The 72,089-nt window shown below is 43.1% G+C and overlaps 1 long non-coding RNA gene and 1 pseudogene across 1 annotated transcript; one reads left to right on the plus strand and one right to left on the minus strand.

Annotated features, from left to right (window-relative positions):
- The first annotated feature begins 3,388 nt into the window (after positions 1 to 3,388).
- On the plus strand, positions 3,389 to 38,054 carry LOC142470979 (uncharacterized). Its single transcript, XR_012789358.1, has 5 exons — positions 3,389 to 3,472; positions 36,466 to 36,541; positions 37,286 to 37,324; positions 37,423 to 37,499; positions 37,689 to 38,054. It is a non-coding gene; the product is annotated as an uncharacterized LOC142470979 (long non-coding RNA).
- A 10,606-nt stretch (positions 38,055 to 48,660) lies between these two features.
- LOC142473541 (5S ribosomal RNA) lies at positions 48,661 to 48,779 on the minus strand (annotated as a pseudogene).
- Positions 48,780 to 72,089: the final 23,310 nt, after the last annotated feature.

Below are 72,089 nucleotides of genomic sequence, written 5' to 3' on the forward strand. Positions count from 1 at the left end.
GCAGTGGAGTTGGTGTCTGTATGAATGTGTAATGCAGCCCCAGTCAGCCTCAAGGTGGAGAAGATAATCAGAGCACCACAGCGGATGTCATCCCAGGTGCCTGGAGCATGACAGAAGTGCCGGTCAGTGTCACCAAAAGGGGCTCAAGGCCACATGCACTAAGCCTATTTAACCTAAATTAGTGTTAGATTAATTATAACGCCTATGTACTAAGCAAATCACCTAACGTTAACCTAGGGCTACTCCTTAAATAACATGGTTAATTTGTTTCTGGACGTTGGTTATACAAAATAGGTGTTCCCCCTAACATCACATATGCACTAAACGAGAGAGAGACGCACTTATTTTAGTAATGTGAAGCACTATATATACCCCCTCAAACCTCCCTCCAAATAACATAAGGAAAGACACCTGTCCTCAATGGAGCACACCCTAGATATGCTAATGGCATATGCAGAGTATATTTAAATGACTCACAAGTTATACCTCACAGAAGATTTTCATAAGGCCTATACTTATAAATAATCCTAATGGCCCCTTATGATGAAGGGGGTATTCGTGTCAGGCCCAATAGGATCAGAACCTACAACCTAAGCTATTAAAGATAACAGCTGTAGGACTGAATTATCTCAGATGCTGGATTACTTCCCTGGCACAGCATACATTAGAGCTCTACTCCTCACACCTGTAGATAATCATACTCTTGCACACTTTCCTGACCTCCTGTAAAAGCAGACCAGGTGTGAGCAGCAGAGCGCTAATATATGCTGTGATAGTGGAGCTATCCAGCACCTGAAATAGTACAGATATCCAGCATCTGGGATAGTACAATGCTAGAGCTGCTGCCCTGAATAGCATAGGTTGTTGGTTCTGATCCTGTTGGGTCTCTCCCCCCCCTAATGAGTTAACTAATGGCCGTTGTTTTTGCAGCCAAGTAGCTTAGTGGCTACCCATTAAACTCGGGGGAAAACAAGGGTCCAGAAGGGCAAGCATGAAGGTCTAATAGCCAGGCAGCAAAAAGAGCAGTGGTAGGGAGAGTAGCAGCACCAGAACCAGCTGAGTGGTGGAGCAGGTGGAGCCCGCATTAAGGTGTGCTGATTCTCTGCTGGTAGAAATTGCCAGGACAGAAGTTTCAACCCTGACAAGTGAAGACTCGCTGCTGGGTGACAAGAGGGAATTTGTTGACTCAGGATTATCTAATGGTGTGCAAGTGCCTGTTATGAATTGTAAATTAGTGCACTCATTGATAAATTAGGGGTTATGAAAGAGAGTGCGGAATCGGTTGTAGAGTATGAAACAAATTCCTTAGAAGACTTGATGTTTTTGGGGCCAGCAGGAAGTGAGTTATGTTCTAATTTCTAATGAACATTTCAGTGGTTTGCACAGAAGTTTGGTATTCCTATAGATCAGTGATTTTCAACAAGGGTTTCTTGGAAATCCCTAAAGGGTTCCCTGCAATTTTCAGGTAATTTGACAATTGTACCAAATACAGATGAATTTACAATGCATCTGATCTCAGACGCTCTATTAGAGAGAATTGGGGTTCCTTACAATGCATCTGATCTCAGATGCATTATTAGAGAGGGTTGGAGTTCCTTACAATGCATCTGATCTCAGACATACTATTAGAGAGGGTTGGAGTTCCTTACAATGCATCTGATCTCAGACGAGCTATTAGAGAGGGTTGGGGTTCCTTACAATGCATCTGATCTCAGACGCACTATTAGAGAGGGTTGGGGTCCTTACAATGCATCTGATCTCAGACACACTATTAGAGAGGGTTGGAGTTCCTTACAATGCATCTGATCTCAGATGTGCTATTAGAGAGGGTTGGGGTTCCTTAAAATGCATCTGATCTCAGCCATACTATTAGAGAGGGTTGGGGTTCCTTACAATGCATCTTATCTCAGACGCACTATTAGAGAGGGTTGGGGTTCGTTACAATGCATCTGATCTCAGACACACTATTAGAGAGTATTGGGGTTCGTTACAATGCATCTGATCTCAGACGTGCTATTAGAGATGGTTGGGGTTCCTTACAATGCACCTGAACTCAGACACACTATTAGAGAGGCTGGGATTCCTCAGAATTTCACAATATAATTATAGGGTTCCTTATCCAAGAAAAGTTTGTAAACCGCTGCTAGATAGTGAGAAGACTGTAGGTCCATCTACGGTAATTACATTTTTAGGGCTAGTACTCTATTCAGTTTTAATAGAGTTTAGGTTGCCAGTGGAAAAAATAGCTAGTTTGTGTTTTTTTTGGTAGTTTAACATTATTTGTTCATAAGGTTAATTGAAAACAATTACAATCATTATTAGTCCATTTGAAGTTTGCTTGCAGGGTTATACAGCACCTATGGGGAGGATTCTCTAGGGAGGCTTATGGCGAGTGTTATATCTGGTGTAAGATGCCTATATCTTCACATTCGCTTGGTGAAGGAGTTAAAGGATAACTTAAACGTTTTGTATAATGTTCTGCTTAATGGCTGCTCTTGTTTGCAAAGTTTGCTTCAAATTGGGATCTGGAATAATTTACTGACGCTGCTGGCTTCAGTGCCATTTTGAAGGGTCAGTGATGCTCAGAGTTTTGGCCTGAATTGTGCATATACTGTAGGCTTGGACAAGGGATATTCGTTTGATTTAGATGTTCCCTATTGTTGTAGCACTAGATATGTTGAACAAAGTATCGGCAAACAAAAGAGGTATTTTTCGTACTGCTATTTTAGATGTGGTTTCAGCTATTAGTAATTTAACAATCACTTCTCCTCCAGTTGTTCGTATATTAAGACATTTAGTCCTTAGCTGTTTGCATCATAACAAATGGTGTGGGGCACAACATGTGCCTGGTGTTTTGAAAGTGATTGCTGATGCCTTATCTTGTTCGCAGTGTGAATATTTTTAATGGCTGGCACCCTGAGCGGACAGAAAAGCTGGCCACACATTGCCTTTTTGGTGGGATTAAGTGAGTTTGTTAAAAGATCATTAGCACCTGCTAGTTGGGCGAGTTATGCTGAAGCCTGGGATACGTGGAGTCATTTTCAGAAGAATTTTATGGGGGAAGTTAACACAGCGGAGGAAATATGTATATCTTTACATTAAAGATAAAAAAATCATTAAAGGTAACGTTACATCAGCATTGGATAAATGATTAGCTGTGGTTTTACTTTTAATAAGCTTTACGGTTATCAGGATGTTTGAAAATGTGCTTTAGTGAAGCAGTTAGTTAAGGGTCATAAGCAAGGTAGATACGATACAGATAGGAAACCAATTATGCCTCAAATATTAACTGTTATTTGTTGTTGGTAAAGATATTAGTTATTGAGCCTTTGAGTTTGTCTTGTTTAAAGGAGCGTTTGCATTGTTTTTTTGTTTTTTTTTCAGCTTTCAGACAAAGTGATCCCCTGCCAGCGAGCAAGCATTAAAGAGGGGGTTTCAGTTTGCAGGATATCTGTGCGTTGGTAATAATGAGGTTTGTGTGGGGTCATACGCAGGTCACTAACGGACAAAGCAGGTTGGGGTTTGTGTTTGTGTATATGTAAGCTGGGGTGTAGCTCTACTTGCCCAGTTTATGCAATACAAAAGCAATGTTTAGAAATAGGACCTTTGTGTCAGGGTTGTTTTCTACTCATGATAAGTGTCCATTTGTCAAAATTTCAGGTATGTTTTAAAAGTTTGAGTTCAAATATTTGACAATTTGGCTCTCATTCTTTTAGAGCAGGAGCTGCCAAAGAAGCAGTCAGGCTTAGTCTGTAGGAAAGCATTGTTAAAAAAGCTTGTTTGATGGGAATCCAACTGCTATGAGCGTTATGTTCTAGCAGGTTTGTGTTTCAATTGAACTTGTTCTTATATTCCTTTTTTTTTTTTATGTTTAATTAATCTCTTTGGGGCATACAGATACAGTATAACAAGAATTATGGTCTCCGGCACCGGGACAAGCTGTGCCACTGCGGCTGTCCCCGGTGCTGGAGGATTATCCCTGTGGGGGGGTCTGATCGGGAAGCTTTTTGTTTTCTCAGCAGCGGCAATGGAGGCAGTAAATCTTACTACATCTGTATGTATAAAGGCAAAAGTGGTGTAATTCTGGGGCAAAAAAAATCCCCAATGTGCATCAAAGAAAAAATGTAAATCAGTAGGATACATCTGTAGGAATGTTTTTGCCCTAGAATTGAACTGACACTGTAAGAGAGCAGTAATGCAGCCTTATTGTTTAAAGTTGGGGTTTCCAAGGAAGCCAATAGCACTGATAAGTTGTTTAAAGACAGTTTTGAACCTTCATGTAGCACTGCTCCTTTAAGACAGTTTGTATGCTGTGATACTGTACAGTTACAAGCAAAATAATAGGTTTTTCCTTGCTCACTTGCAGGATATCTCTGTATTTTGTGGAACTTTGTAGTGGTTGCCTATTAGGGCATTGTGGATGGCATTTTCCTTGTATGGAGAGGTACAAAGGAAGATCTGCTTGGAATAGTGCAGAATGTTAACAGTTTACACAAGACAATACAATTTACAGTGGAATATAACGAGGAAGCCACCCACTTCCTAGATGTGTTAATAAAGAAAAAAGGTAAAGAGCTGGAAATAGATCTCTTTTGAAAACGGAAGGATCTAAATAATCTCCTTTTTTCTTCAAGTTTCCATCCCCCTGGCACAAATAAAAGGTCTCCCTCAGAGCCAATTATTGAGAGTTAGACGGATTGTGTCTGATGATAAAACTTTTGATGCCAGAGCAGATTAAATGATTGAGACATTTTAAAATAGTCTATTGTCTCAAAGACAAGACAGCAAAAAGAACTCGTCAAAATAATTCCTAGAGCTAAGCTCTTAATTCCAACTAAAATAATATCAGAAAAATAAAGAATCCCATTTGTATCTACTTATGACATCAATTCTGCTCAAATTACGAAAAGTATTTTGAAACACTGGCCAAGATTGCAAGGAGATAAAATATGTGGGAATGTAGTTAGGATATGACCAATGTTTTCCTAGAAAAGAGGGAGAAATATCGGGAATGTCCTAATTAGTGCAGATGGTATGACAATAAAGGATAATACACGACATCTTTCTATTGTGATTTGTGGTACTTTCCCTTGCCGTAGTTGTATTATTAGGGGGAATTATATTATACACCCATCAAAGGGATTTCAAATCCCAGTCAAATGCTTTTCAACATGTGATACTAAATCGGTGGTGTACTTGTTGAAGTGCCCCTGTGGTACAGGATACATGGGCCAAACTGATAGGCCTATCAAACCAAGATTAAATGGACATAAATGTAGTATTAGAAATGTTGACCCTATAAACATCAAGAAAGATACACCGGTAGGAAGACACTTCTATTCCCATGAATATAATGTATCACAGTTACAGTGGCAGGTGATAGAACAAATACAGATACTTATCAGAGGAGGCAACATAACACAGCATCTCCTACAAAGAGAAATGTTTTGGATTTATAAATTGGACACAGGTAGCCCTAAAGGGTTAAATGAGGATATGAGCTTTAAATGTTTTCTGGGTTGATAAGTATGTCAACAAAGTTACTTATAATGTTTGCATAAAGCTTCTCTTTTGTTGCTGTACTTAAAAGTTTGGCAACAAGTGCTGATTGCAGTATTATACTAAATATGTATCCTATGTAAATATCTTTATTCAACTTGTGATAATACATATGAAGATGTAAATATACATTTTTTTGCAAAAAGTAGAGGTCTGATGAAAATTTTAAAACGAAATAAGGGGTCAACGTGGATCTCAAACATACCACGCCATGATTAAGTGGCGTTTTTTTGACAATTGTTAAGCTACAGTACAAGATCTTCTGTCAGTTTTCAGATGTGGCCACTCATAATGTATCAATGAAATAAGGCACTGTCTGCTAGCTCAACAATTTAAAGCACTAATCCTCAATAAAATATATCAAATATATAGATATTTTAAGACAATCCTTTCAATGCTTACTACAGTGATTTTTTTTAAACGTTCATTCTTATCTTGTCGCACTCTAGATATTTTAACTTCTATTTGTAACGTAAAGGCATCGTTATTCTTCTGTTTGGTTAGTGTTAAAGGTTGAATACATTTGAGACTAGAGCTTACATGCATTATAACAACTAATAAACCTGACAGTTTGCCAAATTGTGAAAGTATACTATTGTAACCCTTCTTAAATACCTCAGACTAACACCTGCAGTTAAGGTGGGGGCCTGAGTCCTCCTTCTCTATGTGATAAGCCACACGTGGCATAAGGTCAGACAATGGGAGAAAAACTACAGTAGTGTTTATGGTATGACAGTATAAAGAAAGTAGCAATGCACACTGAGGTACCTTACAGATGCGGCATTATGGTCGGTCGCACTGCAACCATTAAATCCGCTGCGGCGCCATGTTTTCTGTGCTCGCGGAGTCCCAGTAAGCAGACTTAATGACCCATCAGTATTAACACAGCGGGGGTCCCTGCGTCTAAATGGGACTCGTGCTGTGTGAATCCTACCGGGTGGCATCTGTCTGTAAGGGACGCACAGTAAGGGAGAGACTCAACCAGTTACTCTACCTGCGCACCTCTAACAGGCTTTTATTTTATTTTAGTAACACAGTATTGTAGCAGGAGTTTCCGGAGATGAACCGCTTTAATTTCAACCTCGGAACCCCTGCTTCCCAAGTTACAGGCTCTGTTATGGGGTACCGGTATCCCCAGCTATCTTTAAATTCTCCCACGTCACGGCCCGTGTGACTGGGACATTTAAACAATGGGGCCTGTAACTTGGGAAGCAGGGGATCCACGAGGCTGAAATGAATGTGGTTCCGCTCCAGAGACCCCGTGCTTCAATACTGTGTTATCAAAATAAAATAAAACCAGTTTCATTACCTTAGCAGCTAGCCGCTAAGGCAATGAAGGGGTTAAACCAGAATACCTGGTTTATTGGAGGTTGAGGAACAGCATTAATTTCAGTCTCCAGGGACCCCCTGCTTCCTGAGTTACAGGCCCCCAGTATGGGGTGCCGATATCTCCCTGCATTGTTTAAATGTCCTGGTCACGTGGGCCGGGACGCGGGAGAATTTAAACATGGTGGAGATACCGGCACCACATAACGGGGCCTGTAACTCCAGAAGCAGGGGGTCTGTGAGGCTGAAATCAATGCGGTTTATTTCCGGAGACCCCCGCTTCAATAATGAGTTATTAAAATAGAAGCCGCGTGATCGCCTGTTAGAGAGGCGTAGGTGGAGTGATGGATTCAGTCTCACTATTAATGAACGTCTCTTATAGACAGGTGCAACCCGGAAGGATTCGCACAGCGGGAATCCCATTCAGATGCAGGAACCCCCGCTGTGTTAATCCCAATGTGCCATTACCGACATCTATGCGGTGCGCAGCGGACTGTCAAGGCATTGCACACTGTCCACCATGGTGCACGCGCATGACGGATCGCGTGGCCCGCCTGTGCCGGTCAGCTGAGCGATCTGTGAATTACAGATCCTCGTGACAGGGAAGGCGTGTTGGAGGCATGGCCGATGATTCGCCCTCATTGGGTGACCCAGCCCCGAGAGACACATGCAAAACATTTTGCAGTGCGCGTGCTCTATGGATGCTCCCATAGACTCAATGTGTTTGATCGTGCACTCGCGCTGTTGCAAGCACGGTCACTCTAAGTATGGACGCGGCCTTAGAGAGCTCCATTCTTAGTCCCACCTTTCCAGAGTCCAATCTCATTGGCTAACACCCTTTATATCATCAATCATATACTCCTGTTCCGGAAGTGGCTCCCTGCTCCTGCACAGCAAGCTGGGTGTTGTAGTTTCCTATTGCAGCCAAGGGGCAGTGTATGTGTCAGCTGTCTGCACTTACAAGGGGATTACACTATGCAAAGTTTTAAATTCTGGTTCTCTTGCAGGCTTTGTTTTGAGATAGCAGAAGAAAACCTCTAGGGAGGAAAGTGGAGCACTGCGCTGGGATATGATAAACAGGAACCGGCACACCAATGGATAAAAACTAATTTATTAAGTGACTGCACGAAACACCAAAAACAGGACAACTACCCACTCTGACGCGTTTCGGGCTAAGCCCTTTGTCAAAGAGTATAACCCCACATACAAAAGTATTGACTTAAATACAGAATTTACCTGATTGATGCCGGCCGTGACCGGAAGTGACGCAAACGGAACTGACTGGAAATCTCGCGAGACTAACCAGTAAACCGGAATCTCAAGAGACAATCCAAGTACATGTCACAGCGTCACCTGGCCTGGAGGACGGCAATCAATAGGATAACACACTAACTAACATACATAAATACTCAGCACAACGGCAATATACAATTAGCAAGGCAAGAATGATACCTGTTAAGTCACTCAAAGAAAGTGACAATACTCTCATATAGTAAGCAAAAGCAAAAGGAAGAGAATAAGGGAAGGGGGCCAAAAACTGGGTACACAAACCAACAATATACTAAACATATATCTAATAATAAAAATCTAAAATTAAAAGAAAAGGGGAAAAAATAGTAATTTTTAATGTCTGCACTTACAAGGGGATTACACTATGCAAAGTCTTAAATTCTGGTACTCTTGCAGGCTTTGTTTTGAGATAGAAAAACAATGGTGAAAATAACAGAGCACTACTCAAAAGCATCCAAATTTTAGGAAAAAATGATGAAAAATTAAAGTGCGTATTCCATAAAAATTTGATTATTTATTGGTCATAGGACAAACAAATAGCAATTTTTCATAATTTTTTCCAAAAATGTTGATGCTTTTGAGTAGTGCTCTGTTATCTTCACCATTGTTCTTCTATGAATCTTCATCACGGAGGCACACAAAGAACAACTGGAGCCTGGGATATATGCGTGGACGCTGCACCATACCATTGAGTTTGCTTGCTACATATATCCTGTCTTATCTGCGGACTTAAGGTACTATTTAGGGTGAATTCATATGCTACGGTTTCTGGACTGATTATGTATCATACCTTCACTTTAACATACAAGTGGTTTGTTACTTAACCGGAATGCCACACCTAGTACCTGTCCTAAATGTGTTTACATATCTCCAGGGTTCGCTTATAACAGCTTCCATTCATATACAATATTGTCGTGTTCTGTATTTTGGTCTTTAGCACCACGCATGTTTTTTCATTTTGTTTTGAGATATTATTTTCTTTTTTGTTTGTTTTTTGTTTTTTGCTGCTTTTCTTAATTGGGTACATTGAATTATACGCCAGATCCAGATACACAATAAATATAAGTTTTTAACAATAAATATTTATCCTATCAACAATTTGCAGTGACAACAGAGTCAAAGCAAGTTCTCTAATGGTTATTATAATTTATCGCTGATGGGCTGAAATAGGGTTGAGGCAATTATTGTGTTGATTGTGCTTGAGAGAGCATTCTGGTGCATTCAACATTTAATGTAATCAGATATTTGAATATGCATAATTTTGATGTTTTTATGATTACATTTTCTCTCGATTTTTTTATTGTTAGGACTTGTTTCCCTGTACAATTACAGTCTGCACATACCTTATTTCAGCACTGGCTGATGGTTCTAAGATAATTTTTCACATATTGAACTCAGATTTCATGTTTCAGGGCGATGCTTTAAGACAGCACTCTTCTGATATACAGATGTAGCAGACATTATTGCACCCGGTAACACAATGCATTGCATTAACACTGACAGTAGTGACTTTTTCCACTTTTATATGCTGTTCTACTATCCTCTATGTTAATACAGAGGCTAATTTTAAGTGTCATTTACTCAACAGTCATATGATCATTGCTACTATTTAAGCACTCACCACATCACTGATACAAGGTAATAGTTGTACAGTAGTTGTACTCACTGCTCAGGAGTCTCAGGACAAGTTGCAACTCAACAACTTTGCCTATACTGTATGTACCATTCTGAAGAACGTATACAGAATTGTAACTACATAGCAACTATCAAGGTGCTAAGCCAGTGGTTTTCAACCTTTTTTCTCTCAGTTCACCCCTAATCACAGTGCTCTGTTGCTGAGGCACCCCTACAACAGGATATGGTCACAGAGAACAGAGACAAAGAGCAACACGACACAGAGCCACAGTCAGAGGGACAGAGAGTCACAGGAGTTAAAGGAGGAAGAGAGTCAGACAGGGCAGGGAGTCAGAGTGGGCAGGGAGTAAGGAAAAGCAGAGAGTCAGAGGAGGTAGAGTGTCACAGGAGGCAGAGGAGGGCAGGGGGTCAGAGGGGAAGGGAGTGACAGGAGTCACAGGGTCACAGAAGTCAGAGGGGGCAGAGTCACAGGGGGCAGTTCACCAGACAGTCAGAGGGGACGGGACCAGACAGTCAGAGGGTGCAGACAGTCAGAGGAGCCAGAGGGGGCAGACAGTCAGAGGAGTCAGAGGGGGCAGACGGTCACATGAGAAAGAGGGGGCAGACGGTCACAGGAGTAAGAGGGGGCAGACGGTCACAGGAGTAAGAGGGGGCAGATGGTCACAGGAGTTAGATTTGGCAGACGGTCACAGGGGGCAGTGAGTCACGGGAGTCAGAGGGGACAGTCAGAGAAAACACACACACAACAGAACAGTCACAGAAAATACACACCAACAGAACAGTCACAGAAAATACATAACAACAGGACAGAAAAAATAGACACACACAACAGGACAGACACAAACAGCCTCCTGTCCATGCTGCTTCCTCCTATGCTTGGCCACACCCTGCAGACTGCTGACACCTCCTCCTGATTGGCTGCTGCTGGGTAATGCAGCCAATCAGAATAGAGGAAACTGCCCTATACTCCCCCTGCTTTGGGAGATTGGAGAAATCCTGCTGCACCCTTTTGATCCTCTCACGGAACCCCACTGCGCTAAGCCATGGATTGTGGGGAAGACAGAAAGAGGCCTCTCCCGCATTTCCCTCTAATCTTGATCTCATTATTCTCAGCATGTATAACTGTTTGCAACTTCCACTCTCCCCTTCTCCATTCATTTAACTTTCATTTTAAGGGGAAGTCCAACCTAGGACAAAACTTAACCAAGGACAGTGGCACATTAAATAGTTTAAATATAGCATTTTTTTAAATAAGTTCTAAAACAAAAAATGGATTTGAGCCACTAGTTTGAACTGTCCAATCGGAAAGTTTCCCACCTAAATAAATCAACAGTATCCACTTCTGTGTCTGGAGGACGTGGACACTATCACGTTTAAGAGTAGTTTAGATCTGTGTACAGATGCTCTTCTTAGCATTGGAAGGCGCAGTATAAAATGCTGAAAAGTATATCTAGATTTGTGTATAAGCTGGCAACTGAGGAATGGGATATTTGGTCGTAGCCGTTTCACCGTGACTAAATGACCACCAGCGTTTGGCCGCAGATGGACCCGCCAAAGGAACCTCCACCGCCGGCCACTTATAGGAGAAGGTAAGTTTTCGTGGGTAGGGCATGGGTTTATTTTTAGGGGTTTTAGTGGTTAGGGCATAGCGGTTTTAGGGTAAGGGCTTAGGGTAGGGGTTTTTAGTGTAGGGGGTTTAATCACTTAAAACAAATATATTTACCATTCAATTTACCCCTGAGGAAGGAGGCAGCAGCTTCCGAAACGCGTTGGGTGGTCCCTGATATCCCTGCGTTGCCATCAGCTGCCGTTACACATTGCCAGCCCTGCCGTGCGGCTCTGTGACTCAGAAGCATCTTTTGAATTTGCCGCCTTTGGAGCACACGCGACCGCGAGGAGCAGGGGAGTTTGTGGCACCATCTACACTGTGTCGGGCGCCTCTGCGCATGCCCGTACTGCCTAACATTCAGACAGTGTGTTCCTGCCCCTGCTACAGCGTGGATGAACGCGTCCTCCATCACCAAACAACTCCTACACGCGGAGAATACCGGAAATCGATCTGGGAGCTGTGCCAGCCACTGTGAGAGGGGATACTCTCTAAAATATCCACTGCGGTTTAACATCTTGGCTTCGGTAAGCGGGCAATTCGGCCAGATATCGATTGGGTCCTTTAACTTTGCCTAATTGTGCTTAATTGTACTGTATGTTTTTATAATGTATTAAATTCATCTTTTTTAGTCTACTGTGTGTTTCAGCAACATTGCCAGTTTTTGTTTATCTGTAGTTTTAGTGTCTTAACAGTATTACACTATGTATTTCTTTTTCTTATTTCATGTTTGATCCACGCCGGCTGAGATCATCCCTCAATTCCATCTGGTTGTATATTTAATTTATTTATTATTTCATTGTGTTCAGCGCCATTGATACCCATCCAGTACCAAATATATTTACCGCGCTTCTCCATGTAAGGAGCATGCAGCTGGCGAAGGGATTGGCCATACAAATGTGAAAAACAGAAAGTGAATCCCTGCGCTTCTCCCTTTGGGATAGCAATAAATGGGGAATATATATATATATAGATATATATAGTGTAAAAATCTATAAGATAAAGGAGACTTTTGGTTTACATCCTTTGATCAAATAATGCCAAGCCTGCTAACCATGTCAAGGTAAGTATCTATAGCAAGTCTCTACACTAAATGCATACTAATGTTATGTGAAATAAACCCAGAAGGGGTTAATATATCCAAACATATGCTTATATAACCTAGTGCAGTTAAAAACTGGTATATACCAGTGGCGATACTCACATGGCTGCAATTAAAGTGAATAGTGAAATACAGGGATCTTGCTGGGAGATTATATACCTAGAAGAAGGAGGGGCTGGCCTCCCACAAGCTGCCCAATAAGCAATTGCAGGTAATTGGCTAAATATATTAATTACACCCTAATAGTGGTGCCCTCTAGGAGCGTGCTGCTAAGGATTATACATTGGCCACGCTCAGTAGCACTCTTTTTGACTTAAATATATATATATATCAAATGTGGTGGGTTTTGGAGTTAGAGCGTGCTGGGAATGTGTGTGTTAATTTAGTTCCTGACTGGTAACAGTTGCTTGGAGGTAAGTGGCCCCTCCTCCCAGAGCTCACCCCTCCCCACCTTTTTAACTTGGGAGGTTCTGGCATTTTGCTGAATGGACAGGACCCACTGTGGTTGCTTCCCCTCATACAGAGGTAAAAGGAAGGTTTCACAGTTTAGTGTTATGACCTGCATTAATTTGGTTATACCTTGACGTTTGGTATGCAGGCTTATGACGCTTTGGCCAAAGGGTTTAACTAAATAACCAAGTAAATATTATTATTATTTATAGTATTTAAACTTTATACTTATTATTTTATATGTTTTGTCAATTGGATGTAGCATTGGGCACCCCTGACTTTTGTTTGTATAGCTTCATTACCTTAGCAGCTAACCGCTAAGGTAATGAAGGGGCTAAATACTAGTGCTGGTTTATTCGGGGCAGAGAAGGTGGGTGATGGTGGTAGTTGGCACGTGGTGGGTGTTTATGCCTACAGGGAGCATTACGGGAAGAATTAACCCCTTCATTACTTTAGCGATTACTACCGCTAAGGTAATGAAGGGGTTTACCCCTCCCACTACTCATCTGGTAGGCATAAAACCCCACCATGGGCAATTCCATCCTTCACCCACCCCCTCTACCCCCAATAAACATTAAAATACAATACAACAAGCAATACTAGCCAATATATGCAGAGATTGCCAGTGTGGTTACCTATACCCTCAATGGGAGCAAAGATAACCCCAATGGCAATGAATGGGCACCCTACTACCCACCCCCATCATATACAGTACAGTAATGGGCAAAATCCTTATTATCCAGATCTGGATAATAGCGCTTTTGCCCATTAAAAATAAAACATTACCCAGGCAGCATAAAGTAAATGAAAGTGCCCTTGTCCTCATCTTTGTCCTGGTCATGGCCATCAAAGGCCTTTTCTCCGTAAGTCTCCACCGGTACCTGCTCGGAGTAAAGAGGTGGTCTCTCACCACTCCACTGCTGTGCTGGAACCTTTGTATCCTCCGATCGAGATACTGGTACGCTGACCAGGTCGCTGACGTCGTCGGGAAAGGAATACTTCTCAATCGCTTTGGCCATGCTTTCGCGGTTCTCGGCTCCCCTTTGGATAGAGCTGGGAGCGGGAACACCTTTTGGCGGTACTTGCGGTGGTTCTGGCTCGCATACCGCATCTGACACCTTATCGGGAACTGGGTCTGGAATCATCTGGGAACCTGGATCAGTCATCGGGGCGAACTGACCCCCAATAGCAGTATTAAGAGCCCGCAAACCCGCGCTAATTGCCAGCAGTAATGTTGCTGGGTCAGTATCGGGCCCGGTTGTGTCATGAGAGTCAAGGTCCATGGGCAATAGCATCATGGACAGGAAGTAGCTGGCCTCACACACTCTGGACAAGTGGCTCTGAAGAATTGATCTTTGCCTCGGAAATCACAGTTAGGGCATATGCACTTCAAAATGTTAGTATTGCCCTCCATTACTTACAGGAATCATCCCGGCAGGGAGTAACATCTCAGAACACGGGTCACCATTTCAGGCCTGGATAAAGTACGTGGAGGCAGGAGCACAGGTAGGGTAGCTCCTCCGTTGTTGGTGGCTCCGAAGAACTGAGGGTGCGGGCTGCCACACCCGACTCCTTCTTCTAGGAGTCGCTCGGGATTGGTTGTCCTTGTGTCCCCTCTCTCTGGTAGAGATTAGAGGAGGGGCTCACAGTGACAAGGCCTGATTCTGACTCATGGCTGAGCCAATCACATCGTTGGGAAGGAGCCCTGTTTTTCTCGCCACAGGCAGATCCCAAATCCCCGGGAATAGGGTGTGCTCATCAGCACATGGTTCAGCACCTACGTTGGGTGCAACCTTGTGGCTACCGGCAGGGTGCCGGACGCCATTTTCAAACAGTTCACATACGGATCGAACCTGCGTAGTTATGGCAAGCTCCTTGATCTGGAGAGCAGACACGTCATCTGCTGCCCCATACATAAGCATAATGTCCTCTCTGTCGTCTCCCTCTGGTGGACACAGAAGTCCTATGCAGCACAGAAAGGGCGTGGCTATGGCTTTCGTGCCACTTCACCACATACTGGCAACACTGGTTTCTGCAGTTTGCAACTCCACCCCATGGTCGACGTGGTTCTGGCGGGAATCCATTTCCTTTAGATCTGGACAGCACATTGTTGCGGTCTACCGAGAGTAGATTATACCCAGGCTAGCAAAGCCCCATCTAGATACGCTGCACACGATCACAGTTCATTACAAGCACTCTGTGGTTCCCCAGTCTGGATACGGCTATTAGTGCTCTGGGTGTTCTTCCAGCAGAGGGGTCTTGGCACTTAGTGCATCAGGCACCCCTCCTAAGATACTCCCGAGCAGTACCTTACGCTGCCCCGCTTGGCTGCCAGCATCGCAGACTCTCTTCAGAGGTCCCTGGGACTAAGTTAACCAGAGCACCCCCTTTAGGCATCCTGACTACCCGCCTCAGGGTGACTCAGAACAGCAATCACTACAGGTCAGGGCCCCTGCAGCTGTCCTAGCTCTTCCCGACTCCCCAACATGAGTCAGGGTATAGGTCTACACTCACTCTCCCCCAAGGAGGAGAGGAACAGGGAAGGCCCCAGTCTCAGGCTCCCTGTGTGCAACCTTGCCTCTCTCAAGTGGGGAGAGGCGCTACTGAATTTGGGGCGGTACTACAATTAAGTACAGCCAGGAGGAGGGCAACAGGTCTGTCCCACGATTGGACATGCTCAGGCCTGATGTCACCGCCTCCCACTGTCAGTCAAGTGCAGCACCAGGGAGTGGAGGAAACCAATATTAACTGCTAGCAAGGCTTGCACTTACCAGGGCTTACTTTTGGTTTTGATTCTAAAATGTTTTCATGTTTTGGCTTTGTCAAAACGTGATATGTTTTGGTTTCAAATATTTAAAAATTATGTGAAAATCTTTTTTCATTTTCCGTTTTTTCAAAATGTTTTATATAAGAAAAGAAAAAAAAATCCCTAAAAATATATACTAAATGAAAACAACCAAAAAAACTAATCTGATGCTGAGCTTTTTGGGGGTTTTGCTCAAATTTTTACTTGGATTGGAAAATTCAATGTGAAGTCCAACTTTAAGTCGAACATCAAATCCGTGAAGTTCGAATTTCGAACTTGTGAAAATGCTCATTATTTGTTTTTGATACTTTTAGGCACACATAGAAAACAATAAGTGATGTTTACCTTCACAAAAAATAGTGTAAACAATAATAGAAAAAAATAGTTTTAGCCAACGTTTAAGAGAAAAATGCAAAACAAAAGGCATGAACCGCAAAGAACTGACTGACCAATCAAAGTTTCTACACGCAGTTCCATCCAGCTAGATTATTTTCATGTTTCCGAGTGCTTTCTTTGTAAATACTACAGATATGCAAACATCTCTGAGTTTTGCGCACAAAAATGTTTTGAAATTTTTCAGAAATGTTTACACTCTCATGGAGTTCCCCTTTTTTGCCGTTCTGGCAATATATTTAGCAAAATTGTCAAAATGTGAGCAAAATCACCTGGAGTTGGAAGAGAGAGAGCTTTTATTACTCTAATCTCCCTCTCTTTATTCTACACCAACATTAGTTATTTTGTGTTCCGTATGCCTACGCCAAATATGTATTTATATGTAGAATAGTTATGTATATTTGTATTTATTTAAGTTTCACTGTAAATATCCACATTGATGTAGTGTTAATGTATCTTTATTTACTAAAGTCAGGCTATGGATGTGCATATGTTGGTATATTCCGAACTGTTTGGAATCAATGCAATTTGCATTTCCCATTTAATTTCTACCTAATGGGAATGAGCAGGTGGTAATTTTATTTTTAGCAAGGAATTGACTGTCAAGGATAAAACCTTTCAGTACATATTTGCCGACAAACAAATTTGACCTACTTATGCATGCCCAAATACGTTGCCCTATTCACTGAAAATGATTTGGAAACATTTTGGGAAAAACTCTCCTAAGAGCACCATAAAAGTCACAGTTAAATCTAGAATGAATAGGCGATTAATTAATGACTGGTTTGACTCTGGTGCACCGGGTCTTCAATGTATTTTTCTGGCAACTCTCTTCGATTCCGAAAGACCGAGACTAATTTGTTTGCTGTACACTTGCTCACTATTTATTAAGGTGAAATGCACATCCCATTAACCTTTAACCAGACCTGCGCCTCTGAACTATGACTTCAGCTTTCTCAACAGTTTCAAATGGGCTTTGTTATTCTCTATTCACACTTGACTTCCCAAAGTATGTTCAAACTGCACCAGTACATGATGGATTTTTTTCCTTGAACAATTCAAAATTAGAAACTGAAACAAAAATATTATTTTGTATTCAAAAAAATAGTTGAAAGGAATAAGCTGCTTCAATAGATTTTCAGGTGTGTAATCTCTTATGCTGAATTTATAATGTGAGCAATGATGCGTCTGCACGCACACGCCAAGTACAAATTGCAGGCTCCTTAGAGGCCGCCACTAGTGCGCACACGACGGAGTGCAATGGCGTGACCTTCATTGGACGAATCGCTCACGTGACCGGCCTGTCGCTCCATGAAATCAGTTTCAACTGGTTTCTTGCGCAACGCGTGCCCCCTCCCGCTTCCACCCGCGCCCGCACGCCGCATGGACGCGATCACTGCCTTAAGGCAGTCTGATCGCTCAGTGTGCGGACGTGTCCACATGGTCTGTGGCACCATGGCCCCAGCCTAAGGCTGAGATCATACGGTTTGCTTTAGCACATGCCCATGGCGTGGGCGAGCCTGACGCTCAAGCGATCTCTACTCTACTGATTCAGGCAATAGGAGGGGACATGGCAGAGGTGTGGCTATGACGTCACGGAGCTTGTTCGCCGTGATTGGCTAAACCGTTCACGTGATGCGGCCGTCGCTTGAAAATACATATTTTTTAGTAGAGATCGCTTGAGCGTCAGGCTCGCCCACGCCATGCGCACGTGCTCAAGCAAACAGTATGATCTCAGCCTTAGGCTGGGGCCATGGTGCCGCAGACCATGTGCACACAGACTGCCTTAAGGCAGTGATCGCGTCCATGCAGCGTGCGGGCGCGGGTGGAAGCGGGAGGGGGCACGCGTTGCGCAAGAAACCAGTTGAAACTGATTTCATGGAGCGACAGGCCGGCCACGTGAGCGGTTCGTCCAATGAGGGCGAACCAGCTCCGGGACACCCAAGGCACGCCCCCAGGCATGCCCCCCATGCCCCGTCCACCATGGCCAGAGGAAGCACCCGCAGTAACGCTTGCGCTCACCACGGACAAGGCGGGACCCCGGTACTGAGAAAGTAGTGGGAAAGTATAGAACTGCGCACCCACGGCAGCGGAGGCACGCCTGGAGGGTGGATAGTCAAGATCGTCGGGTCTGGGTTGGAAAGCGTGGGTTAGTCTTGATACTTGCCGAGGTCGTAGGTAGGTGCCAGGAGAATAGTCAGAGTCCGAGGTGCCCAGGTCAAGGGTTGGAGCCAGAAGAGAAGTAGATTATCCACTTGTCGGGGTCAGGGATGGAGAAGGTCGGAAGGACTGAGGCAAGCCGGGGTCGATAATCCAGAGCAGGGTCCAAAGTCTTGCCGGGTCGGTACATAGGGAGGCAAGATGCAACAAGATTAGAAGCTCAGAGAACACAAGGCAGAGACAAAGACGTGGGAACACAAGGCTAACAATAACTATGTGTAAGGAATCTGGTGTCTAAGCGCCGTCAGCGCGACCATTACTCACCTCCCGTCGGTACTCAGGCGTCCAAGCATCTGCAGCGCAATTCCCACATACCTCCGTTGTCTGCCACTGGCACTCTGGCTCCTCGCCATCACAGGATTGCACCAACCGAAGAGGTGCCTGTTGAACCGCAGCCTCTGCGTGTGTCCCCAGCTCCGCGCTCTATGCGCACACGTGCATCTGTCTCTGACCCCATGCGCATACGCGCATCAGTCACCGAATCCACGCACACACGCACGCCAGCCCCAGACGTTATGTGCATGCATTCCCAGCTTACAGAGCACACGCCTAACAGAGCACTTTTAACCACTGCTCCTGCAGGGAGGTGTCGCCCCCAAGCATCACACAGTTCCATGCAAATCAATAACTACACTCAGCTGGGCTGTAACACCTCCCTCCTATCAGTTAGGACTCCTTGCAGTCCTCCAGGCCTGCCCCCTCTTCCCATTGGCCTGTCCAGCTTTATTATGCCTGTGCTTCCCATCACTCGTCGCTCGACATAGTTCTGTATGGAAGCATTTGACTACTCTCTCAGTGACTCCTCAGGTATTGACGCAGATTGGACGACTACCTCCTCTGGCTCTCGACTTTGGCTCTACTTGGACTTCGTGACTTCTGGCATCCCTGTAACACGGCTTACACCTTCGACCATCCGCAACTCTCCAATCCCTGATCTTGGCAACGGCAATAACTACTCCTCCTCTACTACCGGTACCGGCAAGTATTGTCTTCCTTACTATACCTGGCCTGGCAACACTAACACCACACTCCGGACGCGCTCCCTTTGCTGCGGGTGCGTGTATCCCTATGTCCCACCTCAGCACAGGGGACGGGTCTGGTCTGCGGGCAGCACCGGCGTAACACTATGCTCTGCCAAAGAGGAAGTGACAGAGCTGAGCATATGTTGTAACAGGAGTCCAACGAGAGAAGGGGGTGGAGCGGAGGAGCGGCTTCTGCGGAGGCAGGGATAGGCTGTGAGTAGCAGGAGACAGGTGAGGAAGATATCAGTGTTGACGCGCAACTGGGGAGCGGTGCACGCGCGTCACGTGTGCGCTTTGCAAGTGGAGGGGCGGAGCCAAGCTCCGTGGGAATCTTGAAAGCCCTCCGTGGGCACTCGTGCTCTGTAAGGTGCGCAGAAGACTGTACAGCAGGAGGCAAGGAGGAAGCACGCCGCGAGAGACGCATTCTCTGACCGCTATCAGCGAAATGCTTTGCAGAAGGAGGTAAGGAGGGAACAGGTTGCAGGGGCTGTGTTCCCCGATTCTTTACACCTGCATCACGCGGGTCTCTTCCCTGCCTCCACACACCTCCGTGTGGGCGAAGGCACCATGGCCTCAGCCTAAGTGTGCACTGCTACTAAACTCTCATGTCTCCAGTACTGTGGCAAAACAGAACCATAATTACAAACAAAATGAATCCCATTGAAAGCAATTGGAACTTTGTTACTTTCATAAATCTGGTTTAATTCATTCGCAATTGTTTTTCTGCAATTTTAAAGACAGGAGACTATTTTAGAGAGCAAAATGCATGGCATTAGTTAACAAATGGTAGGTAATAAGTAGAGATTGTCATGGTCGGGAGGGCCAAATCCGAGCGCCTCTGTCATCAGCTGGATCCATCCCATGCCCGTGGCCAAAACAAGGCAAACCGAATTCATTGATTAATTCATCGGGTTAGCAACAGCCTATCTTGCAGTATCATTGTGACCGCTGTGCGCTCTGCCTCCAGCCCTTCCTTTCTGCATTTCACTAGCAATAGGGGAAAGAGGAGGGGTAGGAGTTATCAGCACCAGACAAAATATATGCAAAAATAAAGGGTGTTTATTGACCCATAACACACAGGAGCCCGACGTTTCGGTCCCAAGGGGGATTCTAGGGAGATTTACATTGGTGTGTTATCTTGTAAATGGCTACTCCGCATGGGTTACGTTGACTCATGGTGCTGGATTCGGGCGACTTGGCAATGAGGTACTGTAGCAAGGTTTCAGAATATTGGGCGCCAGGAACGTTTTGTCATACAACAGTCTTTTATTTAGGTCCCTAGGCACGGATACCACACACCGCACTTCCAAGAACGTTGTACGTTTTTTCTTTCTTTCTTGTTATTGATGCTTGTCACATACAGCACACCTGTGAGCACGTGAGCTGCATATGGGACAAGGGTTAATACACAGCTCTCTTGCTGGCTCACTTTTCACCATCGCAAAGGTCCCTCAAATTAACAATATCTCCCCTCAATCCATCCGAAAGTGCTATACCACCTGTCACGAACAGCACACTTGAACACGTGACTTAGATATGCAACCAGGGTTAATTCAGGGTTAATACTCTAGCCAGCCCACCTTTCTCCTACACAAGGTACTTTCAATGAGTTAATATTAACCCGTTACTCAATTGCAATCATATCCACTGCCACCATCCAAGAATTATCAAATCAATTTGCAGAGACTCAGGTCTATTATAGTAAAAACTATGCACTTAATGCACAAATCTGTTGTAGCAAAATATGTCCGAAAATGTAAATTATTCTCTAGGGTACAACAGTGTGACGGTAGGGGTAGCCGGCCTTCATAATAAAGGTGAAGCCCGACTAACTGCCCCTGGAAACCGTGTGTAATGGGCCATGAGTGTCAGCCCTTGGGGCCAGTAATGTGACTGTGTTTCCCTGTAACCATGTCCCCACTAAACTGTCCCTTGTAGGGTAATAAGCTAGGGATGCCAGGTGTGGTTAGGGTCCCACATAGGAAATAGCTGCAGGACTTTGGGAACAGGAGTTTAAGCATGGATGTTGGGGGCAATTAGGGTTAAAAATGGTACGAATCTGTACAGAAAGACGGTGTGTTATGAAGGGTTAATGCAACTCTATGGGATATCTTTGCCCCACAGCAAGTTCTACAATTATGTTTTAAAACAGGGTGCAGGAACCTGTTTTTAAACCTAGTTGCAGAGTCCAAGTTTTAGGGACCATGTTTTAGGGACCAAGTTTTAGAGTCCATGTTCCCAATGTAATTGTATATGTATCCATTGCTATACAGACAGCCCCGATAATGTAATTAGCTGAGGGGTCTGCTTGGCAATGGCAGATCAAAGGTGGATGGGCAAGGTGTTAGGACATCTGGCAGGCGGGGAAGGGCGGAGGAACAGGTCTACGAATGGGCTCTCAGCGGGTGAGACCCTTTGTTGTAGCCAGACACCATGGAGCCTGCCCAGCAAGTGGCAATGGGCTGGCCAGGGAAAGCCGTTGCCGAAACGGAGCTTGTAGGCACAATTTCCATTAGCCAGTTCATATTTGCCGACATCCTGAACCTAAGCACACCCCTCCTTTGATTGGGTAAAGCCAGATGAGTCCCTGGCTCATGATTGGCGGTTGGGGACAAACCCCCTCTCTCATTGGTCACCAGTCCGTCTTCCATGTTAGACATAGCCCAGTGGGGTCTATGTAAAGAGACTGGCCGATCACAGAACCACAGCAACCACAGCTTGAGCCAGTGAAGCAATGGCGAGCTTTTTTAAAGTGCTCTGCTCCGATTAGCAGAGCGCTCGGACAGAGTTGCCGGAGAAAAGCCTGGCCGAGCTGAGGCTAAGTCCTATATTTCATGGCCAAGTTCTGAGAAGAGAACGTAGCAGGGTGAGCACTGCGGGTCTCCCGAAAAGAGTACTGGGTGTCCCTGGATGTGCAGCGGACAGGGTAAGCCTTCCTGAAGCGGGCGCCCTGCACCTAGTTGAGGCTAGTGACTCACCCCAGACCCCAGTTGGTATGTATTTACTGTATTTTGTGCAATTTATGTATGTTGCGGGCTTGCCCGAATAAACACAATTTATTCAATAATGTTGTCCTGACAAGTGAATTGATCCCGGTAAGGTAAAAAATTGTTAAAAGTACTGGTCCCCCGTGACAAACAGTTAATTCAGAGTCCCAAAGCATTACTTATTAAATGTTTTAATATATAATATATAAAATACAGTGATTTAGATTATAGAAAAAGATTACAAGAACATACAGTTACAATAAATGCAGAACATATAACAAATACAAACCGGCGCTTCAAAAAGTCCAATATATGCAAATCTAAGGTAATATGAAACCTTGTTATAGAAATCCAATCTGAAACATCGGGATCCACTTGAATAATCCACGGAGACGTTTCCTCAGGACATGTGGGATTAAACACAAGGGATAATCACAGTGTGTACTGCTGCATACACAACATAACAACAAACAACTAGGACAGGACAAAACTAACACACTAACAAACAATAAACAATCAAAAAACACTGCGGAAATATTAAGTTAAGCTAATTTATTAAAATATAAAAGAGGCAATGTCTGTCTAAAAATACACGAGTTGCATTGCGCTGCTGATCCGGTTAACAAAAACCAGAATCCTACGCACAACAAAGAGGAGTTATACAGGCATATCCAAACAGTGTCAGATGACTGCTAGTGGCTCCTCCGCTGCAGGGGAACATCTGTGTAGGCTTCGTGTACCGAGCTCAAGTGCAGGAGCAGACTTCGGGGGCTAATAAATGCAGAACAGTTTCTTAAAATGGAATGATAAACAAATAGAAATCCCTATACAGTACATTATCATAGGTCTTTCCCAGAGAGGTCACTGGAGTAGAAGATGAAAATTCACGTATCTGATCCCAAAACACCCCTCTTGTTGAATTCTGATTTTTATTTTACCTGGGTGAGACTGATGTACCATTTCTCCCCCATTGAAACAACATAAGACCCACCCCACCCCTGTCATAAATCGTCTCTCCTGACATGTTTATGACTTAGAAAGAAAAAAACTATTTTGATGTTTTAAAAGCTGTGTAAACAGATGAAAGACCTCATATCTGAATTTCTCTAATTCTTGGCTGTCTATGATGTGATTCATATCAATAGATTCAGGCGAGTTTGCTGACAGACTTGCACCTAAGTATGAGTGACAAATGGATATCTGTCCCTTATCACCTCCTAGACCAGTGATTTTCAACTGGGGTTCCGGGAGCACCCCTCTGAGGTTCTGCGGCCGCCAGAGGGGGAGAACTGGGAAACTCTCACAGCTGTCCCAGGCCTGGTGGCGCAGCAGCACCCCATATAGCAGTGACCCGGCATCAGCAGGAGCAGCCGGCATGTCACTGCTCTTTCCTCTCCCTGCTTCTGCGGTCAACTTCCGGCTGACAGAAGAGAGAGGAAGAATTATTTTGAGAGCCAGCTCCCTTAAAAACACAGTGTGTACCTCTGTGTGTTTGTCTGTATGTGTCTGTGTGTGTGAGAGGGGGGGAGAGTGTGTGTGTGGGGGGGGGGGGAGAGATGGTGAGTGTGGAGAGAGTGTGTGTGTGTGTGTGTGTGTGTGTGTGTGTGTGTGTGTGTGTGTGTGTGTGTGTGTGTGTGTGTGTGTGTGTGTGTGTGTGTGTGTGTGTGTGTGTGTGTGTGTGTGTGTGTGGTGCAGAATAAATTAGTGTGTGTGTGTGTGTCTGTGTGTGGGGGAGAGATGGTGTGTGTGAGAGGGGGAGTGTGTGTGTGTATAGAAGAGAGGAGGAGTGTGTATGTGTGTATAGAAGAGAGGGGGAGAGTGAGTGTAAGGGAGAAAGTGTGGGGGAGAGGGAGCATGAGGAGAGTTTGATGGGGAAAGACACGAAAGATAGGGGGTGAGAGACGGGGGAAGGGACGAGAGACAAGGGCGGGAGGTTGGGGTTCCCCAGAATTTCACAATCGAATTCTGGGGTTCCCCAATCAAAAAAAGGTTGAAAACCACTGTCCTAGACATAAAGGGTTTAGTCCTCATTTTTAATAAAGTCCTCCAACTAAGTTGTGACCGGTTTGTCACCTCCCTCTGTGATGCACAAATGATCATTCAAGAATATCATAGGGCCTCATGCAGTAAGCGTTGATAAGGCTTTTTTCACCATTTTCCCGCCAAAATTGGGTTTGAGATTCAGTAAGCGCCGATAATTGCTTGATTTCGCCAGTTTTCGTATCCGATAATTTTGTTATGGCCAGTCGCCTGCCGATAAGCCGGTTTTCGGCACTTATCGACACTTTTTTAATTCGGCTGTATTCAAGTAGCAAAATCAGCTTATCGGGGCTGATCGGCACTAAGAAATTGAGACTTCATGGCCAATTTGTCCCGCCAACTAAAGTTGGCAAGTTGGAGGGGAGAACGATCGCTAAGGTTGCCGGAACGGCACTTAGAAAAAAAAACTCTTCTGTACATCAATGGAGTGGGGACGTATAACATTATAGTACTGTTTATGTTATATTACTCACAATACAAATGTGTTTAGCATTACAGTGTGGGGGGGATTCACTGCATTGTGTCACACCTGACGTTTATTATTTGCATAACATTGTACTTTTATATGTTTTCATCATTTGCGTGTCACATTACTCATCATGTGATGATGTGTCAATGGAAAAACCTATACTCAACTCTTAAAGGAGAACATCCCATCATATCATACATGTTACTGACCTGTGCGACAATTTATTATATGATGTTACCCATGTCACACATCTAACACATCCACCGTATATTCATGTTGCTTTACATTAGACAATGCTTGTAATGTGTAACGCATCATCAAACGTTCATGTACATCTTTCTTCTCATGTTTACATGTAGTTTGTGTCCTCCCTTTTTTGATGACGTCCGCTATTGGACAGTCAATCACATTGCATGTTTACATTGTAAACGTTGCATTACAAGCAATTCATGCTAACTTATACACACATCTACAATAGTTACTCATTGTTACACGTTTCAAACTGATTCAATAGCAACTATCCTGATGCCATAAATGTATGCATATGCACACGAGAATTAATTGTTGTGAACATGTGACACTAACATGGCAAATTAGACATGTTGCAGCAAACTTTTTCTACGTCAATCTCATGGTTTTAGCATAATTACATGACTGCGTGTTGCGTTCAGAAGTGGTACATGCATTACACATTACACTAATAATTTACAATGAATGCTTGTACAAAGCTTCACGTTACATCATTGTGAAATATCAGGATTGGCTGCTGAATACACAGAAATAATACTTCTTAGATCAAATGGATACAGCTTGGGAGCCAAGTACTTTAATATGTTAATGTAACACGTTGCATTTTACAAACTCACCTGACGTCATCACATAGCTATTTAAAGGACGGCCATTACCTGCTCATTCACAGCTACAGATTTCAAAATGTTGCGCATGTTTAGGAGACGTCGTAACATTCTTTTGCACGAGTGGCTTGCTGATGAAGAGAATGACATAGGGCAAGGGAGGGACAGAGCCAGGGACAGTGACAGGGACAGGCACGCGGACACGACAGGGACAGGGAGAGGGACAGGAGATCAGAGGAGAAGACAGAGGAGAGAAGTTGTGGCTCGTCCGCGTGTGTACAGGGAGAGAACCCTGTTAGATGGGATGAGTGAGGAGGAGATAGTAAGTCGCTATCATTTGAGTTCAGCAGCAATCTTATCTCTTTATGAAGAGATAAGGGGAGATTTAGATTTTTTGACAGCCAGAGGTCATGCAGTCCCTGGGCTTGTTAAAATGCTGTGCTCATTACATTATCTTGCTTCCGCGTCATTCCAGACAACTGTGGGCATAGTGGGCGGGGTCTCGCAATCTACATTCTCGCGGGCCTTTACCCAGTTTCTCTATGCACTCAATAGACGCGCTAGGAATTATATTCATTTTCCTAATAAGCAGACAGAGTGGCTGGAAGTCAGGAATGGCTTTTATACCATAGCAGGGATACCATCTGTGCTGGGTGCAATCGATTGCACCCATGTTGCTTTGATTCCGCCTAGTCAGAGTGAGCATGCTTACCGCAACCGTAACCACTACCATTCCCTGAATGTACAGGTGGTATGCGATGCCACGATGAAGATAATGCATGTGGTAGCCAAATTCCCTGGTTCCAGTCACGATTCCTCTATCCTGAGGAACTCATCAGTCTTCCATGGTTTCGAAGAAGGCCATTTTGGACCTGGTTGGCTGCTGGGTGAGTACATATTTGGATTTTGTAACACAAACCTCATTTTTGTTTAGGAATGATTTTATTTTAGAATGTTATCATTAATGTTACCTTATGTGTGCTCCATTGATTATAGGTGACTAAGGATACGGAATTAGGCCGTGGCTGTTGACCCCGGTGCTAAACCCTCAAACTGAAGCAGAGGAGAGGTACAATGCTGCCCATATATCTACGCGATCCGTTATAGAGAGGACATTTGGCCTTCTCAAAACAAGATTTAGGTGTCTCGACAGAACTGGTGGGGCTCTTCAATATAAGCCACAAAAAGTGTCTGATATTATCATTGCCTGTTGCATTTTGCACAATGTGGCACTCAGACATAATGTACACGCAGACATAGGTGAGGCTTTGGTAGAGGAGCATCCCACCAATTTACCAGCTGAAAATGAACAAACAGCCAGTGGTGCCGAGACACGCCAGAATGTCATAAATACTTTTTTTTCTTGTAAGTAAATACATATATGTTCCTAGTAGTACTTTTATATATTAATTATGTTATATTAACACTACATTTTTTAACATAACCTTCTGTTAGGACACAGATGAATATGGGTTGCACACCTTTCTCTTCTCTGCTGTGTGGACAAAGGCATGTGGCACCGGTATGTTATTCTTGCACAGGTTATATAATCCTTCTTCGAATGTAAATTAGTTGTGTGTATGTGAATACAACAGGTGTAACAAATGAGTAATTTCTTAACATTGTGTTGTTGAGTATGCAAACACAATACACATAGTATGGCCATAGTCATTCATTCTTGCAGTATGGTTACATACAATGTTATTGTTACACTGTAACATGCGCATTAATATGATGTGTACACCAGGCTGCTTTTCATATTTTATGTGACAAAATATACATGGTGTTTCATATGTAACACCAAATAGACACTTTGGTGTGTTGCTTACGTTAATGAAGATGTCATGTCAATGTTTGCAATTTATATATTGTTCCATTTTTTTTATAGGTATATCTCCTCTATGACTGATCATGGTATGTATATGAACTGACATCTGTCATAAGATGTGCCTACCTCTATATACGTATAATTATAGGATGTATAAACCCAACATAGTTGTCAACTTCAAATCTTACATACATCTCGTTTCTGTATCATGTACATGCGTTTAGCTACTATTGAGGTTTCATGTGCATTGTATTTGAAAATGATTAGTGACAGGACATCACATTTAATGTATGTTCCCTTACAATTTCCATTAATCTAATATAGGGGTGGGTGGAGAGAAGGGGATAAATGCTGCTAGTTTTTTCCTTAGTGGTGGTGATTAATGACGGATGCACATGAGTGATCATAATACTCCATGCATAAATGCCTGTAATCACACCAATGCTTTGTACATCTTATATGTTGCAATGTATGTGATTAGTAATGGTATCAATTATTTGTAAAGATTAGTTTTACATTGTCACATGTGTATGTATAAGTCACACATGTGTGTTGATGTGACCTACATGTAACAAGTGTCAAACTGTTAACACAAAGCAAAATATTTCACACATTTATTAGTAATTTTGCATAATTCATTTCACACACTGACAATGTTGTTAATATAGTTGGAATGTCATTCACGTCAGTTCATCATTATTATGATGATCATTTACAAGTATTCTCAACATATGAACGTCAATCACGTGCACATTTGCATACGCACACTTTTCAAGACAACTGTTTGTGTCTGTATCAATTTGTGTGTGATGCATGTATAACACCGTCAAATGATAACATCAGGTTTATTATGGTAGCTTATATCATCATACTCACTTTACTATGTATGTGTTGAACGTTTACTAAACACAGTAAAATATAGTTAGTTTGGTAAATTAAATATACACAGAAACTTACATGTTTACATGATCTGTACCTAATATTCATAACATCATGCATTATAGTTGAGCACTACATCTTGGCATTAAAATTATTTGCCACACTCCAAAACAATTTTAACAACATCCCCATGTAACATGAGAATTTTTACATGAAATGGCTACTTGGTTTTAAGTCTCCTTTACATAATTTCTACAGTCATACGTTCCATTATACAATATACTACACTAATGTGTTTGCAGAGTGGCAATGGTTGTTATATATTACACAGAGCATGGCATATAATGTTAGTACAAAATAAAGAACACACATACAATTTACAAACTGCACTGTTTAGCAACATCATTATGTTAATTAAGTGGTTATGAAATATAGGCATAACCGGATCACATTTTGTATTGTTTGTTAATATGCGCTGCAAGCATTATAAAAATTGTTGCATATGTAGTATATTAGTCGGTCGCTCTTCCTCACAATCATCTCATATAACGTTTGACTCTTCTGAAATCATACATTGATCCCATTGATTCTTCCCCGACATCTCTGAAATACAGCAAACAGATGATGGTCACAGATGGCACCTTTATATATGTATAGCCGTGACAACGCGTTACACATCTCTATATGATTGTGTATATCTACGCGTTATTCACTTATATGTTAGAAGTGCAAGGTTACAAGTAAACATCATTATGTATCCTTTTGTTAATTGCGTAGCAGGCATAACTATGGATATGATCTTTCCGTTGGCAGTATACATAATAATGTGCGCGCACATCTTAATTTGCGCACGCACTTCCCGATTGGGTCGACTAAGTGTTAGCGCATGCGCTAAACAATGTGTACGTTGTGCGTTCAATACATGTTGTTACTAGCATTAAGCATATAATATTTCTTTCAAATCCAATGAACGCGAAACTACATTCGTTCTAAACACGTACTTCTATAATCTTTTTAAACGGACGTGTGTGGACGGAAACAACGGGCGATCACCCAATGAGAGAATACAATACGTGCGACGTCATGTTATGGCAGCGTGAAGTGCACGCAAACACTCCTCCCACTGAATTAACATTGGGCTACCGCACTGTGAACGCCCACAAACACAGACGCGCGCACATGACACAGTGCAGTGACCGTAACAATAACAAATGGACACAGCCAATAGGCTTTGACGCGCGCACGTCGGTTGGGGGCGGGGCTTACACCCGTAATCCTTTTTAAGGACGCCTTGGCACATGACAAGTGTCCCACGTCATATGTGGCCGACCCTCTTTTGTTAGATGTTGCATGAAAAAAAAAAGAGGTGTGTGTTAAAGTTATGGTAACATGTTGCAATGATATGTTTTAAGAGATAGGAAACTAGGTATATTTATTCCGTTACCAATGTGTACTAATGTTTCTGGTTGTAGTATATTGTAATAGGAAACAATGTGTTTGTGAACGCTACATGTTATGCTGTCTGCAATGTTACGCTGTATCCACGCATTTAGCGTAAAAATGGTGAATTGAAAAAAAATTCAACTTTTAACGGTGAGTCAACGCATAACAATTATTATATTTACCATTCTTGTAGAAGTAACACTTCGTTTGGCTGCAACTGGTCGCTCCAGAAAGACAATGCATTTTCATCCATGGTTGAGGCAACCGTTGAATCCTATAGGACACACATCTCCATGAGGCGTTCATAGGAATCGCCACTGCCTTCTTCAAACAATACGTCCGGAGGTACGTACAGTTCTTGGTTTTGCCATTCTAATGTGTTTTGACCAAAAAGGTTTGGAAAAACATCATTGTAGTTATGTTCATCTTGCATCTGTGCTTCAGGAATGGAGGGTGCAGATATTGCAGCAGGTATCGATTCAGACGGAACAGTAGTAGCGGATCCATTGCTATCGGTATTAGGAATAAATATGCTACTTATCAGAAGATATGTGCCATGTTCCATGGTAATTTTAAATTGTGGTGCAATCTGCCAAAATCCATACCTTTCATGTAGGTTATCCTGGACACGTTCAAAACATTCATTTATTAATAAAGTGAATCGTACAGATGATTTAAAATTTCCAGCGCGGCACAGGTCTTGGTAATATGGATATTTACTTCTGATCAAGTCATAGATCTGCCCCACGTTGGCTTTGTGTTGTTCAGTTGATATGATGGCCTCTGCTATCATTATTTTATAAGATTTATGCGGATGGCTGTTCAATGTTGTATTCTCTGCCATTGCTGCGTCTCTGTGTGTGAAACTTGAGTTGTAGGTTTTTTCTTCTGAATGTGAAACTATTTAAATGTTATCTTTGTGGGTTTTTTGTCAAGGTCAGACTTCAAGTTCCATGTTTCACTCCTTTTTTAAACCACCAATTTGAATGTGTAGAAATAATTGGCACACATTTTTTGGTTAAGATTGCATTTTCACTGTGAAAGTTACATTGTTTTTAAGTTAATCTACATTCTCAAAACAAGTTTAGGATTTTAATTAAAAAACAATGTGGGTGAGAAATTCTACAGTGTTGGCATTATGAAAAAACTGCCTACAGTGACATATAATGAGATATACACACACACCTGCTAATGTTTTTCTCTGTCTTTTTTTCAACATTTCACTGTGTGTATCTTTCTGTCTGGTTAATTCCCTGTCTGTCTCACACAGTTTGACTATGTGTGTATATCTAGATATCTATATATATATATATATATATATATATATATATATATATAGATATATATATATATATATAGATAGATAGATAGATAGATAGATAGATAGATAGATAGATAGATAGATAGATATATATATATATATATATATATATATATATATATATATATATCTATCTCATAAACACATACATATGTATATTTTAAAATAGATATATATATATATGTCTCAGAAACCAACAATGAAATATATGTGTGTGTGTGTGTGTGTGTGTGTGTGTGTGTGTGTGTGTGTGTGTGTGTGTGTGTGTGTGTGTGTGTGTGTGTGTGTGTGTGTGTGTGTGTGTGTGTGTGTGTGTGTGTGTGTGTGTGTGTGTGTATGTTAAGGTATTTAAGGCCTTATATGTAAACAGGGATTGTTATATTGGTCAGACTTATTTAAAGGTTTAAACATTACAGGGTAAGTATGTTTGAGGGCCTATTAGAGTCAGCTGTGTCCAATTTGGAGTTAACATCAAACAAGGCCTTTTGTGAGTTTACAAGGCCTGTAGTGTTACAACATATAATATATCTATTTAATCCAGTTCTACACTGAACATATTGATGGCAGTAAGTAGGCCTTGTATGAAACCTATTTAAATGGTGATCAAGGTGAGTGAATTATGTGCTTCATAATAATAGGCCCATATTGTTAAAGGGTCAGATCATGTATATTTCACTAACATAAGGCCTGTTTTCTTTCAATACTGTGTTTTCACAAGGAAGCATCATATATATCTTTTGATAAAAAACCTCTAGACAAATTTACATGTTTAAAACATTAATATATATATATATATATATATATATATATTTTTTTTTTAGTTATACACTGTGTGTGTACATATATATATAGATACTAGATATATATTACTACACATTCACAGATATGTTATTGAAACCAGTACTCATACATGATGAAAGGCCAACATTAAGAAGCTTCAAGGAAGGTGAAGGTAAGTAATATTTGACAGTTCATCCTGCACAAAACTGAAATGTAGAATGTTAGCAGTTAAATATATATTTATTTTAACTTGCATGTGAATACTATTAACATGCAATGATTACCTAAATTACCTACCAAACACACCCAAATACAATCTTTTGCAGCTAAGTGAATGTCAGCTTCTCTAAATATTGTGTGTAATGTTGGACCATTACTGAACAAAATGATTAATACATAAATATTAATTACATTATGCATTCATTCGGACTGTGAACATTTCCAAACCTTCACGTGTACAAGGACATACTTGAATGTTTGGAAACAACAGGTCTTGATCATACATACAATATTCATTAGATAATCTCAAGTCATCAACACAAGGCCAAATACAGATTTACTTAATTAGAAAATTTATTCTTTTTTTCCTTTTGAGACCGAGTCACAGGCCTGCTTGTTGTTGGTTGGGTTTTTTTTTCCGTTTGGCTACAACTTTAAGCAAAACAGAGCCAGTTTGACTGGCCTGTGGCACTTCACGGGCAGGGCTTGTGGCCTGTGACACTTCACGGGCAGGGCTTGTGGCCTGTGACACTTCACGGGCAGGGCTTGTGGCCAGTGACACTTCACAGGCAGGGCTTGTGGCCTGTGACACTTCACGGGCAGGGCTTGTGGCCAGTGACACTTCACGGACAGGGCTTGTGGCCAGTGACACTTCATGGGCAGGGCTTGTGGCCAATGACACTTCACGGGCAGGGCTTGTGGCCAGTGACACTTCACGGGCAGGGCTTGTGGCCAGTGACACTTCACGGGCAGGGCTTGTGGCCAGTGACACTTCACGGGCAGGGCTTGTGGGCAGTGGCACTTGTGAACAAGTTGGTACACAGTGTACAACTGATGCTTGCTCCGTTTCATGTTTGTGTTTTTTAGTTTGTTTCCAAAAACTGGTCAGTAGTAACTGCTTTTGCATTTTTCTTTTTGGTGCCTCCTTTGTAAGTGTCAGCTCCAGATTTTCTACAGATGCCAGCGGTTGGATGTTGAGAGGAACATGCACAGAACTTTCAGCTACTGTACCGGTAACATCCCGACCTGGGGAATGAAGATCAGATGCATGGGGTGAAAAAGTAGCAGCATCTAAAGATCCTTCCTCTGATGGGTTAAAGTTGAAATGATGTGCTGTTGTAGTCATTCTCAAGTGATTTGCTTGGGTTAGCTGAACAACTACTGCTTCTAATGTCGTGTTTAATTTTTGTATCTGTTTAGGAACTTCAATGAAGACTCTGTGGAGATGTGACAATTGTGATATCGTTTCTTCCTGCAGTGATATCATCCTTTCGTGCACTGATATCAGATCTGAATGGCGACGATTTTCTGCTTCAACAATTTTTTCTTCAGAAGCTGCTATTGCTGCGTATGTGTTACTTGCTGGAGGAATTGCCTGTGTTACTCTTTGAATAGGAACCTCTTCATGGTCACTTGATTGCATTTCTGTGTCTTTGGCATCATCATGTTCTAAAAATAAATGAACACATGATGAAATGGCATGCAAATGTCTGCTGTTTTACTATGTAATTATACACTGTGATAAGAAGTAACACCTAACATGTTTCCATATGTTTTATGACGTCACATTAAAATGTACCTTGACTTAAGAATTATGTTTCGACTCAGTGTGAAATAAGAATGAATGAAAGGTTGTTCAAACCTCACAACTCCTACATGATACTTTACATCACAAACACAATACATGTTCTCTTAAAACACTTCATTTTCAATTACACTAAGTGATCCAATTTAAATAACATGTCAAAAACAATTAATTAACATGTCAACATAACATATATAAATGAACATATTATATGTCCTGCACCTCATACACTCATCTTCCAGGTGCGATGAGCTGCATGACCCCGGTGAAGACACTTGTTCAGTCTCAGGTGACACATGTCCTCCAGGAGCAACTATATAGAACAATAACATCAGTTGTTAATTGACATGTGTACATAATGAACATTGAGTTAGTGTATCTTGAGTATTTATGGCTATCTAACAGCATCACTTCATGAACTGAAAATATGTGTGTGGCAAACTGAACATTATTCATTTTAATAACAATAACAATTGTTTAATAACAATAACATGCCAGTGTACTTTGGACATTTTAGTTCACTAACATACAACATACAATGTTTATGCAGTAATGCGTTAGCAAAATATTATTAATATTGGACATACCCTGCATATGTTGTGCAGTAATATCACAATAATAATGTACATCACTATCATGAGATCAACGTTGACAATGCTTATCATTAAGTAGGTAATATTGGAAAAGTTATTGTTTTTGTTACAGGATATGTGTGCTACATTAATAGAAGCTGTTGCAGGCCTGAATGTGGCTGCCACTCAACAACACAACACATGCAGTGTGTCACTCACAGATGCTACTGGTGTCATAATGTGGTGTTGATATAAGTTGAACAATAGATCTGAGTGAACGAATGTGTAACTTACGGTTTGAGCTACGTGAAGGTGAAAGAAACGGCGCTAACTCTATTAGTGTACACTTGTGTTATACAGTGAATTTTAACAAAATCAATTGATTATAAAACAATGGTGATGTGCTCAAATAACGTGCAAATGATATTATAAAGTTCAAACCCCCTGCTCAAACCCAGCTGGTGGGGACTGGTTTCACTAGTCCCACAAATCGTCACTCTCCAGTTGTAATCCAGGGGGAGCATGGAGGGAAATAGAACAAAAAAGACAAGAAAAACAATCTAAGTGTAGACAGTTTTAGAATAGTGTATAAATTATGTGTTCTGTCTTGGCTCGTATGTGTTGCCTACTTACAAGATGTAAGTCAAAATCAAGCGGTTTTGACACACAATGGTCTCTGCTAGAAGGATTTCTCCACCAGGTAATGGGGTCTCCAACTCTCAGCTCAGCAGCAATGTGTATGTAAAAGAAAGGATAACCATAGTGCAGACCAGTACAATATAAAAAAAATCGACTTTATAGGGTTAAAAAATGAACACTTACAATAAAAACAAGTGATTTAAGCATGTGTCACAATTTTTGTGATCAAGGAGAGAAGAGTTTGTTAATTTCAGGCTCACCCGCCTCCTCCGATGTGACTTGGTGTGAACCACCACTCTCTGGGACTCTGTACCTCCGGCGGTGGATGCCGTCTTCCAGGCCTTTCTCCCCTCGTGGGCTCCCTCTTATGTGGGTTATTCGGCTCCCATTAACAGATGCTGGCAAGCACTGTACTTGGAGCTGGCTCTCGGGTGGATGATTCTGCCTCCCTCTCACGCCGATGCGTCACTTCCGCTCCGTCCCGATACGTCACTTCCAGTCGCGGTTGTGTGAGTATCTATTTGGAAATCTCTCCTCTCTCCTCTCAGGGTGGCTACCACTCTACGCGTTTCGCCAAAAAAGGGTGCGTGGCTTCCTCAGGAGTGTACCGCCCCTTACTCTATGGTGTCTTTATATACCCTCCATAATTGGTATTTGATCTCAAACACTTGTGTAAAAAATGGTCCGCACTGATTGCCATCTATACATCTATATGCATGGTGGAGCGCTTTCAAATAGGAATAGGATCCTATGACTATTGATGCGGTTAACCTGTTAGTGTCTGTCTAAAACCGCAATGTGGGGTGATAGGAAGAATTACTCCTTTTGCTGTTTGATATGGGTGATCCAATTACATAAAGGGTGATGAAGTGGAATCAAAATTTATCCACAATATAATTTTCAATTGATGGGAATAATGTGATAGAATGGGGGTCAGTTGGAGTGGGATAGGGTTGAAGCTGACTTATTTTATGCTATAAATGGATCCAGTATCATGTTTTAACCCAGCAGGGAATGGGTTACATGCATGAATCAATTATGAAAAAAGGGGAAAAAAGCTCCCAAAGTTTAGACTATGGGGGCCTTAAAAATGTTTATGTTGGTAAACAAATTATACCTCACATTTTTCAACGTGTGATATATGCAAAAATGTACAAAATGTACAAGAGAGCTCCATCATGTATACAAATTTTATATATTCATGGGGATTCACATTTATATTCAAGAGGGGTTGGGTGTATATTCAATGTTATTGTTAAGAGTTTATACATAGAAGTAAATAAGCTGATGGGAAATAAACAACCTTACATTCTGCAGCATAACTCATATATATTCTTTACAACTTTTATACAAATGTAATAAAATCCTTTGCTAAGTGCATAACTTGAGGGTAATAGGCTGGATGATATACAGTGACACAAATATCGATCTTATACCTAGAAAACAGATGACCAGTGCGTGCTGCGGGAGAGAAAAAAAGGAGAGAAAACAACAGGTGGAGAAAGCAAAAGAACCGGTTAGTTCAATCTGGAATTTCAAAGTCTCCTATGTTAACTGGGTTACAAGAAGGGTGCTATCTCAATTTCCATGTTAAGGCCCCTGGGGGAGAGAGTCCGCAACCTATGAATCCAGAAAGTCTCCCTTCTCACGAGTTCCATATTGCGATCTCCCCCCCGCCAGTGGCCCGCAACATGTTCTATGGGCATGTAAGTCAGACCTGTGGCGTCCCCCTGGTGCTTTTCCATGAAATGTTTGGAAAGACTGTGTGTTAAAAGAGATCTTTTAATGCTACTCAGATGTTTAATAATTCTAGTTCTTATTGGTCTCTCAGTCTTCCCCACATACTGTAATTTGCATGGGCACTCCAGGAGGTACACCACATGGTCTGACCTGCAAGTTAGACTAGATTCTATATTGAACCTTTCCCCTGTGTTGTTTGATGTAAATTCCAATTTATTATTGGATTTAAATTGACATGTCCTGCATGTCTTGCATCCATGAAAACCTTTATTAGATTGTAACCAGTTCTGAGGCTTTGCTTTTTGTTTGAGGATACTTGGAGCTAATGTAGATTTTAAGTTGCGCGCCTTTCTGAAAATGATGTTCGGATATTCTGGTAATTCACTTCCCAAAACTGGGTCATTCTTAAGTATGGCCCAGTGTTTGTGTATGATCTTCCTAATTTCCTTAGCTTCCCCGTTATAGTTTGTGAGGAACGCAAAGTCTGACTTATTCTTTGTTGTTTTATCTTTCGCTCTAGATTTCAGAAGATCTTCCCTCTCCAGTTTATCTATTTTCAGTAAGGCTTCATCTAACTTCTCCTCTTTATATTTCTTCTCTATGAATCTCTCCTTTAATTTTGTTGATTGTTGTAAAAACGTTTCTCTCTCACTGCAGTTCCTTTTAATTCTGGTGAACTGACTTGATGGAACTCCGTCCATCCACCTTGGAAGATGACAACTTGTACGCAAAATGTAATTGTTTTTATCTGTTTCCTTAAAAAATGTTTTTGTCTTTATTTGATCATTTTCTATATAAATTTCTAGGTCTAAATAATTGACCTTTTTGTCACTGTACTCACTCGTAAATTTTAGATTCAGCTCTTCGTTCTCTATGCCTATTAAAAATTCTTTCAACTTACTTTCTCCGTCCCCCCAAATTAGGTACACATCATCGATGAAACGACGCCAGAGGACCAGGCCCTCCCCAAGCTCTCCATTTGGCCAGATGTTATCTTCCTCCCATGACGCCATGAAGAGGTTGGCGTAGCTCGGGGCGAACCTGGTCCCCATCGCCGTTCCTCGTTTCTGCAAGTAATGACTTCCCTCGTACCAAAAAAAGTTGTGCTGCAAAATAAACATAATTCCATCAATAATGAAGTTAGCTTGTACCTCTGCAAGGTCAGCATCCTTCAATAAAAAACTTTTTATGGCTCTGCATCCTTTTGCGTGATCAATTGATGTGTATAACGACACAACGTCGCATGTTGCCATTATGAATTGCCTTTCCCATCTCACCTTACTTAATGTATTTAATAAATCTGTGGTGTCCTTTAAGTAAGCTTTTTGTTGTGTGACATACTTCTGAAGGAATATGTCTATGTACAGTGACAAATTGGCTGTTAGTGAGTCAATCCCCGAGACTATGGGTCTGCCTGGGGGATTGACTTCACTCTTGTGAATTTTTGGCAGTTGGTAAAATACCGGAACTTTTGATTTGTCACTGTACAGAAACCTATATTCCCCCTCATCCAGTACCTCCATGTTCTTACCCTTCTCCAATAAACACCTCAGCTCCTCTGTGAATTCATTTATTGGGTTCTTCTTCAACATAGTGTATGTTTCTTCATCCCCCAGTAGTCTTAAAGATTCCTGGTTGTACTTATCCCTGTCCATTAGGACAGTCCCTCCCCCTTTATCAGCCTGTTTTATCACTAATTCCTCATTGTCTATGATTTCTTTCAAGGCTGTTTTTTCTTGTTTTGTGAGATTTTCTTTTAATTTCTGTTTGTGTGCCGCCAGGTTCTCAAAATCTGTATTGATGATCTGGAAAAAAAGTTTCCAGATGATTCCCCTTGGCAAAATGAGGATAGAAGGAGGACTTGGGTTTTAAACCCGTGTGAATCATATTTTTTTTTTCTCCCGCAGCACGCACTGGTCATCTGTTTTCTAGGTATAAGATCGATATTTGTGTCACTGTATATCATCCAGCCTATTACCCTCAAGCTATGCACTTAGCAAAGGATTTTATTACATTTGTATAAAAGTTGTAAAGAATATATATAAGAGTTATGCTGCAGAATATAAGGTTGTTTATTTCCCATCAGCTTATTTACTTCTATGTATAAACTGTTAACAATAATATTGAATATACACCCAACCCCTCTTGAATATAAATGTGAATCCCCATGAATATAAAAAAATTGTATACATGATGGAGCTCTCTTGTACATTTTGTACATTTTTGCATATATCACACATTGAAAAATGTGAGGTATAATTTGTTTACCAACATAAACATTTTTAAGGCCCCCATAGTCTAAACTTTGGGAGCTTTTTTCCCCTTTTTTCATAATTGATTCATGCGTTGTAACCCATTCCCTGCTGGGTTAAAACATGATACTGGATCCATTTATAGCATAAAATAAGTCAGCTTCAACCCTATCCCACTCCAACTGACCCCCATTCTATCACATTATTCCCATCAATTGAAAATTATATTGTGGATAAATTTTGATTCCACTTCATCACCCTTTATGTAATTGGATCACCCATATCAAACAGCAAAAGGAGTAATTCTTCCTATCACCCCACATTGCGGTTTTAGACAGACACTAACAGGTTAACCGCATCAATAGTCATAGGATCCTATTCCTATTTGAAAGCGCTCCACCATGCATATAGATGTATAGATGGCAATCAGTGCGGACCATTTTTTACACAAGTGTTTGAGATCAAATACCAATTATGGAGGGTATATAAAGATACCATAGAGTAGGGGGCGGTACACTCCTGAGGAAGCCACGCACCCTTTTTTGGCGAAATGCGTAGAGTGGTAGCCACCCTGAGAGGAGAGAGGAGAGAGGAGAGATTTCCAAACAGATACTCACACAACCGCGACCGGAAGTGACGTATCGGGACGGAGCGGAAGTGACGCATCGGCGTGAGAGGGAGGCAGAATCATCCACCCGAGAGCCAGCTCCAAGTACAGTGCTTGCCAGCATCTGTTAATGGGAGCCGAATAACCCACATAAGAGGGAGCCCACTAGGGGAGAAAGGCCTGGAAGACGGCATCCACCGCCGGAGGTACAGAGTCCCAGAGAGTGGTGGTTCACACCAAGTCACATCGGAGGAGGCGGGTGAGCCTGAAGTTAACAAACTCTTCTCTCCTTGATCACAAAAATTGTGACATGCTTAAATCACTTGTTTTTATTGTAAGTGTTCATTTTTTAACCCTATAAAGTCGAATTTTTTTATATTGTACTGGTCTGCACTATGGTTATCCTTTCTTTTACATACACATTGCTGCTGAGCTGAGAGTTGGAGACCCCATTACCTGGTGGAGAAATCCTTCTAGCAGAGACCATTGTGTGTCAAAACCGCTTGATTTTGACTTACATCTTGTAAGTAGGCAACACATACGAGCCAAGACAGAACACATAATTTATACACTATTCTAAAACTGTCTACACTTAGATTGTTTTTCTTGTCTTTTTTGTTCTATTTCACTCCATGCTCCCCCTGGATTACAACTGGAGAGTAACTTACGGTTTGATACATAATGGTTTGGTGGGTGAATTTGTACATAGAGTTACCATTTCAAATGAGTGTGATTAACTTCTGTTTAGCTTGTCAGGTTTTAAGAACTGTAGTCCCTCCCCCAAAAACTGAAATCACCCTGACCTTTCAATTAATTCAAGCAGCAGAAAATGGTGTCAACAAAGTTGACCGTAACATGACCCTGTTATTTGGCTGTGTGCACAACCCCACCCCCTGAGTTCACGTGTATGCTGTGATGACATTAATTGCAGCTGCTTGAACACAATGGTAGATGAGCTAAATAGTAGTCTGAAGTGTGCTACCTATGAACACAATTACATAACATATGCAACGTGTGCCTCATTATGCACTCTGTATAAGAGATGAAGCAAAAAAGGACCTTTTTCTAAACAAAAGCAAATGTGTTAGTGCAAGTGATGTTTGATGGCCGTTGCATGCAATATCTTCGATGCATGATTTGAAAAGGCAGTAATGTCGTGTTTGTAGGTGTTAAATAAATTCTATATAAATTACTATTATATATATGTATGTACTGCAACAGTACATATTAATGTTTGCTCATTTGCATGTCTTAGACATGTGTGCAACCCTGTTGTTCCCCATATTCGACCAGCATAAATTGCTTCCACTGCAGCAAAGGATTGTGGGAGATGACATGCAAATGAGCACGCAGTGCCACGTTATATATTATTTAGTGATTGTAGTAGGACAACGAAATATAAATATATATTGATAGATATATATATAGAGAGAGAGAGACATATATACATATATAGATGTAGGTATGCTTCTATTGGGAAGAAAGTATAAATAGCAGCGGAAATATAGAAAATAATTGTAACCTACGACACGCCTAGTACAGTAACATTTCTCACCTGGTGGAAATTCTGACGAATAAATTCCGATATCTCTGTCACCGGCCAAACCCTCAACGACGACGGAAAGTAATTTTTCCCGAAGCTGCTCCTCCAATGGAGTTAAGATGAGACGTTGTGCTAGCGGGCCACCTCCAGTGCCAGAAACATGCAAGCGTTGTTGTTGTATTTTTCTTTTTAATTTTGCCCTAATATCGTCAAATCTCTTGCGACAATTATTCCGGTCCCTGACACGATTCCCACACGCATTCACACCAAGTAGTATTTGTTTCCACTTTTCTGTTTTGGATGCTGAACTTGTCCGCGCTTGAAATACATAAAAAATATATGACGTTAATTCTTACTAATACAACGAACCATTTCCTACAATGCTAGCTGTTCCAAGAGATACCAAACATGCTTGTTTAGGTGTAATATGTGTAGCACATGAGCATTCACTTGTAAACATAGACATGTAATGAAGCTTGCATTAATATTGTATGAAGTTTGCACAAATTGAACAACTGAGTGTTCTTGTCGTTGTAAAGCATGATTAAAATATGTGTTTACAACAAAAGTTAAATTGATAGATATTATGGACCCATATTTGCATATTATGACACCTCACATGACCTACGATAACATGTATTTGAAGAATGAATGCAAAGGTAGACTTACATACTAAATGGCCAAACAGACTGTGATAGTGCTCCAGAATCCCAGTGACAAGAGCTGTGTTTTCGTTGTCATTGAAGCGAGGATTACGTGGCTGCTCCACACGTTTCTTCCGAGCACGTTTAGGCTCAGAGCTTGGCTGGTGCTGACTGGACTCTCCTTCTTCCAATGGAAGAGACTCCAAAAGTGGCCCACCAGCAAGCACGCCACCACCAGACACCCCATCAGCAACTGAGCCACCAGCAGCACTCACACTCACATCAACAGCACTCGCACTCCCAGCAACAGCACTCGCACTCCCAGCAACAGCACTCGCACTCCCAGCAACAGCACTCGCACTCCCAGCAACATCACTCTCCTGAACCGTACGTTCACTCCAACGCGTACTAGCACGTCTAGCAGTACCACTCACACCAGCATCACTCTTCCCACGCCTTGCGGCCATACCTCTAGCACTCACAAAGAACAGAAAACAAATGTAAAGCCAATCACACTAAACACTTACACATACAAAACAAGACAAAGATGTAAACAAAACAACAAAGGACAAAGCTCTCACAATACACAACAACTCTCTCAGTCAATATGCAAATATTAAATCGCCCAGCTCTGTGCGTCTCTCTCTCTCACTCCCAACAACACAGAGAATGATTAACAGTACACGTTGCCTTTAAATAGGCCGCGCTATCCAATACATGCTTGCTTCGCCTGATTCAGCAAGAAGTTTGATTGGCGAACCTAACAGCACCCCGCCATGCACGCCGATACACCTGTGTGTGATCCGCAAATCATCGTGAGAGTGGGCGGAAATGTTTTCGACTTGATTTTCAAGGGATTCGGCACTTACTGCATACGGAGAGGGAAAATCGCCAACATCATGCCAAGTCGGTAAGCTTGGCCATTGCACTTTTTCGGCGCTTACTGCATAGGGTCCATAGTTTTCTTTGAGGCTAACATCCCAGGATCTGGCCATCAGCACATTTCACATTTAGTGATATACCCCCCCCCCTCCCCATATTAGGCCCTCTTTTAAGATCAGCACAGACCCAGGAGGGAGCCTGTCATAAACCCAATATCTTGTATTTTTAAGACAAATGGTAACCACATTAACCCTTGAAGCACCAGCTTGATTAAAAAACGTAATATCTCATGATATTATCATGAAACTGCTTTATGTGCTTCCATGAATGTCCACTCTTAACACTCAAAGGGAGGTGTATCTCTTAGTTGCTTAACTGTTCTTAGACCCGTACCCCCTCCTTTTCTGTTCGGGATACCCTTCTGTATTATCCCGGTAGTGCTAGGCCCATTAGTGACCCCAATACCTTTTGTCGGTGTGGGAATTGCCCCTTCCCTGAAGCCAGAGAGTACTGTTAATGCAGATCCGCAGCTAGAGCCGATCCACTGATGTAAACTCCCTAGGAGCCGGGCAGGGAGGGATTACATGTACATATACTATAGGGAATAAATAATTCATAAATTAATAGTAATAGTCAAGGGTGAGTACTTAAAAAATTGTCCCAAAAATGAAAAGAGTTAATAAAGAGTTGAATTTAACAGAATGCTTTATATAACGCACTAATGCTTAGTTTAGGATTTTAAGTCACTAATACTGCATGTCATGGATCAGCATATGTCTGCTGAAGAAATAGACAGGTATGCAAGGCAAGAGTCAGGACAAATGTGATGTACCATTTCCTATAAAACAGGAATATGTCCATTATTGCCTTTTAGAATGCTTAAGATTCAATATTGAAAGATAAAAGAAAAACCTCCCATGAAGTCAGGAAATGGGGACAGCTTCTCCAAGGATGAACCACATCATGAAGATTTCTGGAAAATAAGGATGAGAAGCTCACGCTGCATGGTGTAATAAAGTATCAAAATGTTTAATTATAAAAATCGGATAGACAAATGCTCACTTACAATATATAAAATAAAATAAATCGCATTGAAAAAAAACTGGATTAGGTTTACCAGGTGTTGATACCTCTTAGTAGATTTCCAGAATACCATGGGTCAGCAATAGCATACAGAAGAGAGAATTCATCTATATATATATATATATATATAAATGCTTCTTGCATAATTCCATGGGTGGCACAAACCAGCAGCAACATCCGGCTGGACAGGCCTTGAATGGTTGTAGCATGCATTCAAATGAATCAGTGCAGGAGCGCCCAGGTCAAAATCGCAAGTGAGCTGAATTGTAATGTAAAGTATTGTCCACCAATGTACCGCCGGCAATTCTAATGGAGAGAAGTATATATTTCTCTCGTACATACTAAGAATATACTTTCCTCTGTTGCTCGACTGCTAAAACTCTGACTCAGGCCCTCATTCTCTCCCGTCTCGACTACTGTAACCTCCTGCTGTCCGGCCTTCCTGCCTCTCACCTGTCTCCCCTACAATCTATCCTAAACGCTGCTGCCAGAATCACTGTACTCTTTCCTAAATCTGTCTCAGCATCTCCCCTGCTGAAATCACTCTCCTGGCTTCCTATCAAATCCCGCATCACACATGCAATTCTCCTCACTTTTAAAGCTTTACACTCTTCTCCCCCTCCTTACATCTCAGCCCTAATTTCTCGCTATGCACCATCCCGTGCATTGCGTTCTGCTCAAGAATGTCTTCTCTCTACCCCCTTTGTATCTAAAGTCCTCTCCCACCTTAAACCTTTCTCACTGACTGCCCCACACCCCTGTAATGCCCTTCCCCTCGATACCCGACTAGCACCCACTCTATCCACCTTTAAGACCCACCTTAAGACACACTTGCTTAAAGAAGCATATGAGTAGCACCGTAGATATTACTAGACACGATACATAAAGCTTGGCCCCCTGCAGAAGCACTTACCAAAATGCCCTCCTACTGTTTCTGTACGCTCCTCCTACATACCAATTAGATTGTAAGCTCCTCGGAGCAGGGACTCCTCTTCCTAAATGTTACGTTTGTCTGAAGCACTTATTCCCATGACCTGTTATTTATATTATATTATTTGTTATTTATATGATTACCACATGTATTACTACTGTGAAGCGCTTTGTAGATTAATGGCGCTATATAAATAAAGACATACAATACAATTGAGTGCACTATATAGGAAAACAAATATTATTTCCAGGGCCCTTTTTTAAACCAGAGCCTTGTGGTGTCGGAAAACTCCTTCCGGTCCATTCAAGAAGGCCTTAGTGTTGTATCTTGTCAATGCACAAATATATGTCCATTTCTGTATGTTCTCAAGTGGGGCAGGAAAGCTTAATATTTACTTAATGTACCCGTGCAAAATAGCCAGCCTTAGGCTTGCGGTGCCCAAGGCGGCACGCTGGCAGTGGGGCCCCACCTGTAAAAAAGTTAAGAGGACTTAGCTTGACGAGCTGCCCTCCTCCGACAGCGTTATGACATCACTGCGGCATGTGACGTCGGTCACCATGGCAATGTGAGGCTACAGGAGGTGGCCCGATCCGGAAAAGGTAAGACCCCTCTCACAAACGAACACAGACAGACACACACACATACACAGAGACAGACACACACAGTGACACACCTCTCTCTGCCGTCTGGGGGCCCCGCGCTCCCTCCTCTAGCTCCCCCCTTCGGTCGGGTGGAAGTTGTATTACTGCGCCGACAGGATGATAGAGAGGAGGGAGCGTGGGGTCCCCGAAGGTGCGGGCACAAGGCGACTGCCTTGCTCGCCTTGTCCTAAGGCCAGCCCTACGTCCGGTGGTTCAATCAACGTATACAAAAAGTTACCTTTATTGAGAGTGAATACATTTCACAGAACAGATGGGCTGCTGAAGGACAGACTTATCAAAGGCAAATATGCAGACATCCTGTGTACATTTATGTCGGTACGTTAATTCTGTAAAATGCTGTTTACATGGTTTGCGCTACATGAAAGAAAATAATGTTAATGATAACAGTACAAAGTTACATACTCTGACCAGCCAAACGTTTCATAAGCAAAAACAATTAACAAGTAAACTGTTCAAAGGTACAGGCTAATCAACTGATGTTGCCAAAACTAGTATCCAAATCTCATTAGCAGAAAATATGCAGATTGATATGAAGATGTAGTGTGCATTTTTACTAAACAAATGCACAATAAAAAAAATCAAGCTTATTACATAATATTTCATTAGAGTTGTTTTTATTTTTAGAAACAGGATTGCAATGACATGGAAAGACGACTGCGTGCTAGAGCTCTTCCCATATATACGCTTTTCAGCCATACACCTTTAATCACACTGGTCAAGTTTTAGAAAACACCAGGGGAAAGAAAATAGTGATTGGAAGTAGACAGCAGAGAATACAGTGCATGTGTGTGTCTTCCACTTTGACAGATACCATGTAAAGACCAGGAAGAATAATGGCACAAATAATCACCCATCGTTTAGGAAGCAGCTGAAAAGAAAAGGAGATATATTTTGATCTTCATTCCACATACTGATGTACATTTCCACTAGAAGCGTAATACATTTTTAGATATGTAGATATGCCGGCTAATTAAAAACATGGATAGACAGCAGTTGCAGAAGGCAGCAGTCATTTAATTATGTGCATTACCTTATGGGATTAACCAAGGCCCGACAGAGATTTCCATCAACAAATAAATGTGGTGTTGGGCACTCTGGTGGAAAAAGCCACAGCTTGTCCTGCCAGGCAGGTACCCAGGTGCAGGATCAGGGATGGATAATGCATATCACATTTCAAGAACCTGTGTCAGCAGTGCAGCACGCACATTTCTAACATACACCTCATTTTCTTGTTAAATTGACCCCAAAGTGCATTTTAGATTACATAAAAAGCGCAGAATTAAATAATGAACATAATTGAAGACATTTTCCTGTCGTTTGTGTTCCAGCCCCGTTGTTTTGGAATTAGAAGAGAATAATGAAGACTTGCTTTACATGTCTTATTTCTTTTTAAGACATGATTACTCCCTGCTGTGTGTGGCCCTTTATGCACAGCTTGTTAATGGTGCAAATTGTGCTCTTCCATGGGAACTTTCAGGTCAATTGGTAGCTGCAAGTATGTTACGAACTCTGTAATTCTCTAGCGTAAGAAGAAAAAAATGCTTGGCTAATAGACAATAGTGGATTATACAGTGTTTGGCCTCGCTTATAGTGCCCGTGACGGCGACGCGATGGATGACGTCACCCTTCGCCAGCAGCGAAAGTTATACTTTAACTTTTAGCGATGTTGCTGGCGACAGGGTGATTGATTGGTTCAGAGGTTGTCACATGTGGCAAAAGCCTCTGAAAAATCAAATTTAACCCGCTACCAATTTTCCAGACGCTTCGACGCTCCGTCGCTCCGTTGCGCTGTAAGCGCTGGCGACGGAGTCAATTGTTTTGTTTTCGGGCGACGTCGCATCGCCGGCACTATAAGCGCAGCCTTACTCTGAATAATTATACATACTCAGATCAGATATGTTTTCCATTGCACACAACTTTGCTTACTTTACACAGCTCTTCTATCTCCCGTTACCGATGTTTGATGCCAATGGAATTGCTGGTATTATACATTGTGATACATTGTAAAATTACTTTACCACCATCCTAGCAAAAAAGGAATATATTTTAATATGCTGCAAAAGTATTTCCATTACATTTATCTGAAAAATATGCCATACAGAGTGTTGTGATGACCTAATGGGAAAAGGTTTTAGTGAAATCTACAAACATGAATTCGGGGGGGGGGGGGTTGTTGACAACCCCCTTTCGTCAGGTAAAAAAGATACACAACCACTATATATATATATATTTATATTTATATATGCAGAAAACAAGAAGAAAAAACAGGCGCACTCCTAGTGTGATAAAGTATAAAACAGTATTTATGGGATTGTAAAATATAAAAAGCGCACTCACAAACAGAGTAAAAATAATAGCATTTATGAGATATACTCAATCGCCTTGAAGCTGTGAAGGGAATGTATCAGCCTGTTCAGTTGGTGCCACCTCTGGTGTAGCCATTGGTTCAGCAAGGTGCACTGGAGCCACCGCAGCCAGATGATGTAATAATCAGCAACACGGTCAGAGACTCCCTCCAGATACACCTCCCACAGCTCTCACTGCTCACCAGCAGGCAACTGCAAAACCGGAAGCGACAGCTGTCCCAAGCAAAATAGCAACAGCTCCAAGGTACTCTCTCCGTTCGTGCAGTAATGTCAGCCACAAACTCGCCTCTTTGGGAAACGCCCTATGCGTTTCAGTACTAAGGACTTCGTCAGGGGGTGAATTCAATGGTCAAAAGGGGTGTCCTTTATATCACCTTTACTGTTGTGATTGGCCAGTACGGAGGGTGGGCGGGTACTTTCAATTTCACAAATTTAACCCTGTTTCATTGCTGGACAACATTATACATGAATTTCATAAAGCACTAGAGCCTATTTATAAGCAGTTTAAACATATATCCTACTAACAAATGAAAACGAATAGCTAGATGAATGAACAACATACAAATAATAAATCTTAAAAGGATGAAATATTGGATACATCCAAAAATAAACTATATATAGAAGTAAAAGAATAACACATTAAATAAGCACAGAAAAATCTCATTGGAGCAACACACAAGCATAATAAAAATCATAAGAGAAATGCATGACCTGTGAATAAAAAATAAAAAAAAAGGGGGGGGGGGGGTGGAGGGGAAAGTAAAATGAAAAAATGGGGGGAAAAGAGGGGGGAAGGGAGGTGGAAAATGGAACAGGGAATGGAAAAAGGGGAAGGATGTGAAGGAAAAAGGGAAGGGGAAAGAGAAATATGGAGAGGAAGGAATAACAATAAAATACATAATATAGGGGATAAAATAACATATTTAGCCTACAGCACCTGGTACTCCCAGGTGGTCTCCCATGCAAGTACTAACCAGGCCCAACCCTACTTAGCTTCTGAGATCAGACAAGATCGGGCACATTCAGGGTGGTGTGGCTGCAGGCAAATTATATACCAAATAATATATCAAATAATATATCATTAATAACCTTTAGAAATGGAACAGGGAATGGAAAAAGGGGAAGGGGGTGAAGGAAAAAGGGGAGGGGGAAGAGAAATATGGAAAGGAAGGAATAACAATAAAATACATAATATAGGGGATAAAATAAAATTTTTAGCCTACAGCACCTGGTATTTCCAGGCGGTCTCCCATCCAAGTACTAACCAGGCCCAACCCTCAACAATTTGTTTTTCAGCGCAATTCAGCTCTAAGGAAATTACCTTCCTGGATACTACTGTATATAAGACAACCAATGGCCTGGCAACTCGGCTCTTTCAAAAGGATACGGATAGGAACACATTACTATACGCAACCATCATCATCCTATGCCGCTTATTTAATGTGTTATTCTTTTACTTCTATATATAGTTTATTTTTGGATGTATCCAATATTTCATCTCTGTCCTTTTAAGATATATTATTTGTATGTTGTTCATTCATCAGGCTATTCGTTTTCATTTGTTAGTAGGAATATGTTTAAACTGCTTACAAATAGGCTCTAGTGCTTTATGATTGTCATGTATAATGTTGTCCAGCAATGAAACAGGGTTAAATTTGTGAAATTGAAAGTACCCGCCCACCATCCATACTGGCCAATCACAACAGTAAAGGTGATATAAAGGACACCCCTTTTGACCATTGAATTCACCCCCTGACAAAGTCCTTAGTGACGAAATGCGTAGGGCGTTTCCCAAAGAGGCGAGTTTGTGGCTGACATTACTGCATGAACAGAGACAGAGCCTTGGAGCTGTTGCTATTTTGCTTGGGACTGCTGTCGCTTCCGGTTTTGCAGTTGCCTGCTGGTGAGCAGTGAGAGCTGTGGGAGGTGTATCTGGAGGGAGTCTCTGACCGTGTTGCTGATTATTACATCATCTGGCTGCGGTGGCTCCAGTGCACCTTGCTGAACCAACGGATACACCAGAGGTGGCACCAACGGGACAGGCTGATACATTCCCTTCACAGCTTCAAGGCGATTGAGTATATCTCATAAATGCTATTATTTTTACTCTGTTTGTGAGTGCGCTTTTTATATTTTACAATACCATAAATACTGTTTTATACTTTATCACACTAGGAGTGCGCCTGTTTTTTCTTCTTGTTTTCTGCAGATATCCTTGGGATTTGGTGATCCTTATATACGGGCAGCAAAACTCCAGTGGACTAAGTACATTTTTTGGAATTTCAACTGACATCTGGTTTTTATTTTATTTTTTATATTTCATATTTTTTATTTTTGCTATAGATTTCAGTTGTTTTTATCACAAATTCGCCCTTTTGGGGATTCTTTGATCAATAGCCTTGTTAACTCTATCTGATTTACACAGCTGATTTATCCTTATCAAGCTTCCTAAGGCGCTACTCCAATTTTTTTTATTTTTTTTATATATTTATATATATATATATATATATATATATATATATATATATATATATATATATATATATATATATATATATATATATATATATATATATATATATTTATATATATATATATTTATATATGAAAAAGAAAAGGGAGTGAAGTAGCGCAAAATAAGAAGTGTTGAAATAGTGTAAAAATATTATTAATGAATATTTCTAAATAGGCAAAATCACTAAAAATTATAGATGTGTATACTACAATTTAAAATAAATATATATAACATATATTATGTGCTCCTATTTCGTGAAAAACAATTTAAGACAACACTCCAAAAACATGTGATAACATAAAATACAAGGAAAAAGAAAAATTGATATAAAAACCAGTCCTTGAGTGAAAATCCTTAAATAGGAAAAAATTGTCCTGGTATGAGGGGATCTCTGGCAGCTCTCAAATAGGATGAACCACATCCAGGTGATACCTATTAGAAAAGATTAAAGAGAGAGCGCACGCCCCATAGCATAATACAGTACATTTATTGGGAAAGGGGAGGGGGGGGGGGGTAGAAAATCCACTCACAAGGGTAGGTTAAAATCAAGCAGTGTGTGAAATATATCACGTGCTGTGACGAAACGCGTTAGGGAATGGAACTGCGTCATCACGCAAGCGCATGACAGGCCGTATCGAGCGCTGATATACATTGCGGCCAGCAGAGATTGGAGATTTTCCTAAAACTCAAAGACTGCATCATTGATTTTAAGGAGCCTTTCTACTCATGCACAAGAGAACATTTACCAGCAGCTTCAAGTGAGATTTGGACTGCAGGGTCTGGAGGCTGAGTGACCAGAGTTGGCGGTGATATATTTCACACACTGCTTGATTTAAACCTACCCTTGTGAGTGGATTTTCTACCCTCCCCCCCCTCCCCTTTCCCAATAAATGTACTGTATTATGCTATGGGGTGTGCGCTCTCTCTCTTTTTTCTTTTCTAATATATATATATATATATATATATATATATATATTTCTATCTTCAGATAGAAATGTTGGCTATTTTTAATGATCTCTTCTTATTTCAACGTGCTGCAACACTTTCATTTCAAACTAAGATGAGCCCTCATAGCCCAGCTCCGTCTGTCCACTTAAAGTAGCAGTGCCATATAGAGGAGCAATCCAAACAATATCCTTCATGTGTGTTTTCTTAAAGAAATCCGTTCAGTAGGATTAGATCATACTCACTACATTTAAAAAGAAAATTCAACTCTTAATGCCATTTTTAATTAGTTTTAAAGCATCCCTTGATTTTTATAGCAGATTTAGCCATCTCCCCAACAGTGCAAGATTTTTGTATGATTTTCCTATTTGTGATAATTTGTTGCCATTATTCCCAGCAGTTTGAGCTGCAAACTGTAACAATAGATAATGTCACCTTAGTAATATAAGAATACATTGTAGCTGCTGAGTTACACTGACTGAAGGGTAGATTTAAACTGAAAGGCAGCCATTTAGTGAACACTGGGAAGCAGGATCTTTGCTGATAGATCACGGGAGAATGAATCATCTGGCTGCATGTGTAATTAGTTTTCAATAAAGGCATATATATATATATATAGCAAATGGAAATATTACTGTATGCTCATTTGCATGTCTTAGACAGGTCTGCAACCCCACCTTTCACCATTATCACCCAGCACACAGCACTTACACTGCAGCAAGGGATTCTGGGAAATTACATGCAACATTTCTATACAAAGTCTCAAGAGAATAATTTCTCTCTTTTAAGTATGAACACAACACAAAAATACCTTTTAAGAGGTAATCGAAGCAGGACTTTTAAAAAATAAAAAAAAATTGTTTTAATATATGTAGCCTTTGATTGCCTTTATTGAAAACTAATTACACATGCAGCCAGATGATTCATTCTCCCGTGATCTATCAGCAAAGATCCTGCTTCCCAGTGTTCACTAAATGTCTGCCTTTCAGTTTAAATCTACCCTTCAGTCAGTGTAACTCAGCAGCTACAATGTATTCTTATATTACTAAGGTGACATTATCTATTGTTACAGTTTGCAGCTCAAACTGCTGGGAATAATGGCAACAAATTATCACAAATAGGAAAATCATACAAAAATCTTGCACTGTTCGGGAGATGGCTAAATTTGCTATAAAAATCAAGGGATGCTTTAAAACTAATTAAAAATGGCATTAAGAGTTGAATTTTCTTTTTAAATGTAGTGAGTATGATCTAATCCTACTGAACGGATTTCTTTAAGAAAACACACATGAAGGATATTGTTTGGATTGCTCCTCTATACTGTATGGCACTGCTACTTTAAGTGGACAGACGGAGCTGGGCTATGAGGGCTCATCTTAGTTTGAAATGAAAGTGTTGCAGCAGGTTGAAATAAGAAGAGATCATTAAAAATAGCCAACATTTCTATCTGAAGATAAAACACTTTCAACTCAGGAGGAAAACATCAAAACATGCAATATAATATTTGCGGCAACATATAATAACAGAATGCTTTATATAATTGACTAATGCTAGGTCTAGGATTTTAAGTCAATAACACGTCATGGATCAGCATATGTCTGCTGAAGAAATAGACAGGTATGCAAGGCAAGAGTCAGGACAAATGTGATGTACCATTTCCTATAAAACAGGAATATGTCCATTAGTGCCTTTTGGTGCTACAGCAAATCAAGAATGCTTAAGATTCAGTCATCACCATGAACACACATCTTACAAGCATCCCTAGTTGATTATCCCCTGGCATTGCTGTGCAGCCAATCCTGCACACAGAGCATGTTGGAGTCACGGTTTTATGCCTTCAGAGATTGATGCCAAAGGCTGATTAACACGGCCTGAGGGAGCAGAAGGGGAAAGAAGCTGTCCTTTCTGTCTTATTGCTCACTGCCAGTGAGAGAGATGGCTTCAAGAAATATATGTGGATTTCTGGCAATGAGAAGAAATGGGAGCAGGGAGATTAATTGCTATGGTATCTAATCAAACCCCTATCAAAATAAAATATTTGTGGGAGCGGGAGTTCAGTGTTTAGATGGGAAATGTCTTGTTTCGCTGGTGTTTAACCGTACGATAAAAGTGAAACTAGATTTTGTGTGTGCTTTCAGCCGGATGCCGCGGTTTAAATGTTCTGTTTATGGAATAACAGGTGAAAACTGCTTCTTCTGGGGAACGTAGTGCATTACATGGGCAATCTTTCATAGGACCAACGTGTATTAATAGCAGTGACATGTTTAAGGGGCTACATCTGGGTGACTGATGCCTGTTTACCAACACCTGTATTTTAATATTATTTTTTAAAGTCAGTTTGTAAGCATGGTGAGCTGAGACTTGGGGGGGGGGGGGATTGATTACCTCTGGCTTTTCCCTCAGGGCCATATTCACTACAGGGTGCTAAGCGGGAGCACGTCAACCCCCATTCACTTAAATGTGAGTTACGTTGTGATAAAGCATAGTACGGTTTAGTGAATATGGACCTTTGTCTGATGTTATGGTGTTTAACAAGAGGTTGCACAGGTATAACCATACTCCCACCGTAAGGCCTGGGACATAGTGCCCAAAACAGTGCGGAGGCGCGCTGAGGCTCAGGGAAGTCACGGAGACACACGCTTTCGCAAGCGTGCGGAAGCGTGTGCGAGCCCCTGCTAAAGCCGCACTCATTGCGGCTGCAGGGGCTCAGTGCCGAGCAGCAGCACGCCTCAGCACGGGTCAGCGCATAAGCGCTGACCATGCCCGAGGCCTAAGGGTAAAGAAAACACTTAATTAACATACACTCCCCCCTTCTGAGGCCGTTAAGGCTAAGGCCCCCCTCCCTCAGTCAGCGCGCCCGCACTGCAGACAGGCGGCGCGCTGACAGGCACAGACCGCGATATGCGGTCTGTAGGGAGCCGGAGCGGATGGGGACGGGATTGGGAGGGGGGGTGTGGTTTGAGCAGAGGGACCCGCTACTCCCCCCCTCCCTCCACGGGCTCGGTCTCCCGGGCTGCAGGAGGGAGCTGCTGCGGGCTGCTGGAAGGTAAGCAGCTCCCGCTCCCTCCCTCTTCCCCCACAAATGCCCTCCTCACACACGCTGATACACACACACCACCCCCTACCTTGTGTAGGAAGCTGTCTGACAGCTCCCGCTCCCGCCGCTGATAGGCTCATCAGCGCACCACGTGACGCGTCACCGCTCGGGATCAAAATTTTCTTGCATCCCCTGGCGGCTGACGCGTCACAGCGCGTAGTGAGCCGTGCAGCGAGGGGGGACTGGGACCTGCTCAGAAGGATTCCCCTGCTGGTGGTGAACGCTCATGCGGCTATCCGCGCTGCCGGGCGCAGCGGGTCCCAGCCCTAAGAAATGCAATTTGTAATTAATTTCTAGAGGAAAAAAAAAGGCGGCAAATCCTTGCTTTTAGCACAGTTAATTTAGTTTAAGGAAACCACTTAGATTGTTACATTGCTTTAAAAAGGTTGTTTTTTGGTTGACTACATGGGATTGCTCCTTTAAGGCATTTCGAGCATATTAAATGTGTATCCCGCAAAGGACTATTTATGAAGTAGGTAAAAAAAATGTGTAAAGCTGGGAACTTTTATATAGAGCGGACTTGTGCTCATACACATTGATTTGTTGTAATAAGTAATAAGGTCAACTCTGCGAAACATACATGAATTGAAAGTTAGCTTAGGTCAGGTATTTTATTTACCTTGGGATGAGTCCATCCCAGTGAGTGAGCTGCAAGAGGTCATCCAGCACCTTATTGCAGAGGGTTGATTAGTAATTGTAGGCCTATGTCATCCCCAATTTTCTTTTCTGTTCATGTTGTTTATCTATTGGATATATTTTGCACTTTGTTTGACCCTAAATGCTTGTGGATCAGCTTGATAATTATTCAAACATACACCCTTTGTTTTCGCAGGAATGCTTTTAAAGAACTTCTAAAGGACAGCATTGTTTAATAAAACATCATGGTTAATTTAATATTTTGAAAAAAAGTTATCAATTTAAATATATCCAAGAAATTTACATTTTCCATCTCTGAAATAAAAAAAAACCTGCATGGGGTTTTTGTTTACGAACGACTCAATCTTTTCTGCTCACGGGCCTTGGCCCATACTAGAAGATGTGGAGTGGCAATTTTGTTTAGCTGTAAATGGAGCTTTAAACTTGATTCTTGCCAGCTACATAAAGAAGGGAGGTATATTTTCACCAAGGGATGCTCCTGCGTGACAATGGTTAACTCCTTGAAAGCTGGAAGGTAAGCGGTATCACACGGCTACACCGCGAGTCGCTATCATAGAATCACGCCTGAGGTGAGGTGAACAGAGTAGGAGGGTCCGGCTCATGTGTTCCGGTCATGGACTCCACTAGAAAACACATATGTACTAACGCATGATGTGTAGCTTTTGTCATGAGGACCATCAGGGTGCCTGTCCTCATGATGTACGTTATAAGTCAATAGGGCACCCAAATGGCTAATATCTACACTTTTGTTTTCTCATCTAAACTCTTTCCGTAGATTGGGAGTTTTAAGAGAGGGACTTTATATCACCTCCCAAGATTAAACACAATCCTCCAAACCCAAAATTGCATCAATCCTTATCTATGTATTGATCCTGATCCCAAATGCAATCTAATAATCATACTGTATAAACAACTTGGTGAAATTGTTGTTAAGATAGTTTGCCCTGGTGAATGCTTGGGAAAAATCTCGATTCTTCCACTGGGAACTGTACATTTACCTGAACTGAGCTGATCTGTGGTCCCTGATCTCTAGGGATCTACTATTCCTGAAATATTCGTAATGTGTTCGCGCCATTTGTCACACAGCCTACAAATATGGCCATGGGGTCACAAATAGAAAATTGCAACGTTGTGTCTGATGTTGCAACTTTCTATTGACCGCAGGAGCGAGCCCTGAAACTGTGGCCCTTGTGTGTCCATCAGGCAAGTATTCTTGTGTCCTCTGTCTAAAAATAATAAAAGGCTGTGATTGGAGGTTAACTTCTCTCTATAGCATCATATAAGAAAGGGGATTAGAGACAATGCAGCTTAATCAATAAAGTGAAACAGTGCTGATTCAGCACTACTGTAAAGAAACTCCCATTCAAGTACCATCGTACTCTATTGAATAAGCACCAATTAATTTAATTCTTACCTGACTTTGAAAACCACTCAAGAACAAATAGATCGTAAGAGGCAAAATGAAGTCACTTGTGTTAGATAATATTGAAAAAGCTATGTAATGGACCATGCAACATTTTTATGAATAGGGCAACATGTTAGAAAATGTAGAGGTGTCTAAAATGGTTTCAAAGTCAGATCCTATGTAATATGACCTTAAAATTATTCCTGGTGAACTTTTACTCTTCTCTTTACAACATTCATAGAAATAGTGACATTTCAGGCAGACGGCCCCATATCATTACAGATTATTTTAGGCAATGTCATCTCCTCAAACTCCCAGAAGATGTTAATGCCTTACAAAATGTGGGAAGAAAGCACCAAGCCCTATGTGAGGTGCGGCAATACTGCTGAAGATCCTCGTGGTGAAGCTGTGTGAGTACCTACTGCTTTATTATTGCTTCTATGGAGGGGCTATCCCAATGAGGAGAGGAGGAGGAACCCTTTGCCTTCAGGGTTTTTGTGCCCCCAGCAACAATATTGTTTTCTCTAGACAACAGGATGATTATTTATGTACACCACTAATTATTTCCCGTTTATATTTCATACATAGACCTAGCACTTGAGCACCATCCACCTTATTCACGTATTACATACTTGTTAATCTGGACAAGGTGGGATTTGTGCATGGCAGGCAGTATTCTGATAATAACAGAAAAGTCAATAATTTGATCCATAATGTGAACAAGATGTTATATTTTTATAACTATAAATCTAGAAGCAATCCGATTTTGTGTTTGTTTCTTACAGTCTTTAGATCTCTTTCTACAACCATCCTTCTACAATTGGACTACCTGTTGCAGATCCTAGGGTAATAATGGTGAACAATTAAACTTGATAGATGAAATTTATGACCTGATTCTCATTCTCTCTAAGCTTGTTGGCCAAGATTGTCACGGGAGACCAGGCAGTTTACACCTTTTTACCAGGATCATTCACTGAGCAAAACAAGATAATAAAATAAATTGTGGTTGATTCACTTAAAATAGGTAACACACAAAGGAACACAAAATACATAAGAAAGACACATTTACTGGTGGTCTGGGCTACAAAACTAGACTTTCCTAGGTGAATTGAATAAAAAACAAAGTATTTATTTGACCAGGACTTAGCCCAAAATGTCCTGGAACTAAAATTGCCATGAAGTTCTTGACGCCACCGATCTCTTTCCTCTGGAGGACTTACAATCACTTCGCCGGGAGTTAGCTCCAAACGTCCTGGAACTAAATTCGGCTTGCAATTCCAGCCGCGACCGCTACGTTCCTTTTTGAGAACTTGGTCCCAAAAAGCTGGACTTTAGAAAATATTTCGACATGAAATTTCTGAATCCAGCTCGCTGCTATTTCTCCAAGTGTATTGTTTGGTCGTTTCAAATTTGCCGCTGATGTTCTGGCGCTTAGAATCTGATGACCGGATTGGCTGGGAGATTCTTATAGTATTTCTGAGTTAATTCATGAAATACTACAGCCAATCCCAGCGTGGGAACTTTCTCCCCAACCAATCAGAGCGATGTCAGTCTTCTGAAGTCGGGCAAGCAGATGTTCTGAATTGACCAAGGGCATGCGGAAGCTTGCCACCTTAGCCACTTGGTATGCAGAAGACACCTGCAGGTTTAGGCTCCTCCACACAGTCTGGTGGGGCAAATGGTTTTCCCGAGGACTTTCATTCATCACAGGACATGGGGACTCAAGCCTAAGCCTTCTGCCCAAATGTTCTTCATACCTCTGGCATCCTCTGTGGCTTTCATGTCTGATGTTGTGTCTAATCCCATTACATTTAAAAAAACGTTGACTCTTTGAAGTTATATTTCCATTTTGATCTATCATTATACATTGATATACATTTTTAGACATCTTTTGTATTTTTGTTTCCAGTAGTAGCTAAACCAACCCATACATACACAGTTTCCAGTATCCCAGTCTATATGGTTCTGTGTTTTGTATCTAGATACTTAATCATTAGCATTTAAGAAATAAATTCTCCAACATGTATTCATCATCATCCGATTTCGGATTACTTTTCAATTGTATTTTTTTTTAAAATTCATTCTATTGCCTTCTCTAATAAAAATCCCCTACCATTTAATAGTACTGTATACCTAAAATTGTAGGTTTTAATGATATATCAAATGGATAATATAATTTTATACTTTATTTTGTTTATATTGGCAAATGATTCTTGTTACCAATTGAAAGACAGAAGGGGCTATTTAAGAAGGGCCATTAGATGCAGTAACTATGGCACCTGACGAAGCCAAACACGTGCGAAATGCGTAGAGCCAGCATCTCATTTTCCTGCTCTGTTGTCCAGTGTGTACTATTGCCGAAATCCTTTGCACTCCAATTGCTGGATGTGACGTGACCGGAAGCAACACTGACCGAAGAGACTCCAGAATACGGAAGCAAGCACTCTGAGAGACAGCACCAAACATCGAGCAGCAGTAATCAGAGAAACTGATTACATCTTTAGTTCTACACGCCGTTGTTGTAAGTGTACACGCGCTTGTATGTAAGTGTGATATCTTTATATATCTATATCTTTATATCTATTTTTATACTATACATTTGTTATATATGGATTGTGCTATGGTCCTTTTCATCTTTCTCTGAGAACGGGCGAACAGCTGACCAGATCCCCACCATAGAAGTTGACACTATTGACACTTTCAACACATAAGCACCACACACAGTTTTTGGAAATGCTTGATTTCTTATTGCAGAATGTGATTTACCATCTATAGGGCCATCTCTCGTTAATATACCCCCTTACATATATCATCTGCACTATTTGTGTTTTTTATGTTTTTTACATTGCATATTTGGGGAAAATCGGCGCTCCCCAAACTCCACTACCAAGTTTCATATCTGATGTCTGAGTAGACTTGCTGGCACCAAGTTGGTAGCCCAGTGACTCACTCAGAACATTGGTCCGGAAAGACCCAGCTCATAATACTGTGCACAGGCATATATTGCATTGTATTGTATTGTATGTCTTTATTTATAAAGCGCCATAAATGTACATAGCGCTTCACAGTAGTAATACATATCATATAAATAAAAAATAATATAAATTTCAGATCATGGGAATAAGTGCTTCAGACATACTGTAAAATTAACATTAAGGAAGGAGTCCCTGCTCCGAGGAGCTTACAATCTAATTAGTAGGTAGGGAGAACGTACAGAGACAGTAGGAGGGAATTCTAGTAAGTGCGTCTGCTGTTAATAAAATATATACTTTAACCTTTAATGGTAAGAATGTGGCCAGGGGGGATTCCGAACCCATCTATGATCCATCTCTTCTGAAGGAAAATACATCATTTAATCCAGGCCTGCATGGATTTAATCCACATGGATTTAATCCAGGCCACATGCGGCTCGCCTGGACTCCCTGTGCGGCCCGCGATGCCCCCCTCCCCCAGCCCGCTCTGCAGACACAGGAGGGAAGGAGCGCCAGCATTTTGACACACTCCCCACCCCCTCCTGAGCCCGCTCTACCGTCACATTGAAGGAGCGCTAGCATTCGTGATGCCGCCCCTCCACCCCTCCAACCCCGAGCCCGCTCTGACTATTAGGGAAGGAGCGCCAGCAGTTTGATGCAATCCCCTGCAGGCAGAGAGGAGAGAAGGAACAAAACGTAGGCCTCGTTCAGGGTGTCAGCTGCAGGACTCGGAGGGAGGGCGTGAGGGAGGCAGTGCTGCAGTTTGCTGGGCGACATGTGTTTATCCCCCAGCAGACTTTTCAGCGTTGGGGAGGGGGCGGGGAGGGGGCGGGGTTACACACGGCAGGGTAAGTATCCAAGTTGCAGTCATGAAATCATTCTGAAGAATGATTTCATTGGCTGCCTTGGTCCCTGTGACGCTGCTGCAGTTCCAAAAAACGAAATTTTCGTTTACTGAAACTGTAGTCAGCTTCAACTCCTGACTTCGGAGACAGGGCGGTTGCTACCCTGAAAACCAGTATTCAAATTGAATACTTTGTTTCTCACGGCAGCACGCACGGCAGCACGCCCTCCCTCCGAAGCCAGCACCCTGAACGAGGCCTAAGGCCGGTCTGACTGCAGAGGGTGGGGGCGGGGTCTGACTGCAGAGGGTGGGGGCGGGGTCTGACTGCAGAGGGTGGGGGCGGGGTCTGACTGCAGAGGGTGGGGGCGGGCTCTGACTGCAGAGGGTGGGGGCGGGGTCTGACTGCAGAGGGTGGGGGCGGGGTCTGACTGCAGAGGGTGGGGGCGGGGTCTGACTGCAGAGGGTGGGGGTGGGGTCTGACTGCAGAGGGTGGGGGCGGGGTCTGACTGCAGAGGGTGGGGGCGGGGTTAGTGACAGCAGAGACTGTTAGTGAGAGCAGGAAGTGAGGTGCGTGCTGCCAGGGACCAAGATGGCTCCCCCTCCCTCCAGCCATGCTCCACAGTGAAACGTAGGACACCCCCGCCCTGCAGCTGCTCCTCAGAGCTAGTGTCAGTGTGGCTGTGTGGCTGTGTGGCTGTGTGGCTGTGTGGCTGTGTGGCTGTGTATCAGTGTGGCAGTGTGGCAGTGGCAGTGTGTCTGTGGCAGTGTGTCAGTGGCTGTGGCAGTGTGTCAGTGTGTCAGTCTGTCAGTGGCAGTGTGTCAGAGTGACAGTGTGTCAGTGGCAGTGGCAGAGTGGCAGTGTGTCAGTGTGCCTGTGTCAGTGTGGCTGTGTAAGTGTGTCAGTGGCAGTGTGTCAGTGGCAGTGTATTAGAGTGGCAGTGTGTCAGTGTGGCAGTGTCAGTGTGGCAGTGTGGCAGTGTAGCAGTGTCAGTGTGTCAGTGTGGCAGTGAGTCAGTGTAGCAGTGTCAGTGTGTCAGTGGCAGTGTGTCAGAGTGTCAGTGTGGCAGTGTCAGAGTGGCAGTGTGTCAGTTCAGTGTGTCAGTGGCAGTGGCAGTGGGGTGATGTGAGGTGCAGGGGGAAAGTGATGTGAGTTGAGGTGCAGGGGAGTTAGGTGAGGTGTAGGGGGGGAGGTGAGGTGCAGGGGGGAGGTGTAGTGGGGTGATGTGAGGTGTAGGGGGGAGGTGAGGTGCAGGGGGGAGGTTTAGTGGGGTGATGTGAGGTGCAGGGGGGTAAAGTGAGGTACAGGGGAGTGATGTGCTGTGAGATGCAGGGGGGAGAGTGATGTGATGTGAGGTGCAGGGGGGGAGGTGCAGAGGAGGTGAGGTGCAGGGGGGTGGGATGTGTGTGGTCTGCAGGGGTGTATTGTGTGTTATGTGGAGGGGGAGTATTGTGTATGGGTGAGGGGGAGAGATGGGGGTGGGAGATAGAGGGTGAGTCTCGCAAAGGTTGAAGATGATGAGTTCTGGGGGAGATATGAGGATGATGAGGGGTGCTGGGAGAGATATGAGGATGATTGGGTGCTGTGGCAGATATATGAGGATGATGAGGGGTGCTGGAGGAGATATGAGGATGATGATGATGAGAGGTGCGGGGGAGATATGATGATGATGATGATGATTGATGAGGATGATGATTTTACCTGTGCGGCCCGAATCTGTTCTTCTTGGAGCAGTTCGGCCCTTCTCGCTTTACAAGTTGTGCAGGCCTGATTTAATCTATAATATTGTATTGTGATGTCAATGGAAAAGCTAAGATGTAATTTAAATGAGTCTATTCACAGGTTCGACAATAGATACAATTTGGGGGAGTCTCATTGCAGGGTCTTATATGAGGAAAGAGTTTTGAGGGCTTCACTGCTATTATGATCTGTTAATCCTCTGCAAACAGTAGAAGAAATCTTACCAGGCACTTTTTTTTTTGTCTTTGCCATTGCTATACTACCCACTATTCTTGTCCTCAAAGAGCCTTTTGTCTTGGTGTGTGAATGTAATTTTCTATATCCTCTTTTTCCCCCGCCAAAGTATATATGTATTTATTTGTATACAATTATTATGCATTGAGTAGTTCCACCTTATAAAATCTTACAAAGATGGTTTAATTAATTGACTTGCAGCACAAGTATCCCTGGAATTCTGAATGGTTTTGGCAGAGAGTATACCCTCTCTCATCACAGTTCTGTTGCAAATAGGAGCATTTAAAACCAGAGACGAACATGAAACACAGACAAATAGGAGCAGCACACTGAGGTTCATGGCAATAAAACGTGAAATTCCATAAAGTATTTTAATTCACACCTCAGCCTCAATAATATGCAAGAGCAGGCTTGTTTCCTATCAGTTTGTGGGAGCCTTAAAGAGAACATGATATAACACTTTTAAGTGTAGGAATATTACCTGGGGCCTCTTTACCAATTTCCAACACATTAGATTCTACTAATTAATGCTAATTGCTGAGTGACTAATATCAGGTACTTCGTTGTTATTAATGGCATATCACATTTATCTTGTAGTTTGCACCCAGTATAATATTACCCTGCTGCTATACTCATCTAAGTATTTATTATTTTTAGTGACGGGACTGTCCAGTACTCAGCACCTCTGTTCCCCGTGCTGCAGTCTTTTTCCCTGCTTGCGGAGCGGGCGGGGCCGGCACTGCACAAAGCCAATCCCTTGCCACCCCTGCCTGTTTCCAAGCTATGGCGACAGAAGAAGGGAATGGGGGAGCACTGGTGGAATAATAAAGTATGGTACAATCTGATTCAGGTATGTATGACTCTGAAGTGCTGAGGTGGGTGTTATAAATCTAAAATAGTTTCAAACACTCACACGGCCTTGTGCGAATGCTTGTGCATCAAGGTATCTTTGCGTCCTCGCTTCTTTTCTTTATGGATTCGATCTCCGCTTCTCGTCTGTGCTCTTCCTTTCTTTCTATATTGGTGTGATGTCACCTTCTTTGTCCTGTAGGTACGGTCTCCGCCTCTCGTCCGTGCTTTTTCTCTCATTTTTCTTGTGTACGGTATCACCCTCGAAATAAATGCATGGAAATAGGAACAGAATATGAACAAACAAGAACAAATTCTAGGGGAACAATATAACCAGAGATGATCTTCAAAATTGAGATATGTAACCAAACACTCACACGGGCATGTGTAGGTGCACTCTAAGGCAGGGGTGAGCAAACTTTTTATGCCGAGCCCCCCTTTTCATCCATGAAATTTCTCGGGCCCCCCCTGCCTGATGTAATCAAAATCACATGACGTCAGCGCACGTGAGCTGGTTCAGCCATTGAGGGCGAACCAGCTTTGTAACGCCCCCGCCACGCGTCTACAAAAAAAGTATTTATAGCACAAATTACATAACTTAAAAATAAATATTATAATATTTGTCTAATAGCGTCCCCATTTCTGCTGTATTATTAATCTCTCTCTTCCCGCCACATTAGAACACCTCAGGACCTCTCTCCCCTCTTCCAGTCTCTCCCTCTCCCTGTATTTCTCACTCCCCCTCCAGTCCCTCTCTATCCCTCCCCTCAGTGTCTCCCCCTCCCCCCCCCCACTCTCTTTCCCTCCCCCCAGTGTGTCTCTTTCTCCCTCCCCCCATTGTCTCTCACTCTCTCCCCTCTTCCAGTCTCACACTCCTCTTCCAGTCTCTCCAACTCCCTGTATTTCTCACTCCCCCTCCAGTCCCTCTCTATCCCTCCCCTCAGTGTCTCCCCCACTCTCTTTCCCTCCCCCTGTGTGTCTCTCTCTTTTTCTCCCTCCCCCTAGTGTCTCCCTCCCTCCATTATCTCTCACTCTCCTTCCAGCCATTGCCTCTCCCTCCCCCCAGTGTCTCTCTTGCACTCTCCAACCAGCTATTGTTTCTCCCTCCACCCGGTGTCTCTCTCACACTCTCCCTCCAGCCATTGTGTGTCTCTCTCCCTCCTGCCAGTGTCTCCCTCCCTCCCACCAATGTCTCTCTCATCCCCATCCCCATGTAGCTCTTTCACCCCCCCCTCCCCATGTCACACTCACTCACCCCCCTCCCCATCTCACACTCTCACCCCCCTCATGTCACTCACACCCTCCCCATGCCTCAGTCTCACACTCACTCCCCCATGTCCCAGTCTCACACTCACTCCCCCATGTCCCAGTCTCACTCTCCCACCCCCCCATGTCCCAGTCTCCCACCCCCCCATGTCCCAGTCTCACTCCCCCCCATGTCCCAGTCTCACTCCCCCATGTCCCAGTCTCACTCCCCCATGTCCCAGTCTCACTCCCCCATGTCCCAGTCTCACTCCCCCATGTCCCAGTCTCACTCCCCCATGTCCCAGTCTCACTCCCCCCCATGTCCCAGTCTCACTCCCCCCCATGTCCTAGTCTCACTCCCCCATGTCCCAGTCTCACTCCCCCATGTCCCAGTCTCACTCCCCCATGTCCCAGTCTCACTCCCCCATGTCCCAGTCTCACTCCCCCATGTCCCAGTCTCACTCCCCCATGTCCCAGTCTCACTCCCCCATGTCCCAGTCTCACTCCCCCATGTCCCAGTCTCACTCCCCCATGTGCCAGTCTCACCCCCCATGTCCCAGTCTCACTCCCCCATGTGCCAGTCTCACTCCCCCCCATGTCCCAGTCTCACTCCCCCATGTGCCAGTCTCACCCCCCATGTCCCAGTCTCACTCCCCCATGTGCCAGTCTCACTCACTCCCTCTCCCCATGTCACTCACGCTGATGCAGGAAGCAACGAGATGCTGCTGTGTACTGTAGCACAGCGCAGCGCCACCTAATGGCCAAAAGAAAAATTGCAGCTACAGACGGCTTTTTTCACTCTGCTCCTGGCAAAATCGCCGCTGCTTCCTGCGCCCCCCCTAAACAATCTTGCGCCCCCCCATGGGGGCGCGCCCCCCAGTTTGCGCACCGCTGCTCTAAGGGATGGTATCTTTGGGCTCCCAGGGGTAGTCCCACTGCTCCAAATTGCAAAACTTGACTCAGTGGCAAGTGATAAAGGGGATGAAAAAGATAATTCAAAGTATTACTACTCACACGGCCAAGTGTGAGTGCACACTTGGAAAGGTATCTTTAGTTGTTTCTATCGTCCTAGGATGGAAAATAGGTAGCCGTCTCTAGTGTTGATTACTCCCAGAATGGTGATAAAAATAGTGAGCACAGCGAGTCAAGGCTATAGTCTTTATTTAAACAATAAAACAAGGATATAAAACAGGGATATACAACAGACCCCCCGCTTGCTCAAACAGTGAGCTGCGGTGTGGAATGGGGTTAAGGCCAGTCTCTATGGGATCTTTAGCAGGGCTCGAGGTGCTGCAGTAGCTCGCTCCGCGTCCGGATGGAGCTCTGTACTTCCTTGTCCTGCTCCCGACGGTGGCCGCAAAAGATCAAAAAGGCTGGGGGATTTCGAGCAACGCGTTTCGCCCTATGGGCTTCCTCAGGCATGGTAGTTAGAATGGGTATAACACGCCGCTCCTCCTTTATATACTGCAGTGGGACTACCCCTGGGAGCCCAAAGATACCATCCCTTAGAGTGCACCTACACATGCCCGTGTGAGTGTTTGGTTACATATCTCAATTTTGAAGATCATTTCTGGTTATATTGTTCCCCTAGAGTTTGTTCTTGTTTGTTCATATTCTGTTCCTATTTCCATGCATTTATTTCGAGGGTGATACCGTACACAAGAAAAAGGAGAGAAAAGGCACGGATGAGAGGCGGAGACCGTACCTACAGGACAAAGAAGGTGACATCACACCAATAAAGAAAGAAAGGAAGAGCACAGACGAGAAGCGGAGATCGAATCCATAAAGAAAAGAAGCGAGGACGCAAAGATACCTTGATGCTCAAGCATTCGCACAAGGCCGTGTGAGTGTTTGAAACTATTTTAGATTTATAACACCCACCTCAGGACTTCAGAGTCATACATACCTGAATCAGATTGTACCATACTTTATTATTCCACCAGTGCTCCCCCATTCCCTTCTTCTGTCGCCTTTACTTTGAAGGATCCTGGGTAGATCCTCCTTTGGGGTCGTTAGAGTCACAGGAGGAAAAGAAACAGAGGGATACTTTGCCCACTACCAAGGTTGCTATTACACCCTTATTCAACTTTTAAGTATCTACAGGTAGCGCCCGGGTTTTTCTGTTCCATAGACACATGTTTCCAAGCTATGGCTGAGCTCTACAGAACAACTCCAAACAGAGCAGTCCTATTCCCCCCCCCCCACTTCCCCCAGGTATCATTCATAGAGAGAGAGGAGGAGGGGGGGTCTGTGTGTGCGTCAGCCCCCAATTTTCTGCACCCCCTCTGCAGAAGGGTTTCAATAATGTCTAAGTATATATATACAGGCATACCCCGGTTTATGGACACTCACTTTAAGTACACTCGCGAGTAAGTACATATCGCTCAATAGGCAAACGGCAGCTCACGCATGCGCCTGTCAGCACGTCCTTAACAGCAATACCAGCTCCCTACCTGTACCGAAGCTGTACGCAAGCGGGGAGACTATTGAGCCTGTTACAAATGCGTTATTTACATCAGTTATGCACGTATATGACGACTGCAGTACAGTACATGCATCGATAAGTGGAAAAAAGGTAGTGCTTCACTTTAAGTACATTTTCGCTTTACATACATGCTCCGGTCCCATTGCGTACGTTAATGCGGGGTATGCCTGTATACAGTAGATATATATATATATATATATATATATATATATATATATATATAATATATATAGATATAAATATAGATGTAGAGGTATCTGTACTGTGTTAGCCGAGCTTAATAATCAAAAACGAATAGACGATACCGTTCTATGGCTAATGAAATGCTTTTATTTTTGTGAGCTTTTGGGATTCACTGATCTCTTCTTCCGGCGGTGTTACAATGGATAAAGCAAGTGAGGTTTTTACTTAAAAACAGTGCACCCTGGAATGTATCTGTGGCTGAAGCCTATCCCCCCCCCCACCCCCTGTGCAGTATTCGATTTATGACTTAAGGTGTTAAATGGTCCCTGAATGTTAGTGATGTAAGAGTGTGTGTGTGTGTGTGTGTGTGTGTGTGTTTATGTGTGTATAGGTGAAAACAGACTACTATGTGACAAAGGTGATAGATTTTTATTTTAATACACATAGCTTTTACAGTTATTAACAGTAAACCTCCCCATTATTAATGGAGTTTATATAGAAGACGCTATTGGTAGAATAATAAGCCTCCATTTATTTTCTGAGATTGGTATTGGCTCTAATAATAGAATGAGGCAGTAGAGAACAGAAAAGTTTAAGCATATGTGTCAAGCAACATATTTCTACAATAAGTGACTGGTGTGTGTGTGTGTTAGTTATTGGGGGAGGTGGATTATGTGTTTTGGGGGATTACTATGTGTATTGGGGAGGTGGGGTGGTTATTATGTGTATTGGGGGCTTAGTGTGTATTGGGGGAGGGGGGTTTATTGAGTAGGGGACAGAGAGGTGGGGATGTGGGAGAGAGAGAAGGTGGGGGTGTGCGAGAGAGATAGGTTGGGAGTTAGAGAGAGAGATGTGTGGGAGAGAGGTGGGGTTATGAGAGAAAGGTTGGGGTATGGGAGAGAGAGGTGGCGGTGTGAGAGAGAGAGTGGGTTTGTGGGAGAGAGAGGTGGGGTTGTGGGGGAGAGAGATGGGGATGTGGGAGAGAGAGAAAGGTGGGGTGTGGGAGAGAAAGAGAGGTGGGGTGTGGGAGAGAAAGAGAGGTTGGGGTTAGGGGGTGTGGGAGAGAGGTGCTAGTGTAGGGGGAGGTGTTGGTGTGGTGGGGGAGAGAGGTGGGTTGTGTAGGGGAGAGAGAGAGGTGCGGGTTTGAGAGATAGAGGGGGCTCTCACAAGGCTGCCAGCACTGGGTGGGGCAGTAGCGGCTCAGTGGACACTAGTCCTGGGAAAGCTATCTGCGGCCCTGAGTGCCAATCCGGGCACCTCTTCTTCTTTTTTTTTTCTTTCCTTTTTTTTTTTTTTTAACAAAAAAAGCACTGACTATACTTTATATATTCTATGAGATTGTCATACATTTAATTGGTTAAACAGACATGCATATAGGTTCAATAGGTACAATGTTTTGTACTGAAAAAAGAGTATACCACAAAGCTTTTGTTAAATATTCCAATCACCTTTTTGTTCTACAAGATTCCCACTACTACAGCTCAACTTTGTTATAGCGCGGTCCTTGGGGGCCACCCGATCTGACCGCGCTATAACCGAGGTCGCACTAATGTAAAATAAAATGGCCGCCATGCACCCGATCGGGTGGGGGGCGGAGGAGGGGGGAAGAGGTGTAGTGAGGCGCCGGCAGCCCTACACGTCCCCCAGCAGCCACCGTAATTCCCCCAGCATTCCCTGCACTCCCCCCAGCAGCCTCACTTCCCCCAGAAGCTCCACATCCATCCCCCAGCCCTGCACTGATCCCCCACGCCAGCCCTGCACCGATCTCCGCACCAGTCCCCCAGACCTGCACCGATTTCCCTCCCCCCAGCCGTTGGCGCTCATGTCACTGAGGGTGGGCCCGGCGGAGGGGGCGATGGGTGAAGACGAGCCGTGGGCCCAGCAGTTGGAGGTAGCCATGGAGGAGACCCAACGTTCGCAGCTTGCCCTGGTCATCCTGAGAGCTCAGCAACCTGGGGAGAGAGACGGCCAATGGGTGCAAGCTCTCAGATAGCGCCCAGCTCCCAGGGCCCAGCTCCTCGACCCCTCCAACTCCCGCACCAATCCCCCCCTCCCAGCCCCCCACCGATCCCCGCCAGCAGCCCCACGATGCCCCAGCAGCTAACACCAAAGGTAGGGGGGAGGGCTGTGTGTGCTGTGTGTGTGCTGTGTGCTGTGTGTGTGCAGTGGGTGTGTGGAGTGTGTGTGTGCAAATTTATTTTTATTTTTTTAAATATTCGGGGTCCACGCTCAAACCGTGTTATAGCGGATCGCGCTATAATCGGGATGAGCTGTATTAATATTAGGAATTTGAATAAATAGCAATATTTATGCCATTAATGATCACCAAAGTGATCAAGAAACCAGCACAGCACAGGGAGTAGAAGAAAAATTAGTTATTCAGTCCATTATGCAGACATAGCCCCACGTTTCGGTCCCCAGCGGGACCTTCTTTAGGGGATGAGGATAAGTAAATGTAGCAAAGTGTTCCAGCAGTAAAGTAGCCCCACTAGCCACCTAGGCGGGGGCCCCCATGGCTGGGGGGCAAGTCTCTCCATCACCTCCCAGGGCTCCCTGGCATCTCTCCTTCCTGCCAGCGCCAGTGAGGGGATGGGCAACCAGGGGTGCGGGATGGGGAGGAGCGGGGGGATTTAAATCACAGCCGGGCGAGAGCGCGGCCATTCTGATCCAGGCTACAAATCTTCCCTCACACCGTCCCTTGTTGGTGAGAAGTATTAGCATGTAATCAGTGTTTGGCCACTCGTTTTGGTCAACGAGTAGAGATAACAGTTACCAGTGTTTGCTACTAGTATATTCGGGATCAGGGGTTAGTAGCCATGGGGAGGAGGACCAAGCAGCAGGCAGTATCCCTAGAGCTGCTCTGAGGCGGGGACCAAGGGGTGCTGGCGCTGCAGCGACTTTGCATTATGCTCTCCCATGGAGCTCTACGGTCCTCAGTGATACCCCCCTAAGGCCCAGAAGGCGGCGTCACCAAGTGGATCGGGGACAGCACAATTGTCAGCAATGCTGAGGGGGCGACGCAGGCTTTGGCCCCTTCACGGGCCTCCCAGTAATGGTGGCGAGAACTGGATGCGCATACACACCTCCGGGGGGGTGCGGCGGCATGGGGAGGCAGGGATGCCCCTTATAGGACTGATGGCATGGCACTAGGGGGGGCAGGGCGGGCCGCCGGGGGTCCATTATTGTTTACAGCGCCTGCGGCAACCTGCCCGGCCCAGGCGGCTATACCCACAGTCTTATTCGGAAGTGCACAGGTACCCAAGTCAGCCACAGCATCGGAGGTGAGTAGGTTGTCGGACGTGGTGTTCCATGACGTGTACACGTGCAATGTCAGTCCGCGGGGCATGCATTTGCTAAATGAGGTAAAAGAAAAGATTTGGGTGGGGGAATACGTGGAGCTACTACCGTTACTCCTAGGCTATAGGGAAGCGGTTGCAAGGTCATCCAAAAAAGTGGACGCCAGGAAGGAGGACGTGGAGAGACGTCTCTTTCCGCGTACTTTTGACAATTGGTCGCTGGCCTTTTTAAATCCTGGTGGGGTTGATTGGGGAGAGGGTACCCCACTTATGTTCGGCACTCTTTAAATACCATGATATTATGGTGAGAGAATACCACAGGAACATTGGCATAGGTTGGTGGGCTTATAACGAGGAATTCAGGCAAAAAAAATGGGTATCTTTTCTAGGGACATGAAGGATGTGGATCTCTGGATGGAGAGGATCGGGTTAGATGGGCTGGCCCCCCTTTCGTGGGTGGGCAGACAAGGGTGGTGGTACAGGGCACATCAAACGGGAGCCAGTCAGGCGTCTGTCGGGCATTCAACCACCGGTCGATCGAACGCGAAAGAAGGTGAATAAAGCAGTAGGGAAAGTTCGTACATTTCTCGGATTTTAGGTCAGATTTATTTAATAATGAGTTGCAGGAGGGGGTGAAGAGAGTCCTTGCAGGTTTGGCAGTACGGGCCTAGTTTAATGGGGTTTAAATAGATCTGTTATGGCAGCAGTTGGGGGGGGAATAAAAACTTGTCCCTGCCAGACGAGGTTAGGGTTTGATACAGCCAAGTGGGAGTGGCGAGTGGGCAGGGTCAACTGAAGTGACTTCCGGGAGCCCACTCGCGACAACAGCAGGGTCACGTGGGCCCGGCTGGAGGGTTACAGGGTCAGCGGTTCAAGGACCGTCTGACTTTTCACCTGTTAAGAGTACAGTCTGGCTGGGGACTGGCATTTACTCAATTATTTAATAAACAAAGCCGCAGCCTTTTAAACCTCCAGATCCAGTCTCTGTCGTTATTTGTATGTGTCTATGTGGGTACTCGGTAACGGGAGCTACCTCGCAGTCTCCCTTGTCATGAAATACTACAATGTAGCTGTGTGAGCTGTATAAAACATCGGATAGGGAAACTTTTGAAAGCAGCTGATCCTAGTCTCAGCTAACAGGACTGTGACCTCTGTAACGTGGATCCAGATAGTTTCGTCACACTATCATATGACTTCATCAGGACTTTTACTCTGTGTGCGTGTGCATATATATATTTTTATTTTATATATATATAAAAATATCTGTATCAAAAGTGCACGCTCCATAGTGTAAAAATGTATAAAAATATTTCATCAAGACCAAGAATAAAATAGGTACACTCACAAAAGTAAAGTGTCAAAGCGCATGTTTGAGAATGAATCTCATAGTCACCATCCAGATATGGATAGATGTAGACGGAGGGTGATGATTTCTCATGATCAGCGGGTTTGGTGGACTCAAAGAGATTATTGCAGGCGTCTTGCGAATGCCCCCGGAGTGGGAAAACGTCCTTCCAGTATTCCTCTATTGGCGTGATGACGTGAATACAACGTCCCTCTGCGTTTCGTCGCAGAGATCGCATTATTATGCATATTAGCGCTATATATTTTCATAACATAGATGGCGTGCATTTCTATATGTAATTGTATTGATATATACTTGAGTAATCAAAATATAATGGGTGAGTTGCGGGTGGTTCAGCGAAGCTAGAGACAAGTGAAATACAATTGTTTTAAGGTTCATGCAATATATTCCTCTTACCAATATATATGTGTGTCACGTGTATATATATATATGTGACCATGCAGCAAGCTTAAGCCTATAGGGAACCATGTTAAAAATGGTTATTGAGGCAAAAAGTGACACTGTGTGCTCATTTGCATGTCAT

This window comes from Ascaphus truei, chromosome 1 (genome assembly GCF_040206685.1).
Source record: "Ascaphus truei isolate aAscTru1 chromosome 1, aAscTru1.hap1, whole genome shotgun sequence".
Classification (NCBI taxonomy): domain Eukaryota; kingdom Metazoa; phylum Chordata; class Amphibia; order Anura; family Ascaphidae; genus Ascaphus; species Ascaphus truei.